The 60948-nt window shown below is 40.8% G+C and overlaps 6 protein-coding genes across 11 annotated transcripts; 2 read left to right on the top strand and 4 right to left on the bottom strand.

Annotated features, from left to right (window-relative positions):
* Positions 1 to 265: 265 nt before the first annotated feature.
* Positions 266 to 3799, bottom strand: LOC144701337 (protein DETOXIFICATION 16-like). The gene is made up of 8 exons (XM_078573132.1): positions 3247 to 3799; positions 2608 to 3158; positions 2434 to 2520; positions 2278 to 2334; positions 1249 to 1487; positions 1049 to 1167; positions 640 to 726; positions 266 to 558 (listed from the first exon to the last, which is right to left on the bottom strand). The coding sequence occupies exons 1-8, from the start codon at positions 3490 to 3492 to the stop codon at positions 511 to 513; spliced, it is 1434 nt and encodes a 477-aa protein (XP_078429258.1). The 5' UTR covers positions 3493 to 3799; the 3' UTR covers positions 266 to 510.
* A 136-nt stretch (positions 3800 to 3935) lies between these two features.
* Positions 3936 to 4861, bottom strand: LOC144701338 (uncharacterized). The gene has a single exon (XM_078573133.1). The coding sequence runs from the start codon at positions 4689 to 4691 to the stop codon at positions 4071 to 4073; it is 621 nt and encodes a 206-aa protein (XP_078429259.1). The 5' UTR covers positions 4692 to 4861; the 3' UTR covers positions 3936 to 4070.
* Positions 4862 to 5533: 672 nt separating this feature from the next.
* APG2 (Sec-independent periplasmic protein translocase) lies at positions 5534 to 9082 on the bottom strand. Its single transcript, XM_078573131.1, has 4 exons — positions 8729 to 9082; positions 7917 to 8221; positions 7185 to 7475; positions 5534 to 5934 (listed from the first exon to the last, which is right to left on the bottom strand). The coding sequence occupies exons 1-4, from the start codon at positions 8976 to 8978 to the stop codon at positions 5725 to 5727; spliced, it is 1056 nt and encodes a 351-aa protein (XP_078429257.1). The 5' UTR covers positions 8979 to 9082; the 3' UTR covers positions 5534 to 5724.
* Positions 9083 to 21367: 12285 nt separating this feature from the next.
* Positions 21368 to 24760, bottom strand: HEI10 (RING/U-box superfamily protein). Of its 6 annotated transcripts, none has more exons than XM_078573124.1 (9): positions 24681 to 24760; positions 23997 to 24286; positions 23783 to 23855; positions 23626 to 23671; positions 23504 to 23534; positions 23161 to 23416; positions 22926 to 23089; positions 21644 to 21908; positions 21368 to 21544 (listed from the first exon to the last, which is right to left on the bottom strand). In XM_078573124.1, the coding sequence occupies exons 2-9, from the start codon at positions 24064 to 24066 to the stop codon at positions 21538 to 21540; spliced, it is 912 nt and encodes a 303-aa protein (XP_078429250.1). In that variant the 5' UTR covers positions 24067 to 24286; positions 24681 to 24760; the 3' UTR covers positions 21368 to 21537. The 6 variants fall into 6 exon arrangements, with proteins under 6 accessions (XP_078429250.1, XP_078429256.1, XP_078429255.1 ...); XM_078573130.1 differs by having other exon boundaries at positions 21644 to 21878; XM_078573129.1 differs by having other exon boundaries at positions 23997 to 24261; positions 24681 to 24749.
* Positions 24761 to 25270: 510 nt separating this feature from the next.
* On the top strand, positions 25271 to 27326 carry LOC144701334 (uncharacterized). The gene is made up of 3 exons (XM_078573123.1): positions 25271 to 25579; positions 26309 to 26668; positions 26872 to 27326. The coding sequence occupies exons 1-3, from the start codon at positions 25394 to 25396 to the stop codon at positions 26992 to 26994; spliced, it is 669 nt and encodes a 222-aa protein (XP_078429249.1). The 5' UTR covers positions 25271 to 25393; the 3' UTR covers positions 26995 to 27326.
* A 3910-nt stretch (positions 27327 to 31236) lies between these two features.
* Positions 31237 to 34828, top strand: PP5.2 (protein phosphatase 5.2). The gene is made up of 13 exons (XM_078573122.1): positions 31237 to 31446; positions 31757 to 31867; positions 31977 to 32146; positions 32232 to 32303; positions 32808 to 32958; positions 33062 to 33170; positions 33250 to 33367; positions 33446 to 33593; positions 33683 to 33931; positions 33998 to 34123; positions 34202 to 34302; positions 34389 to 34463; positions 34530 to 34828. The coding sequence occupies exons 2-13, from the start codon at positions 31795 to 31797 to the stop codon at positions 34587 to 34589; spliced, it is 1452 nt and encodes a 483-aa protein (XP_078429248.1). The 5' UTR covers positions 31237 to 31446; positions 31757 to 31794; the 3' UTR covers positions 34590 to 34828.
* Positions 34829 to 60948: the final 26120 nt, after the last annotated feature.

Genomic DNA, 60948 nt, shown 5'->3' with positions numbered 1-60948 from the left:
AAACAAGATGAATTAAGTCCGGCGCCAAATCTTGTTTTCGTAGGGAGGTAGTACATTGAATTTCCAAGCTTCATGTCAGGAAATTTATGGTGAAAGCAAATAAAAAAAATGTCAAAGTTATAGAATGTGAAGCAGCTGGTCAAAGTCAGATGGGCGAGTGTTGTTAAAAAAGAAGCGGGAGGAAGGGAGCAAGAGATGGAGAGTGTGAGAGAGCAAGATTTACCTCAGGTCAGCATGAGAGCAAGAGAGAGGAGAGACAAAAATCTAGGTAAACCTAATCTAAATATTTAATTATGAGGCCAATTAGCCATCCTGTTTACGATGACGATGACAAATTGACTTTGACTATCAAGATGATGAATCCATGGATGGTTGGCGTAACATCTGTTTTGACAACGGCGGAAACTCATCAACAACAGTAGGATATGTATATCCCAATGAACCCATATTGGCCTAAAGGAGCCCAAGTGGAACCTAAAAGAGGACCCATAATAAATTTTAGTTTTATATTTAACTAGATGAATCAAAGCCTTCAATCCTTTCTAGGGACGCTCCAACCTGAATCATTAAAAAGTGGGGAAACGAAATTACTGAAATTGAAATAAGCGAAAATAGTTAAAGAAACGAAAGAAAACTCACTTCATGGTCCCAATTTGTGGTTAAGATCATGCCCAGGAGGACAGACACTTGGACACAGAGCGCACATATTATGCCCAGCCATAGACCCTGAAACAGCACCATTACCCTCAAGAAAAATAAAAAAAACAGTGTTGATTGAGCTAGCAGGCGAAGAAATGGATTGACAGAGTATAATAAGTAAAGATGAAAGGGTCGACATTGCCACTGGCGTGTAATATAAAAAAAGTACAAAAAAAAGGTTAACCGATCTAGGAGACGGAGAAATGGGCTGACCGCCAAGTAGGATAAAATAAGTAAAGAAAATAGCGGAGTACGAGTAAGCTGGAGAGGAAATGGGTTGACCGAGCGTGGAATTAAACTGTAATCAAAATAACGTTGACCGAATTAAACGGTGAAGAAATAGGATGACCTTGCCGCCAGCTTGGAGTAAGAAAGCAAAGACCACTGACGAGGGAAGACCCACCATGTAGTACGCCCCGAGGTTTAGCAAGGAGCAAGCTTTTTGCCACCCACAGCCTCTCACGGCCCCTAAGATTTTTTTCTCAGTCTTGGGATAACTTAGAAATGGTCAAATTCCCGACCCAGTTAGCCGTAGACTCTTAAAGGCACCTGAGAGAGCGCACTGGATGCCGTCCATGAAGTCCGAAACGGCAAGGATAGGCATCATGGCAGCTACATAATCCGTGACGTCATGTTCCTTGCTGTAGAGGTAGCCCCAGATATTGCGCAGGAGGAGAGTGGCCCCAGCTACGAGCAACCCCTCCGTGGTCACTATGATGAGAACGGCACGTACTGCCATGCGCGCCGCCGTGGCGTTTCCGGCGCCAAGCTCGTTCGCAACTCGTATACTTGAAAAAAACATAGAGAGAGGTAGAGTTTTAGTTTGAGATAGCGAAAGGGACTGATGATACAGTCATGGAGATGGAAAAGGGAAGATATTATTTTAAAAGTAATATATGATAGCAGGAGGATAAGATATGAGATGGAGAAAGAGCAGGTTGAGATAGAAATGGTGAAGGAGATGCAAGTAGATATGGGCATAGAGATAGAGACGAGACGGGGAAAGAAAGGGAGATTGGAATGGTAAAAGAGATGGGGATGGGCATAAGGATAGATGAGATGGTTAAAGAGGTGGAAATATAGGACATGTACATAAGCGTGATTGGATGGAGATGAGGAGAAAGAAGAGATGGTGAAAGAGGTGAATAGAGAGAAAGAGATGAGATAGAAAGAGGAGGCAGAGATATTCATGGAGATGAACATAGAAATGGCACAGCGATAGAGTTGAGAAATAGAAAGAGATAGCTATAGATATGGAGCTGGGCATGGTGATAGAGACGATAAGGAGAAAGAGGAGAGAGAAAGATAAATAGAAACCAACAACAATACAGATACAGATACAAAGATATAGAGACAGAGAGAAAGAGAACCCGACAAGATACAAGTACTCATACAGATGCATATTGATGAGAGAGAGAAAGTCTAAGTGACAAAGCTGAAGAGAGTGGTCTCTAGAGAGTGAAATTGAAATTCAGGGAGTTAAGAGTGAGAGCAACAGACAATTAAAGAGATGGAGATATATTAAGGGGAAACCAAGATGCATGGTCGTACAAATCGAAATAACTGTGTAAAATATACCTTGCAGCACTGCCAAGGCCAGTCGGAACCATATAAACCATCCACATGGTGCTGAGGCTGGAAGATGAACCATAGTCGTCAGTCTAAGCAAACATTCCGTGAACATAACTTATTGAGTAAATCAACAGACAGTCGTAAGGATTGGGGACAGCTGACCTTATGGAAAGTACAGACGTCTCCAGCTGAGGATTCGGAAGAAACCCAGATAAGAGCACCACCATCTCAAACGACCAGTACTCAAGACTGCAGAGTAAATCAACAAAACAATTAAAAAATGAACAAAAAGATTTTTTCTTGAGAAAAACCCAGAAATGAAAATCCTGAGCCCACCAAATCATTGCAGCAGAAGGGGCGGCGAGGCCGACAAACTTGTATATCCCATTCCCATGCAGCGCCTCCAAGGAGAAGCCAGTCCAAGTCATCTCACAGCGGCCGGAGAACCTCACATAGAAGACCAAAAACAGAAAATTGCACCAGTGAGAGATCGAGGTCGCCATGGCGGCACCGCTTGCACCGAGGCCGGTTCGAAAGACCAGAACCCAGCAAAGGGGTACATGGAGCAAGGCCGTGGCACCGCAGATCATCGCCATCGGTGCAACTAAGTTCTGTGTCTGTAGGAATCTGAGCTGGCATTGGGTGAGACCGTAAGCAGCAAGCCCAGGGATCATCCAGCGAGCATACTTTCCAGCTTCCATTGCTATATCTGGCTGCTGACCCAGACCAACCAGGAGTTGACTCGTGGACGCCCATATCAGAGAAAGGGGGACAGTCGCCAGGAGGACTACGACCATGGCACGCTGTAAGTGAATCCCCAGAGAATTATACTTCTTAGCTCCGTAGGCTTGCCCACATAAAGTATCCAGCGCACTCGCCATGCCCAGCTGTACCCTCTTTCAAAGTTAGCTTCTTTTCTGATAATTGAGTGAGATGGGTAAGAGAATTCCCAGGAAAAGATGAGAACTTTCTTACCAGAACGCTGAAACCGGTGACGTTGGCGAAGGAGGTGGCCATGGCGGCGCCGGAGAGGGGGAGCTCGCCGAGATGGCCGACGAACATGAGGGAGACGATTTGAAAGGAGTACTGCAGAAGGTTAACGGCAACGAGGGGGGTAGCCAGAGATACCTGCGTCTTTATCTCTTCGAGAAGAGATAGCGATGATGGCACCGGCAAGAGAGGGGAATCCAATTGGCCCAGTTCATCATCTCGAGCTCCCATTCCTTTTCCTCTTCTCGGTAGCCGACGTCGAAGAACAGATACCCTTTACGTTCCAATTTCTCTGCAGCAAGAGCGTGGACCCAATTTTCAAGGGTCACCCATCTTCTCTCTTTCTCTAGAGAGAAAGAGAGAGAGAGACGGCAGCCTCAAGATAGGGGTCAAGTCCCCGGATAGTGACAGGCCAACATGTTGAAAAATTAATGGTATAAAGGAAGAAAAATTGAAACGATTAGTAGTTAGCGGCAAAGAAGATTCTGATACCTCCAACTCAGCGTCTGATTGGATCAGGATCAAAGAATCCAGCCTCCATCTGGGGAAACAAGCAGATTACAAACAGACCCGTGTTCAGAGAATCCTGTAATCCTCTTTGCACCACCGGATTTTACCACTTTTAAGCAAATTAAATGGTCAGTGGTCAGAAAAAAGATGAAGAAGGGACGGAATTTCGATGAATAAGAGATTTTCATTGGACTGATTTCGGATTTCCGCCAAGGATAATTGCCCATAAACCATTCTGATGGTATGATCAAGAGAGGCGGAGAGGAAGAGAGAAGTCATCCAATACTTCTGATTCTCCATCATTCCATCACCACCTTCGCTCCAGCGGCCTTCAATTTCTCGATGATTTGCTCGGCTTCCTCCATCGACAGCCCTCCTCTGACGACAACGGGGGCCTTCTCCACGAGCTCCTTCGCCTCTTTCAAGCCCAAATCAGTGAATCCCCTCACCTCCTTGATCACCTTGATCTTGGAAGCAGCCTCGAACGACTCCAACTTCACTTCGAACACGGTCTTCTCCACCTTCTTCTCTTCTTTTCCCGATCCGGCTTTGGCAGCCGCTGCCGCCATTGCAATTCCGCCGACCCCGCCCTTCATGACTCCGATCGAGGGCGGTTCCTTCATGTTCATCTTCCTCATGAGAATGGCGGACAGCTCGGCCACTTCGACCAGAGTCAACCCCGAAATTTCATCCACAAGGCGCCATACGCGGGCGCTGGGCGGGCTCCGATGCTCGGCTGGGTCGAAATTCGCCGGATCGTAGTCCGCCGGCAGCCTTCTCTGGTCGAACAACTCTTCTTCTTCATCCGGATCCGGCTTCTCGTCTCTGAGTGCAGCGGAAGAGTATCTAAGCTTGAAACCCATGGATATTTGCCGATTTGCCGGCAAGAAACGGCAACCAAATCTCGAAATGGAGCTCATTTTCAACGATTCCTGTGAACAGATGGTCAATCCTTCAACGATAGATCAGAGAATTGGAAGAATTCAAGCTCGAAACCACTGCATATCAACCGCCGGCTACTAACACCGCCTCCGCCAAGATCGTCGACGACGCTTCTCTGCAACTCTTCCGAGGAAAAAACCTTCTAGGGCAAGCTTGTTCATAGCACCCCCATTTATGGGCCTAAATCTGAAAACCGAAAATTAACCCGACCCGATTACCATTTCCGACCCGATAACCTTTTCTGTGCTTTTTTGGCAGCCTAGGAGGTGAAGAAAATTAGAATTTATTGCTGTAATGGAGAATTCTTCGGCTAAATATTATGATGAAGATGGAATTTTTCAACCATTACCAGCTCCAAAAATATAACCAGAGTTCCATCAAAGTACCCCAACGAATTTGCTGTGATGTAATGTGATATTAAAAGAGGAAGGTGGAAATTTTTATTAGATAATCCAGAAGAGATATTGTCATGAAGTGATAGTGACAGATAGTTTTTAAACTTAAGTATTTTTTGCTAGTATCATGGTAGAAACCCTAAGAGCTATATAGGAATTGTTTCTAATATTGTTGAAAATAGGGTTATAGCTACTGAAAGGGAAATACCTTAGAAGCAAAATACCAAAATGCCCTAAATGGGCTAGGAGTGACAAAGATACCCTTAAGATAAAATATTGCATCATACCATTATGACCATTCAATTATTCACCATTTCACTTCCTGACTACCCTCCCAATGAAAGGGTTATAGCTACTGAAAGGGAAATACCCAAGGAAAAAAGACCAAAATGCCCTCAACGGGCTAGGAGTGACAAAGATACCCCTAAGATATAAGATTGTATCATACCATTATGACCATTAAATTATTCATCAATTCCAGCTGAGGTACACTTCTCTCTCCTGCTAATGGGAGATGATATCATAAAAATTGAGATAAATAGAAAGAAAACTATCTCTATGTCCTCTGAGGATATGATACATGAAAGAGAGGAGAGACAGATAGGATATGATGACATCATCGGCCCGTGAGCTTGACAGCCCAGGCACCGCCGAGGTAGAGGCCCATGAGCGGGCCTGCCAGCAGGATCTGAGTGAGAGGGTCGGTGGAAGGCGTGAGCACCGCTGCAGCCACAACAGCACCCACCACAACATATCTCCAGACTGACAGCATCTGATCTCCAGTCACCAGACCCACCTGCCCCAAGATGAGCTGAATGACAGGCACCTGCACTTGATCCGATCCCCATGCATAAGCACTACCGATGATGATGATGATGACGATGATGATGATGATGATGATGATGACGACAACGACTTATTATTACGGCGGTGACGATGATGACTCTGACATATTATTAAGGCGATGATGATGATGATAATGGCTTAATGTTATGATGATGATGATAATGACGATGACTTATTATGATGATGATGATGACGACGACTTATTATTCTGGCGGTGATGATGGTGATGATGATGATGACTATAACATATTATTAAGGTGATGATGATGATAATGATTTATTATGATGATCATGATGATGATGACGACTTTGTATTGCACTGATGATGATGACTTAATATTATTATTATGAGGACTTATTTTTATTAATTACTAGAATGATGATGATGATGACTTATTATTATTACAATGATGACTTATAGGGTGGTTACCGCTTTGTTGGGTGACCACCTTAAATCACTTTTCAAAAAAAAATGATGATTACTTATTATGATGAACATGATGTAGCAAAATATGTATGCTGAAAACAGAGAATAGAGATGGAAATTGTTGATCACACGGAAAACTCCTGGACGGGGCATCCTTTCTTTTCTCTCCAGTAAAGAGAGGTGATGATTATGACTCACTATGACGATCCTGATGATGGTGGCAAGAGAATAGAGATGGACATTGTTGACCATATGGCAACCTTCTAGATGGAAGTACATTTCTTCTCGCTCCAGGCAAGAGATATGATGATTATGGTGTATTATGATGATCATGATGATGGTGGCAAAAGAAGTATGTTGAAAGTAGCTAATAAAGATGGACAATGTCGATCATAGATCAACCTTCTGGATGGAACATGGTTCCTGTCTCTCTAGGCAAAAGAGATGATAACCCGACGACATGGGGATGATATGAAAAATCATCATGAGCTAATGATAAAAACCAGAGAATATAATATCTGATCATTGGTCAAACTTTGAGAAGAGGAACAGAGCGGGACATAGAGGAACCCAACCTTCTGGATGGAACATGATTCCTCTCTCTCACTATATGTACAGACGGGAGAGATGATCACCCGATGACATGAGGATGACGTGGTGATGATCATCATGACAATGACAATTACAGGACGATCTTTTAAATGGAACCCGGGGATGATTATCATGAGCTAATGATAGTAATATAGAGGCAGCTAGAGAGAGAGATATGGAGATATATATATATATATAGAGAGAGAGAGAACCTGGAAAGAGAGGCCAGTGCTGAACATGAGAACCAGCACAAACTCAAAGTACTGATCAATGGACCAGAGAGACTCTACAGCGCCTTCCGCATAACTCACGAAGAAGTTAAGAGCAGCCGGAGTGAGAACAGCATAAGAGAATGCAACTCCCGCGTAGAAGAGGATAGACGAACCGAAAACTATAGGGCCCAAAAATCTTCTCTCTGACACGGTCAAACCAGGCACAACAAAGGCAATGATCTCATACAGTATGACCGGGCTTCCCAGAAGAAGCCCGCAGTACCCAGAAACCTGCACGGAAAATTTTCAATTCATTGCTGATAACATGTGATCATGAATCATAAATATATATATCGTTCCCTAATTCAGTATAAGATATTATCTATTTACGTTTTATCTATACTACTACAGGAATGAGAGAATATACGTTAAAAAAATTCAAGAATTAGGGAATTTCACTTCTATGTGTGAATTAAAACTTAATGCCCAGGTAATTCCAGGTGTTTAATTTACACAGAAGAAGACTAGTATCCTAATTCAGTAAAAGACATCATTGAATCACGTGTTGGCTATACTAATTCAGGAATAAGTGAATTTTAACAAATTCCTGAATTAGGCCACGTATCTGCGTGGAATTAATTCACCGATTTTGACGACATATTGAGAAATTGATCAGGTGATTTTTCTGATTTTTAAGAACTTTTTGAATCAAATAAAAATCTAGATAATCACCTTCAGGGTGGTGAAGAAGAATTCTCCAGGGGATAATTGTAAGAATCTAACTCCTTGGGCAGCGACCGGGGCCTCGAGTAGAAGAATCAGTTCTTTGGAGAATGCGAAGCAGCCTAAGATGGCGGCGCCGACAGCCAAAACGGAGATGAAGATTCTCTGACGGAGTTCTTCCAGGTGATCGAAGATGCTCATCTCCTTGTCGTCTGGAAGGAGCTCTTTGCTGGGATAAAGAAAGTTGTACAGAGAACTTTGTTCATCGTTGGACGCTGAATTAGTAAGGGCATCCTGGAACACATTTGATGAACCTGGAAGGGAAAAAATTAACAGCACCCATTAGAAATCTTGCCATAAAAACAACCTTGCATTCATATTATGACATACGACGGGAAGATCGGGCGCCATTAGATATGTTTAGCTATATCAAAGCCTGAGCAGAAAAGGGTTGATGGGTGTATCAACAGCAAGGGTCAGAATTTTATGTGCCTCAAAGATTGAAAGGTTATACTAACTATTTCTGTATCAAATAATAAAACAATTTTTAACTAATGCGTTTCTTCAGAGCTAAATTATGTCTAAATTCATAGTTTTCCCTACATCATTCAATTAGCAAGATCAAATAAGAACACGCGATTTCCATGGTTAAAGAGAAGGGCACGCGATTCTCAAAGAAACTAGAACATATTAATTTCAAAATAATAGAAAAAAATTCCAAGCGCTAATTCCAAGGAGATCGCAGCAAAGCTGCCATTCAAAACACAAAGACCACCAGAAGAATCCCCAGCGATTGCAAAAAACGAGATTAACAGACTCACTGGGCTTATCTTCAACAGCAGCTCCGATTCCTCCCTGTTTTAGCTGCGGCGGGGTCGATTGAATCTGCTCGTCGCTCCCGTTCTCGAGAGCGAATCGGCGAAAGTTGTTGCCCCGATTTCTAGATAAAAGAGCGAGATTTCTTGACGTCGAAGGCAGTTCTTTCGAGCCCATGTAAGAACAACATCTCCGCGTGGGAGCGCCGGGGCGGCAGAGCGAGCTGAGCTGCAAGTGCGACGCCAGCGCCGCCATCTCCGCCCTCTTCTTCTTCTTCTTCTTGAGCTCTCCCTCGCCACGGAACTAGAGAGAACGCTAACCAGGCCCTCGGATAGTTTCTCACCTTACTTGGAGTTTCTACAACCAGATTTAATGGTATTCTTTCCCCTCTAGGCCCATTATACTCTAATCGTGCAGGGACGAGGACGGGACGATTTTTCCGTCTCGGGACGAGAAATCGTCCCGTCCGAGGATACGGACGAATTTCGGGACGGAAATTCGTCACGGGGACCACCGGACGGGAGGGTTTTTGTCCCGTGGGACGAAATAACGGTCTGTCCGGAGGTCTCGGACGATGGACGGACGGACGGACGAATCTGGATGGAAAACCCCCGGATTTACATCCGACGGTTGAGATGTTGCCATGTGGACTCGCAATGACGATTTGCATCAAAGTCCCTGTGCTTTTACATGCGTGCAAATGGACTCCATTCAGAAATAATTGTACATATGTCCCATTGCGCTATCTCCTCAGTAATTCCCTAAGAAACTTGAAAAAATCTATATTAATATATTAAAAATATAAAATGGGTTTTTTTTGTCCAGGACAAATTTCGGGACAAAAATTCGTCCCGGGAGAACTGGACGAGATGAAAAACCGTCCCGGTATGACTGGACGGGACAGTTTTTTTACCATTGGACAGAAAACCGTCCCATCCTTCATCCCTGAACTTACTCTGGACGTCGGACGGGATGAAATCCGTCCCATTCTGTCCATCGTCCACGTCCGGGACGATCCGGAACTATAATCATCTTAAACTTGTAAGTAAGACTACCTCTTGTTTCGAAACTTGAGATCTAGATACCTAGATAGATTTCTACTTGTAAATGTGAGACTGATGTCTCAACCTTAGCAATCCCAGATATAGTGCATGATTTTTAGGGATGGAGACGCTGCATCAGTTCGTGTCATTTTTTGGGGTCATCCCAAACTGACCCGTCCCAAAACCGTCCCGTCCAAAACCATCCTGTCCAGAACCGCCCCGTTCAGAAATCGCCCGTCCAAAAGCGTCCAGTTGGGACACGTTGCACCCCTGACAGCCCGATTCTGTACTACATCTTGAGTAGAAAATGCTCCAATGCAGAGAAGTTTTAAATTTTCATAAAAAATCATAAAATGAAAATTTAATACTTTTGTCCCACATCCAGTCCAACACTCGAGGACATGACAATCTTTTTGTCCCAAAACAAAAAATGTCTTGTCCTTCATCTCTCTCGAATGTATGTAAGACCGTGTAATTTCTCAATTAATCAAATATGTCATCTTCGTCTTGATCTGTATCATTGTAATTTTGTTTCTGAACCTTATCATGCTGATGTGAGTTGCTTGATCATATGCTCTTTCCCCGACGCCATATTTTTTGTTGCAGCCTACCCTAACACCATGCAATTTTTCTCTACCCCTCATACTGAAATGCCATGCCCAACGCCAATTTGCATATTACAAACTAATAAAATCAGATTTAGGGGTAAATTTATGTCGTTGTGAATTTGAGTTTAATCGATAATATTTGTAAACCTTTACTCTTGACTAATTAATATAGATAGCGATGAGCAAGGGTCATCTCCACATGGAACAGATATTAGGGAAATATCTATCTTTATAGGGCGAATTTGAGGGGAATAGAAGGGATAAGTATAGTGTGAGAGGTAGATATATGATGGCGGTGATCAGAGTTTGAGATTGCTCCTATTTGAGAAGAGTGAACCGGTATTGGTCTTGATCAGAGTGAGTGTAACAAGAGAGAAGGATGAAGAATTAGACAAATCGAGAACTAATGGCGAGGAGTATCTGATTTAGAGCTTTATAATGCAGGGTTTGATAAAATATAAGATGGTGCAAAGGCAAGACGCGATGAAGATGGTGTGGGAAGCGGAGATGAAGGTGGTGAAATACGAGTAGAGTGAGGAGTGAAATGGGGGAAGATAGTGATTTAGTTTTTCTTAAATAAGTAGAGAGGGGATGCGTTACAAGTTCATGACATCGTAGGTGATACATTAGGTGGATGGTAGAAGATGGTATATAGGGATGGATGATGGGTTTTGATAGATATGAATGACGGATAAGATTGATGGATGATCTACCAAAATGTGTTGAATAATGACCAATAGAAGGAAAGAGACTAACCTTAGATCCCTATGTTCCGTCTGGATCAACGCATCTTCCTGATGTAGATCAGCCTTCCCACTCTTTTGTTGATCATCTCTACACACTTAGAACACCAAGAGCACATTTGATGAACCTTCAATACTTCACTTTCTTTCAATCTGCCTATCTAAGAGGAAGTGATCTCAAAAAAAATTTTACAAATATCAGGATTCGAATTTATATAGGTGGATATAGGACATAAAGATGAAGATACCCATAAAATTTCAGCTCAATCGGAGTTATGGATTGTAAGATATCAAGCTTGTAAGTTAGATAATTCATACCCGTTGATTTAATCAAAATATTTCTCACTCCTCATCCTCGTCCTCGTCAGTATCATCATCTCATTCTGTTAGGGTTTTGTCTCATTGTTACAGTAAATGTCATCGTTGTCGCTGATTGCCCCGCGTCATCCTTGATGGATGACTCTCGTCGCGCCTCGTGTTGCTTCTGAAAAAGACAAAAATACAAAGATAGCTGTTTAATATTAAAATGTCTATTAATAAATATGTTGCATCTAACATGGCGGCGCGTCGGCGCGTACCATGTCAGTACGCTCCCTTTAAAAGCCAATAGCAGGATGACACAAGTGCACATGTGTACACGTGGCATTGGGTGTCTCGTAACACGGGGCTTATCTTTGCCCAGTCAAAAAGAAAAAAAATATTATTTAACGTCTTCAAGACTCAGTCTCCACAATGCATTTGTTTCAAAAAGAGCTCCTTTTTTATTGGGCCATATCATACCTATGCTTAAAAATTAATAAATAAGATCGTTAGCAATAAATGACACTATGGCATTGGTAATCACAATGCCAAAACGATATTGGATCAATGATTGGTTGTCACCAATTATTAGTCCTAATTGTTTGTCTGTCATCGTTTGATGAATCAAACAGCGACACTTGGCATCACGGAAATAGCAGGCCTTAAAAATATTCCAAAATCCATATTAAATTACATATAAGCTCAAAAAAATAGATAATGTGCCTTACGACTTAGAAAGACTATATTTTTACAAATATGATGTCAAAAAATTCAGGAAAATTTATATTACACATGAAAATTTATGTTCTTTCAGAATTTGATGTTAAAAAGTCATTAAAAGAACTAAAAAATTCATAAAATTCAAAATATCAGTCTAAAATTAAATTTAATCATTTTAAGCTTGATAACACTAATATATTATTGATTTAATGCAAATAAACGTGTAAATATGACCTCGTTAACCTACTAAAAATATGTGTTGTCACAAACCTGCACTACATTGTCTGTGACGCCTCAATCCACTTTGCGCAAGACCCCTACACAATTATTAATCCACTTATTTAGACCAATCTCCTTACAAGCCCACGTATGAAACATTTCACATGTCATTTACTTAATTATACATTTCAAATGTTAGTTATAGTGAATATGACTTACGAATCAACATTGAATTTGTAAAATATAATATTAGGTTGAAGGATGTAATGATGAATTACATATTTGGGTTTGTGATCGAAGATTGGTGAAATCTCAGTTGCTAATTTAAACTACACATTCCACTATTTTTCTAGCCTGATTGGCTAAATCACGTGATTTCAACTTATCAAAACCATTCAATTTAATAAAATACTAATTATCAGCTTAACAGACGCTTAACACTGGAGGAGGAGGAATTAGGTAGTTTAAATTTTAATTATTTTGTATTCTCAATGTTTAAAAAAGTTAAATATATTTTTCTTATCTTAAGGTGAAATCACTTTAGTGTGGGAATATGATATTTAAGTGTTTTTCTAGGTTTGGGGAGCCTATCAACTCCCATACATGTTATCATCTCTCAAATCATCACTCACAAGTCACATAAATTATGGTCTATTTAGTGGGTTATATGGGTTTGGCTGAATATTTGAAATAATAATGTTGCAGCAAAATAAAGAAATCCAGTCAATTCTAAAATTTGAATCAGAGGATGATCATATCACCTTGCGTTGAAGATATTTCACTCACATTTGGTTTTGGGAAGAGTACATGTTGGGTTTTAGAGCATTGATTGATATGAAAATAAAAAAAAATCATGCAGCATAATATTACAAAAGATATCATAACGACACTCTAAAAATTATGATCCAATCGCATGTGCACTTATTAGATCAATGACTCTCAGTCCCTTGAACAAAATGGGTTGAGATGCTCAAGATTCTAGCCTCTATACATATCATTGACATGCTGAATCTCCTCCTTCAACATACCAATCTTTTTTATTTATACTTTGTCATATTTTTACCCTTCTAGTTGCATTGAAAGTGAAGATGATATAAAGGGAGAAGGGAAAATAAGGGTGGGGCACCTTAACAATTCTGGAATCATCATTTTTTTTCATGATCTTCCCATGACTATACTTAAACTCCTAAATTTGAAGTGTATCATCCAACGTTTAAATATCAGTGATGTCTTTGATCCTCGAGCAACCTTCATCTTGACAAGTCGTGTTCATGCTCCTTTATCATTGTTACATTGTCTCGATTGGATTGGGAAGGGAAACAAGCCAAAAGGGGAAGGGATAAAAAGGGAAATGGACTTGAAAAATTATGGCCTGGATAAATTTTGACCCTCCTAAGATGACTTTGGACCATGGTCAACTGTGAAACCCTAATTGGTCATCAAAGTTTGTATTGGTGTCTCTAGGAACCTTCACTACCGTCAATTACTGTATACATATAATCTGTGACATATGTAAGAATCATAAATGATTTGGGGTATGTTTAAGCATCAAACCACATTTCCAAACAATATTCATGCATAAAAAGAACTTTGGAGAACCTTTATCTAACATTTACACTACCTTGACCAGGAATTTAATGCACCTTCTTCATTGATTCAATATCTTCTTCTAACAAGCATAGATGATCCCATCTTTATAAATCAATCACCTTCTTGAATTCTATCTGTATGAGCTAAGGGTAACTTGATAAGCCGAAAAATCACGTAAAATTACGTGGTCGTTGCGCTTTTTAGACTTATGCAATAAATTTATAATTCCCTTAATTACTAAATAAGAATATAGAGCAAGCATGGGGTCGATCCGCAAGGAGGCAACAATTCAGAATTTTCAAACAATTTTTATGAATCAAGTCAAGTAATTTTGAATTTTGCAATATTTAATTCAATTAATATTAAATAATATTCTTAAAATAATCAAAATTAAGTAAAACTTAATTTTGATTTCGGTCAGAAAATTCCAGATAAGAATATTATTATTATTTTAAGCTCATAAAAATATAAATTATTAATTTCCCAATTTAATAAAATTTATAATAATTTTCAGAATTAAAATTGGGAATTTAATAATCAAGAAAGTGATTTTTGAATTGGAGTTCAAAATGGATGAATTTTCGGTTCAAATTTTATTTTTGGGTTTTTTATATATTAAATTAAATTCCTAAACAATAAAAACTGAAATCTAGAGAGAGAAACAAATCAAATTAACCTAGAGAGAGAAAGTGAAGAAATTGGGGAAAGCCCCAATTTCGACCCTAAATTAAAAATGTAATGAAGCAGAAATGTCCTAAAATGATTAAGAATTAATTATCAAAAGTCAGATCTCGAATCCAAATCAAAAAGAAGTGCTGATGCATTCAAAACATGAATCTAGGGCATGTACATTTCGCCCATGCCAAGGCGTTTTCGAATCGTTCTAGAAGATGATCAAATAAAATTCAGAAACTTACAAATTTGATAAATAGATCCAGATCTGACGACTTCCAGAATGCCTCCTGTGTCCTTCCTGGCCAATTGCTTGGGGAGAGCCTCCAAAAAGTGATTTTCGCCCTTTTCCAGACCTCCATTTAAAGATCCAACCGTCTGGATTGTAGAGGGGGAAAAGACGAACCTACCCTCAAAATTTCAGCCCAATAGGACATGTAGATCTCAAGATATCAAGGTTTTAGTGAGAAAAAATCTGAGCCGTTGGATTTATTTATCTCTCCTCCAATAAGCTTGGAAATGGCGCGTTTTGATTGGCTAGCATGATTATTTCTCGTTTTCCGCTTTCTCGGATCACGCCCTGACACGTTGTTGTGCGCGTCGTTCGCCCGCAATCATTGGCAAGTGATTTCATCATTTGAACGGCTAGGAATTCTCCACGTCACCCTGAAATAATAAAAACAAAAGAAAAGGACAAAAGGTCTTTTTTAAAAATATATATATATTTTTTTATTCTCTTAGCCGTAATCTTTGACCATTCTTCTCTCTTTTATTTTAAATCATAAGCCGCTATTCTTCTCTCTCTTCTCTCTTTAAATATTTTAAATCATAGCCACTTATGTTGACTATTCTTCTCTCTCTCTTCTCTCTTTTATATATTTTAAATCATAGCCGCTTATGTTGACTATTCTTCTCTCTCTCTTGTCTCTATTTATTATATAATAATAACCACTCATTCTCTCTCTCTCTCTTTATTCTTATTTAAATAAATATATCCATTTATTCGCCCGGGCGAATGACGTGGATACTCCTTAGTAAATATTTAAATATATTATAAATGCCAAATAAATAATATATGTGTTATTTAAATATGTAAAAATCATTTCTTGGCTATATAATGGTCAAAAAATTATATAAAAATATGGAAAATTCCAGAAAAATCATGGAAACACTTACCAACCTTTAGCCAAGTATTTAAAACCCTGTAAAAAATATTTCTTCACTGAAATGAAGTTAAATTCCATAAAAAATGATAAAAAATCAGAATTAATAATAAAATGAAAGGTTAAATGATCTATCTTTATTTTAATATGATAACATGGAAATATAGTCATTAAAACACATAAATATAATATAAAATTCATTAATTAATCATGTTAATTTGCAAGTTATCATAACTTCAATTCCTTAATTAGGGATTCATAAGCATAGTCAAAACATAACCAACATGGTGGAGGTTCCCTAGCGCGTCATGAGCATCGGGCAAGAAAGAGGTGGGGCAGTCGAGCAACTCAAGCGAACTGACTTACTTTTTGGGACTAAATGGAGAAGGTCGTGAAGGTAGCCTCATTAACCACCCATACAGTTGGATGAATGGGGTGATCATATCACCGCCTGGGTTTTCACGAGAGTTGGCGAGTCCTGAAGTGCATGTTAAGGGCACTAGCGCATACCCTAGGGTGATCATCACCACCAACACCTCATTTATTGGCACAGTGGAACGTGTAACCTGCCTATTGTCCTAGTCAACCACTCAAAGTCATGTCATCCATAGCGCCTAACAGAATGTGGCAGCAAGGGGCGACCCACCCATACAGACACCCATAAAGACCGTCTGGCAAAAACACTATAGGCACGAAGCGTGGTAGGCCTTAGGAGAATTTATAGGACTCCGATATGAATATGTTTCACTAAAAATTATGTTTAGTACGATTTAATGATTAATACAATTAAATTCGGTGAATTTTTTTCCTAAATAGCATACAACATTCATCCTTAGTTACTATATACAAATGGCCCCATGATCAAGGATATCGAAATTCACTTAGTGATTCAATATATTCAAGGACATCATTTTTAACATCACAAGATAATATCCTAGACGTATTTCTCATATGCACAAGAAAAGTGTTCCATTTCTAAATGAGGTGGAAATTGATAAGAGATTCTCTTCTTTAATGTCAATCGATTATGGTCTCTTTATGTATCTGCGTGGTCTCTCTGTGATTGTAATTCATGATTATGTTTAGTCCTAGAGACAATACTTCCACAATGTTATGTCAAAAAGAAAGTTTAATGAGCATCAGTAAGTTTATATTAGCTAGGTGCAAAGCTTCATATTAGTTTCGATAATCAGAATGAAAAATATAATAACCTCAATAAATTTTAACAATAATGTCATAACTTGTGATAAGAAAATGACTTTTGTCTCTCATATGAACATTGAAATGAATATCACATTGGACTAGTAAATCATGTACATGCCTACTTTGAAGCTCAACGTTATGATAGTGATGTCATTCATCCTAAAGATCATAATGAAACAAATTTATTTTTATAGAAAGATATTGATATTTAGAGGGTGTCTTTTGAAGATTTCAAGAAAAACTTCTTCTTCACTGGAGCACATAGGAATCATTTACTCTATAGGGGCGAGTTTTTGTATCTCCAACTTTGGATGATTATGCGTAGCCATAACTATAATAATTGTGCTTAATCAAGGTGATGAAATGTTAATTTTTATATTTAATTAAAATGATACGGGGAAGTATCAAATCATGACCATTTGCACTTACTTGTTTATCAAATAAATAATCTAAAATCTTCCCCTTTTAATGAATCCCAAAATTGACATCTCAAGTTTATACCCCTATCTGAAGTGTATGAACAAATCATTAACCATAATAATGTGTGCAATAAAAACTAGATCATTGTGTCAGTAACATCTCCCAATAACTTGGAGCTTTATTTAGACTCATGCTCCCACATAATCCATTCCCCCCTTAATCTATACCCCCCTCAACCTATTATCCCCTTTTAAATTGTTTAATCTATGTCTAGACATGCTGAAATTTAGGCTACGTAAGAGATGAATTACACACTAATAATATTTCAGACCAGTGAGATGAGATGACTAATGTTATCGCAAACAGAATATTGTATTGCACATCGATAGACATAAAACGAATGAAATTACGAATGCTAACATTAGTATATGCACACATCCCTTGATTTAAAGTGAAAAATATAAAAGTTAAGGCAGCGAACAAGAAAAACATTTTGGTTTACTCTACATCTTTTAAATTTAAATGTAATTAATATTCAGAATTATTGAATCCATCATTTCTTCGTGTAATAATATCATAAATGAAAAATTAGATCAAGGAATAATGAAATCTGTATTTTATAATTAAATATCATAGATATATCAAATTAAAAATTGACAAACGATTAAAAATTGACAAACGGTTTTTTTGCCTACCATTCAATCAAACATTAATCACTATATTTGAACCTTTTCATATTAATATTTAAACTCTAATTATCTCACTACTCGTGTCTTTTTTATCTATATTTCATGTTTATAACATTCTCTTTGTTTTTCATAGTCAAGGAGATATACTAGCTGATAAAGAAACATCTTCATTCTATCCCATTATTTATATATTTCATAAACATAACTTTTTGTAGATGAAGCTTTCATACACACACGTGAATTCATGAGAAATTATTGATAACAATAAAATGAGTTCATACAGTTAACCACATGAAAATTTAGAATAAAAGGGGAAACCACAAACCATGTGACAGATACAACAGCCAATACCACTAATCATGTGTCAGAAGTCAAAATTTTATATACTTAAATAGGTGGTTCTAATTAATAAATTTTATTTTTCTTATCATAAAAGGCTTAACTAATATATAATACGTAAATCATAATAATATGATGCATAGTAGAAAAAGCAATTCATATCACGTGACCACTTTTCTAGTGAGAACATGGTTGTGAGCCTTTATAGACTTTAAAATCAAGTAATTTCTGCATAAGGTCACCGATTGTTTTCAATCTGATCAAATTTGATTCCACAGTATTCTACATTTAATATTAGACTTTCTATATGTACTATTTTCTATGGGGATTAAAAATGAGTTTTCATAAAGTTAAAAAGTATACCAGAAAGTTCTGTACTTTCCAAAGCAAACATTTCAAATACTTCTTGACATACGAAATGGTCATACTTATTACTACACCATTACAGCATGAATGTATGACCAAAGTGATGAAATGTTAAGTGTTACGTTACCTTAAAACATGAAATGGAAACGTGTTAAATCACAAAACTATTCCAATTAATATTTGTCGTGTGCTTAATATAGAACTATGACCTATGTGCATGCAATTGGTTGGATCTTCATTGTTGCAAGGTTTTGTATTAATACATTAAACCTTTTAAGCACGTGCTTGAGTTTTGGAAGATCACAATTTGAATGAAGGAGAAAAGTAAAAGAAATTATTTTTTATATTAATTTATTTATGCTTACAAATTATAGTCGAGTTACATTTAATTCGTGTTATAATCACAAAATAGCTATGATGTTACACGAATAAAATACTAATTTTGAAAACCCTGAATTAAAATATCAAACATTAAATAAGATACCAGGTAATATTTTTATTAATGTCATTGAGATTTTTGGTATCTTTTGATGACGATGGCTATAACTTGGCCAGAAATTGCCTCCAAAATTTTAACGTTGAGATATCATATGTACATATTTCCATGGATCATTATTTATTAAAAGATATTATAAGTATTCATATCATAAATCAGTAAAATTATACACAGGCTTAATTATCTAGTACTCTGCCAAAATATATTTTCTCATTAGTTAACGATGTCAAAAATAAAAACTACAAATCAGAATAAAAAAATAACGTAAATATTACGATGAATCGATTGTGGCTGTTCTCAAAATAATATGCATGTAAGCAATGGGAAATGACATTACACTGACATTATTGACTTGTGGGAAAGGATGTTTTGAAAATAAAAACAAACATTTCTAATTAGTCAATAGTAGGAAAACTAACAAATGGACCTTGGTCAATATATGCGCTACTAACACCATTTCCATCATGATATTTCCAATACTGTTTGGATCCACACACAACCTTGCTCTACTTGAGTCTTGAATCCATAAAACTATCCTCTTCAACCCTTGAGTCCAGAGGGGCTTGTGCTTGAGTTTACAAGCACTAGAGCACTCTTCCAAGGATACTACTTAAACGAGAAACATATGGTTCTTAGAAAAAGATAATACTTCTAATTGTGTCCTTTGATGTTACGATGGGGTTGTCCAAAATGCAAGTACTAGCAAAAAACAACTTAAAACATTAGAAAAACAACATCATCAAGGAAAAACAGAAGACAATAAACCTGCCAGATCTTATCAGAGATATCATGAAGATTCTGGGTCATGTAGACTATGTCTAAAGATATTGTGTGGCTCTAGAAGATTTTGACGAGACAAGATAAAATATTTCCAGCTGTGAAAAGGATTAGCATAGATATTTTGCATAATTTGGTGGTGGGGAACTCTGTCATCAGATTATGTGCATTCCTAGGCGACAATGCGAACATTGTCAACTCACCCCACATTAATGTGCTTCACAACATAGGCTCATATGCTCATCAAGTCCCACTTCAATGATTGGTGTCAACTTTAGACATTGTAATTGACATCCATTTTTCATTTTGCTACTTCGCTGGTTCATCTTTGAAATATTTGTCAAGTTTTTACCAATGCAATTTGAAGTCATGGACAGAGTGATATGGTAACTCAGGGTCTAGGAATTCTTCCATTTATCCATTTTAACACTACTGAAATATAAACTTCCCATTCCTAAACCTGTTCAGCTGCGTCTTCTGTCCTGTCAGAAAATAGATTTCTCGAGAGTCCTGTGGGCTCCCTTTTATATGATTCTAATTCAATAATATTTTCTTTCGTCAGATGGATTTAACCTGATGTACATTAGCAAAATTTATATACATTTTCTAGATTTGAAACTCAAAATATTACTAGTTCAACGAAGAGTATATCCCAGACTGACAGGGGGTTTCTAAAGAGCATTCTAGATTCACGTTCACTCGCAGAATTATAAAAAGCACAAACAGACAAAACAATGGATGCTTATAGAACACTAATTAAACATATTAATGTCGAAGAAAAGCAAGGAGCTTTTACGCAAATAACATGAAATTGAGGTAGATACCCAATTAATAAACCTATATAAACAATAGAATTGCTCAAATTTCAGGAAAGAATTTGCCCGCCTCTTCTAGGGTTTTTGAGTTACTTACCTCAACTGGCCATCGATACTCTTTCTAGTCTTTGCCATTCCACTTCTCCGGTGAGGTCTTCTTCTATCATTTCTGTATCTCTCGCTCACTCTTTCTTTTGTTTTTCCGTTTGTGTCCGGCGATGATGAGAGAACGACAGAAGAGATGATGTGTTCATATGATTCATCTTGTCACGCTTTAAGCTACGTTCTTTCTGAGCTTTCGATTTCTATCAGATCTACCGCACGCTAAATGTCGTCTTCATTAACACTATTTCTCGCTATATGCGGTTTTACTTTCTGGAAATGACTAGTATTGAATCTACGGACATGAGAAAAATGTGGAAATCTTACATGGTCATGGGTTGGTAAAACAATGGAGAAAACAATGATTTTCTTTGCAGTGTAGAAAAATGAGAATTCTAGATTGCTTTTTTCAATGGGATGCGTCTAAAATTTGTTCAATGTAAAGGTTTTTAGAATCTTTGGTTATTTTCGAGGATTCAACATGAGAGAAAATGGCATACTCACAATGACAACGCCAGACAGTAGGTAACTTCTCCGCCATTTCTCAGATTATAACCTGAAAGAGAAAGTCATTAGTAGAGCAAAAAGAGACCAATAATAATCCATAAGTTAGAAGAGAAATAAATTAAGAATAATCATGGGCAAAGACAGGTACGTGAACATTTGAGGGCGGCTGCGAGAGAGCTGAGGCCGCTTCATCGGAGAAATAATGAGATTGCGCAGAGTGGCGGATGGATTGCTGATGCCGGATCCGAAAACGGGCCTGAACGGCCTATTGGGCCCGTCGGGCGGGCCCTGCGCAGTTTTCGTCGGAGATCCGCCGGAGAGATCGAAGGCACCCGAACTAGACGGCTTCTGCCTACTCGGCTGCCACGTGTCTTCTCTCCGCCCTGGTGTGTCAGGAGAGAAAACCGAACGATCTGCGACAAGTAAATCATCTGACTCTCTACGGGACGAAAACGAAAGAAACGGGATGAAACGGGCTCTCCAGTTCCGTTCCGTTCCCGGCCCAGGTGCTTGACGGAACGGAGGACCGAACAGTTGGAGGTATAGTGCATGGACGTAAAAATTGTCCTGTCATGGAGTTCAGACGTTGTTTCATCCATGGATGAAATAAGATGGTCTTGGATGGAAATATTAGGGATGTGATGAACTCTGGACAGACAATTCGGACGAGTTTCTAAAAATTGGGATGTAGCAGAATTTGTTAGATTTCATATTCGAATGTCAGGACTGATGACTGATGACAATAAGGGACGAGTTTCATCTTGTCTCGTCCTTTGTCCTCATCCTGGATGATCATGCACTGTTGTTGGAGGTAGACATGGTCATTCTGTTCTTTTTGTGCGAGTTTGTGCGAATTGTTCGTTCTGTTCGGTTTTTCAAACAGAACAAAAATAAATTCGAACAGAACATCGCACAGACCCATGTGCGGCTCTTTTGTTCTTTGTGCGAGTGTACGAATTTGTACGAATGTGCAAATTTTGTTTGTTTTGAAAAAAAAAGAACAGAACAAAGATCAAGGCCCTGTGCGGTTCTTTTGTGCGAATTTTTTGTTTGCTTAAAACAAACAGAACAGAACAACCATGTCTAGTTGGAGGTCATTGTCAGTTTAGACTGAATGGAAGGCAGAAACAATTTGTTTCGTTTCCCATTCCAATATTAGGACGGATGACTGATGACAATAAGGGACGGAGCAGATGACGGTCGTCATCCGGCCCTGAGCCTTACTCGGGGAACTCAAAATATTTAGTTTCAAATTTTAATCTCTGATTATTTATTCATGCATTGATGAATGGATGGATGATGGATGAAGGTGAAGCAGCTAAGTGTCAAGAATGAAAGTTTATGCGTACATTATTGACATGAATTTTATAATTATGAATCAGACAAATTTTCTGTCATTATTACGATAATCGGAGATGTAATGGTGTTACCTTGTCGCATGGGATGACGATTATCCATTACGTTGGCGGGGCTGGAGAAGAAGTCCGGTTCAGGTCTGTGGAAGAAATGGCCAGCAGGTTGAATTGCTGTCCTCTTCAGTGCTTCGTGCTCACTTTTTAATTGATCATACATCTCATCAAGTTTCCTTTTCTGCCTGGTATTACAAGATGAAGATTGATTAATAATGGAAAATTCGAAAAAAGAAATAGTTTTTTAAAAAATCACCTAGACTTGTCTGCAATTTTTTCTTGGAGTTCTTGCTTTTCCTTAGACAGCCTCTCCATCTCTTGCTCCATCATCTGGCACCGCTTACTCATTTTCTGATATGCCGAGTGGACTTGTTCTAGTTTCTCGCTGAACTTTTCCTGCATGAGCTCACACTTCTGACGAAACTGTCCGATGATTTTGTTCGTTTTATACTGCATCTCGAGCTCCCTCTGCCCGGTGAAGAACATGACACTCTTGTAGGCACTTTTCATCACTAATTTTGAATGTTCAGGAGTGAAGACGAAGACAGATTTGGCCATAATGAAACGACAAGCAGATCATCAATTTCAACAAAGGATACGTATCTGGGGAGAAACTCCCGCCATTGCCATCTGCAGAAAATATCATATGAAATTCAGGCTTTAATCGAATAATCGACTCAAAATGGTAAATGGATTGCCATGAGATAATGTATTTACTCACATTTATCCATTCCTCGCCAGGATTTATGTCCACTGGTTTCATAAGGCTGTAGAAAAGGTCCACTAGTTAAATCCCCATGATTCATCTCAAAATAATAATTGAAGCTTGCAGTGGAATTTGTTTTAAAAGAAAGTGCCGCATCTAGAGTAATCCTTACCTTTTGGAGAGAACTTGATCGCATATAGGGCAAGCGCCATCGTTGTTTAGAATCTTTCCTGCGTCTTCTGTGCCTTTTTTTGGAAAAAATAAGTCAAGGAAAGGACTTCGATTAAGGATTGAAGCCTCTCGTTCTAGCTTTCATTGAACTGGCATAAAAATGAAGAATTGACTGATGAAGCAGTAATTAAGCTTTCAAGTCTCCATCAGGATACACAGTAGATGACCACATGTGGTGGAAACGGCTCTTCCCTCTAGTTCTCGCCAGCAAGCATTGCACCTCATCTCACCCCGTAAATTTTGACTCTGCTCGAAGTGTCGACGAGATGACGAACTGTATAGTGTCGCGATCCACACATCGGCGCAACTTTTCAGTTTACCAGGAAATTTGATTTGGGAAAGATCTCATCGTCAAGCATTTTCCATGTTCGCCGGTGCAATACGACAGCCGACACGTAGAAGCATCAAACGATGCAGAATCTGTTACAAATACGAATTATGGTACCTACAGAGACACAAATCGTATTCAATGGTCTACCAAAACAAATACGCAAAAAACATGATTAAACATCAAGTCAAATGCACGAAAACTTCAAATGCGCGATAATTTCGGCGGAATAAAAAGTACACGATCCGGATGAGAAACATAGAATCTGAATCATGAGACACGTGAGTATCAATCGCCACAGCAAAAGCATCAATTGCAAAAGTAGAAAGAACACTCGAGCATAAGCGGAAGTATTTCCACGGATCTGGATTAAAACCAGCGTTTCTATCCAGAGATTAAGGTAAAACTGCGATAATATTCAGGAATCAAGATGATCCAAGCTCATGATCAATTCAAAAACAAAGCTACACGACAAACGCGAGAAATCTCTCCGATCTTGACCTGGCCTGACCTTGACAGACCTTGACCTGTTCTTCACGATCTCCTGCAGCCTCTCCAGAAGCTTCCAGCAACCTCAATCCAAACAAAGCTAAATCGAATTGCCTTTTTGGCGGTTTCCCCAACGACACGTCAGCAACTAGCCGCTGACGAGGACAATGCCTATTGGTCCATACTTTCTATGGCGTTGACCCCGGAAAATGGGCCGAGATATTTTCTAGAGTATATTCCTCATCCCTTTCGCCCACTGGACTCGTGAACGTCAGCTGACTACGTGGACGGAAGGAGATATTTATGCCGCTCCGACTGAAATATCTCCCACCGAACTTCATAGCTCACGTGGAAAGATGTCCAGCCACACGAGCGAAACTCGTATCTTAGATATACAGATAAACATTCAATTAAAAGTAATAAATTTCAAATGTTCGGTAGTTGAGCTTCACTTAGAGCATGCTTTATCAGAAACTAATTTCGAAAAACAATAAATCGTTTTACCCCGAGAAAACAGTATTTTCAAGGGCGGAGATAGGAGCGGGGAAATCGAACGGTGGAGGGGGGTCGAGATCTACAGGCGGTGTGAAGAGTATAAATACAGCGGAGAGTTGTTACCGTCTCTTGCGAGGCGGTTTGAAGTCTGGAGGAGGGGGGACGATCTGCAGAGTGGAGAAGAGAAGAGATCTCGCTTCTCGAAGCTAGGTTTTGAAGAATTTTTTGCGTAGAACAGGGATGAAGATACAGTGCAACGTGTGCGAGGCGGCCGAGGCTATGGTGCTGTGCTGCGCTGACGAAGCGGCTCTTTGCTTGGCGTGCGACGAGAAAGTCCACGCGGCGAACAAGCTCGCGAGTAAGCACCATAGGGTAGCCCTGACTGCGAGCTCTGCATCTCAGGTTCCGTTGTGTGATATCTGCCAGGTATCCGAAGATCAATTATCTGATGATAATTGCTGATTTTTAGTTGTCATTGGCTTCAGGGCTTACTTTCGCGCTTCAATTATCTGTTGTTTATTTTTTGCGCTTTTTTTTGGCTGATGATTGAATCGGGGTTTGATCTTGGTAGTGATTTTATGGAAGGTGGGCGTTCCAATCACCAACCGTAAATAGGAAAAATACATCGCCTTAGTATTAGATTCTCCTCTGCGTTCTTGGTCCTGGTTTGGTGTGGCATCCGCGCTAAATACTTGGGATCCTCTTCGTCAAATTTCCCCGCTGTAATTTTCGGTTTTGAAGAGAAGAGATCCTTTTTCAGTTTCATCAGTTTCAGTTTCAGTTTCAGTTTCATCAGTTTCAGTTTCAATGACCGGTTGAAGGAATCTTATACCCTTTTCCCTCTGATTCAACGATATGTAGCCTCTGAATTTTGTCGCGGAGCCTTATGAGTGGTATCCAATTGAGTTTATGTAATGGGAGATACCTTGAAACGGATAATTTTCCATGTAGGAAACTTGCTGAGGTTGATTCAATCTTGTTGAAAATACAAAGCGAGGCGTTCACCATTTTCCTACAATTTTCCGCCCATGTTCAGACCAATTTTGATCTCCTTTCCTTTAATGTTCTCTTAGGATCATAATAGGAATCGACAAACCGTGTTATCCACATTCTTGGAATAGAACTCTTACAGTTATTTACAATTGTTTTGAACAGGAATCCGCCGGTTACTTCTTCTGCCTGGAGGATCGGGCGCTGCTATGCCAGGAGTGCGATACGTCTATCCACAGTATGAACGCCCATGTCTCAGCCCACAGACGATTTCTTCTCACGGGGGTAAGAGTGGAAACCGAGTCAACTCGGTCAACGCGTACTGACCGCGAGCCTACGCCAATGATATCGGAGGAAAGTAAAGAGGAGCCCCCCGGTCAAGTGAGCTGGACTGGAGTCCACGGAGACGGTGAAGCCCCGTTGACCGGCAACCTTATGAACATGGGCGTTGACTGGCAGTTTGACGAGTTCTGCGGACAAGGCGTTGACCACAATCATGGGTTCTCGGTCAATCAGTCTTCCAAGGTAGGAAGGAGACCGTCGTCGTCCCCTTTCTCCATCTTATCTTGGAGAAATATTTGATGCCCGGGACTAAACTCCTTGTTTGGCCATTGAGATTAAAATGAACGAATAACGCAATAAATATGTATATTACGGAAGCAGGTTTCTGGTGAATGGGTTTGTCAAAAAGTCAACGTTTTTTGTCCTCATATGTTATTGTTGACCAGGGCGGCAGTGGAAAGCTGGGCGTTGACCGGGTCAGCCGGGCGTCGGACTTCCAGTGGAGGGTGCCTGAGATCCCGTCACCGCCTGCCGGCCTTGGATTTCAGCAGGGGTCGACCTGGCGGTGACCGTATGGTTTTTGTCTTCAACTGTCTTTTGCCAGGTTGGTCAACGCTGGGAGACCGTGGCCCGCCACTGACTCGGCAGAGGATGCCACTTGGAATTGGACGGGGCGCCACCCTGGCATCTTGGGTGGCATCTCCTGGGCTTGCTGGCTCCTTGCCTACAGCTCGATCTGCATTGGACGGCCCAGATCTTCTCTAATCTGACGTCTTTCCTCTTTCTTCCTCTCTCTCTCTCTCTCTTCTGGAGGGTCGACTTTGTGCCTGTTCTTTTGTACCCAACGTCATTTTGGTGGAGTAAGTTGAAGTTTATTAATATTAAACACACATTTGGTCAAGATTGTGGCGGAGGAGATCAAAATTAACAAACATCTAAGTTGTGAATGGGGACACTGATGACTGACTGCTATAGACTGCAAGGCATATGTTCATCCATCCACATTTCATCTCAATTGTCACCTAGTGAATTTTCCTAATGGTACAGGATGTTGTTATTGTCACCCATCTGTAATCAGTCCCCTCCCAAATTTAGTCATTCATTTTGTCACCATCACCAGTCTGTCATCAGTATAGTTCCGTCATCTGGGATGTGGTCGATGGACGGGACAGGACGAAGATCGTCCAGGCCGACGTCCGGAATCAATGCAGGGACACGGACGGGACGGTTTTTTTCGTCTGAGTTGACAAAAACCGTCCCATATGTTCGTCACGGGACGAATTACCGTCCCGGTTTTCGTCCAACCTTGCGGACGGGACGGTTTTTTCTACTTGGGATGAAGAAACTGTCCCGTCCGTGTCCCTGCACTAGTATACTTCCGGATCGTCTGGGACGTGGAAGATGGACGGGACGGGACGAAGATAGTCCCGTCTGATGTCCAAAATCAGTGCAGAGATGTGGACCGAACGGTTTTTTCGTCTGAGACCCCCGGACGGGACGGTTTTTTCATCCGAGTGGACTGAAACCGCCCCGCTTGGAGGTCTCGTAGACATTCATAAACCGCTCTACCGTAGTTTTTCGCAGATAATCCCAATTTTGGTTTGATGGTACATCCTAATAGAGGACGACCATACTTGTTCAATTTATCTCTTTCAACTTGGATCCCGTGAGGTGGGCCTTGGAAAGTTTTGGAATAAGCAGGAGGAATTCTCAAATCTTCCAGACGTAGAGCTCGTAAAGCTTTAAACCCAAATACGTTACCTACAATGGAAGTAAACATGTTAGTAACAGAACCTTCTTCAAAAAGGTCTAATGGGTAAGCTACATAAGCAATATATTGATTTTCTTCTCCAGCAACAGGTTCGATATGGTAGCATCGTCCTTTGTAACGGTCAAGACTGGTAAGACCATCAGTCCACATAGTTGTCCATGTACCAGTAGAAGATTCCGCAGCTATTGCAGCCCCTGCTTCTTCAGGTGGAACTCCAGGTTGAGGAGTTACTCGGAATGCTGCCAAGATATCAGTATCTTTTGTCTCATACTCAGGAGTATAATAAGTCAATTTGTAATCTTTAACCCCAGCTTTGAATCCAGCACTTGCTTTAGTCTCTGTTTGTGGGGACATAAGTCCCTCCCTACAACTCATGAATTAAGAATTATCACAACGACAAGTAGATGGTTATTAGGACAGGTTGTTCAAAAGGATCTCCAGTTCTTCCATCAAATATTTTACTTTTTCCTGGATATTCGGGTTCAAATACCCATGGATTTTTTGTTTGCTTACTTGCCTCATATAATTCTGAAAACACTAGTTTTCTTGAAGCCTCTTGCTCGCATCTCTCATCAAAAGGGGCTATTCTATTATGTCTATTTAAAAGATCTCCCGCTAAGCCGAGCGAACATTCAAATATCTGTCCAACATTCATTCGTGAGGGTACTCCTAAAGGGTTGAAGACCATATCAACCGGAGTTCCATCTTGTAAATAGGGCATGTCTTGTCTAGGCAAATTTTTTGAAATAATACCCTTATTCCCATGTCTTCCTGCTACTTTATCACCCACTTTGATTTCACATTTCTGTGAAATATAAACACGAATCATTCCTGGGTTATAACTGGAACCCCCTTTTTTCTGTATCCATCTCACATCAATTACTCGACCCCTTCCACCTATAGGTAGTTTTAGAGAAGTCTCCTTTGCAGTGGAAACCTGAATACCAAGTATGGCTCGTAATAATCTATCCTCTGGTGCATACGACGATTCATTCGCTATCTGAGGCGTTAATTTACCTACTAAAATATTACCTGTTTCCACCCAAGATCCAAGCAGCACGATGCCATTTCTGTCTTAATTGCGGAGTAAATGAGCTTCTAAATGAGATATTTCGTTAGTAATCTTTCAGGGCCCTGACTTGTCATATGAGTGTGAATTTCATATTTTCGGATGTGAAAAGAAGTATAAATATCGCTATAGACCAAACGCTCACTTATAAGTACCGCATCTTCAAAATTGTAGCCTTCCCATGGCATATAAGCTACTAATACATTTTTTCCCAAAGCGAGTTCTCCCCTAACGGTAGCCGCCCCGTCGGCTAAAATTTGTCCCTTTTTAACATATTTACCCCGTTGAACGTGAGGTTTTTGGTGCATACAAGTATTTTTGTTCGAACGTTCATACATAACTAATGGAATAGTTAGAGTGTTTCCATTACCTGAGAAAACAATTTGGTGAGTATCTGTAGAAATAACTTTACCCTCATGTTTGGCTATAACTGAAACTCCCGAATCTAAAGCCGCTTGGCGTTCAAGTCCGGTTCCTACAATGTACTTCTCGGACCGAGAAAGCGGAACTGCTTGACCCTGCATATTAGAACTCATTAACGCCCTATTGGCATCATTATGCTCAATAAAAGGAATGAGAGAGGCTCCAATCGAAAAATATTGAAAGGGAAAAATGCTTCGAAGATGAACCTGTTCCCATGCAATAGTCAGGAATTCTTGACGGTATCGAGCAGGAAGAACATGTGCCTATTACAGGAATGGCGTCAGGTACACCTGTCGCAATTTTAACTGCCCAATAACCAATCTGGTCCCAAGGTAACGAATAACCAGTTACACCAAAAGATGCAGTCAATACACCCAGAACTACACCGGTTACCCAAGTTAATTCCCGAGGTTTTTTAAATCCACCAGTGAGATACACACGAAATACGTGTAAAATCATCATTAGAACCATCATACTTGCTGACCATCAATGAACTGATCGGATTAACCAACCAAAGTTCACCTCAGTCATTATGTATTGAACAGAGGAAAAGGCCTCTGTAACAGTTGGGCGATAATAAAAAGTCATAGCAAAACCCGTAGCTACTTGTACTAAAAAACAAGTAAGTGTGATTCCCCCTAGACAATAAAATATGTTCACGTGAGGAGGAACATATTTACTAGTTATATCATCTGCAATCGCCTGAATCTCAAGACGCTCTTCGAACCAGTCATAAACTTTATTGAGATAGGTAAATCAAGTTAATTCCAGATTCAATGGAATGACAGTTTCTCAGTTCGAATCTGTAAAATGCTAATTTCGATGAAATCACACATCACAGTATACTAGGCCCTCTAATTCCTTAAGTGGTTTATCTAAAAGATTCGCGATATAACTAGGAAGGCGTTTTAAATACCACACATGAGTTACTGGACAGGCGAGTTTTATGTATCCCATTTGATATCTTCGTACACGAGAATCAACAAACTCGACTCCACATTGTTCACAAAATTTTGGGTCTTCCTTTTCAGCTCCGATCACTTGATAATTTCCACAACCACAAATTCCACTTTTTATAGGTCCAAATATTCTTTCACAAATGTCCGTGCCGATTTTCGTCCAACCTCGCAGACGGGATGATTTTTTCGTCCTGGGACAAAAAAACCATCCCGTCCGCGTCCCTGCACTATTGTCATCAGTAGCCTTCTGAATTTCGTCATCCTTACCAATCCGGTCCCCTCCCGACTTTAGTCATCGTCATCAGACCGGTCCGAGATGTCTGATGACTAATAATGGAAATGACTTTTCTAGTCATCTGTCCACCTGTTTAAAGGATGACGGATAGAGGATGACGAGTCGAGACGAACAAGTTATTTTACATCATCCGTTATCCGTCATCCGATCAACGAGCCAGTCAATTAAGGAATTAGGAGCGCGAGATGAAATCAACGAGAGATCGCCACGTGTTGTTTCAGGAGAGATTTAAAGTGTACGGCTCAGATTTTCTGGCTGCGTATAAATGTTTCGGGGCTGCTTAGTCTGGTTTTTCTTCCTCCTTTGTTCAAGGTTTGAACGTGGGATTAGGGTTTTTTTCCTGGGGGCAATATCATTCCTTCCCAGATCGTGAGCAAGCATATAGAACTTGGTTAATCGTTTGTTGTTGAAGCGATTGCTACTGGTTGAGGTGATTGCTATCTCCGCTCCTTCCCGACGTTGATTGCGAGAACCGTGGCGTGATTCTGCTGTTCAGTCTCTCCGGTTCATCTCGCTGAACAACTCTGTATTTTCTGTCATTTTAATCGAGTAGCTTCTTGGCCCATGATTATTTTCCAGGATTTCTTAATCACATCGCGAGTGAAATTTTAATCTCTATTTTTTGCACAATTACGTGAAAATGCGTCAAAGATGAATCTCATCCTGTAGTGCCATTCTTCATGATCCCACTTTTCGTGCTGCTTGAAAAATTAGGTTAAATGTGTTGATGTTTTTTTCTTGTCTTATCATGGAGTATTTCACACCTCTTTCTCAGAATCACGAGTTCGTTTGTCTTGTTTTTCTTGCCGATCAGTTTCCGGGAGTATTATAAACAACCTTTTGAGGCTCATTATGGGGGACGCTTCCCAGCCAGACGTTGAGCGGGCCGAACAAATCAAGACTCAGGCTAATGAAGCCTTCAAATGTAACGCGGATTTACTGTTTTTCTCTTTTTCGTAGACACTTTTAAAAGAAGATCGCTCGTTTCCTTTGTTTTCTGTGTCTATTGATCTCAAACATTTTTATTTTCTCAGGTCACAAATTTTTCCAGGCTGTTGACCTGTATAGTCAAGCAATTGAGCTGAATGGTCTGAACGCTGTCTACTGGGCTAACCGTGCATTCGCACACTCAAAGTTAGAGGAGTACGGAAGTGCCATCCAAGATGCAACCAAGGCGATTGATATTGACCCCAAGTACTCAAAGGCATGTATTTTCCCTTCTGCTCGTGTCCCGAATCCCATCTTGGTTTTAAAAATTGATCTGTTTGTTGTTACTTGATTTCTTTCAGGGATATTACAGAAGGGGTGCAGCCCATATGGCAATGGGAAAATTTAAGGACGCCTTGAAAGACTTCCAGCAGGTATTTGCAGACGTATGGTGTATTTTCTTTGAGCTCGATTGGACCATATGAGCATGCTATGTAAGAGAGTCGTGGAACTCCGAGAATTATTATAAAAATATTTCATTTACCAGTTGTGTAAGTATTCTTTTTAACCGTAATTATCATAATTAGAGTTCGAGATTGGTTGATAACTGATCTCCGGTGATCTTCTCTTTCCCATAAAAGGTATTGTTGAAGATTGTAGTATTTTCTGTAGAATGTGATATAGCATCCCTTATTTCATTTCTTTTCTGTTTTCTCGTACTTATTGCAAACACTCCTCCGCTGCCAGTTACAGAATCTGATTGAAGAAGTAAACCTCGTTGTACAGAATAATCTATCATACTTCCTGCTGGATTGGATATAGGCTTTTATGGTGACATTTTATTGTAAAATTTTCTTGATTTCAGGATAAGTTGATTTCTTTAAATAAATTTTCAGAATAAGTTGATTTTATGTGAACTCTAATTTTTATAATTGTAGTTGAAAAGGCTTTGCCCAAACGATCCTGATGCGGCCAAGAAGTTGAAGGAGTGCGAGAAAGCCGTGCAAAAGCTCCGGTTTGAGGAAGCAATTTCCACTGGAGACGCTGAAAGAAAATCGGTTGCCACGTCTATTGATTTTCATTCCATAGGTTATTTTTTCTTCTACACTGTTATTAACTCTATCTTTTGGATTTTTCAAAAATTCTAGATGCAGTCTACTAATTTTCTTTGTTTACCTTAATCTACATTTAGAAGTCGAGCCACAGTATAGTGGTGCTAGAATAGAAGGAGATGTGATAACGCAGGGGTTTGTTAAGAAAATGATGGACGATTTCAAAAACCAGAAAACCCTTCACAGAAGGTTCGAATCTAAGCATTAATATCTTTTTATGTCCCATATTTTGTATATTCTGGTTAATGGCTCCATATTTCCTATTCAGATATGCCTACCAAATAGTCCTGCAAACGCGAAAAATACTTCTTGACAAACCTACCCTTGTGGATATAAACGTGGAAGATGGGGCCAACTTCACAGTATGCGGCGATGTGCATGGTCAAGTATGACACGCGAACTCAGTCTTTCAGCTGGACTCTTGGACTTCTTGTTTTTCAGCTCGTAATATTATGAAATTGCAGTTTTATGACCTGCTGAACATATTTGAGCTGAATGGGCTACCCTCAGACAGCAACCCGTACTTGTTCAATGGGGACTTCGTTGACCGAGGCTCCTTCTCTTTGGAAGTCATCCTCACTCTATTTGCCTTCATGTGCATGTCCCCACGAGGTATATGACATCTCTCTCTCCTCTCTCTCTGTCTTCATCAACTATGTAAAGTCTGCGAGCGGAGTTTGAATTTTACCTTGGGTTCTTAGCCATGTACCTTGCGAGAGGGAACCATGAGAGCAAGAGCATGAACAAGATCTACGGGTTCGAAGGTGAAGTCCGGTCGAAGCTGAGCGATACCTTTGTGGAGCTCTTCGCCGAGGTGTTCTGCTGCCTGCCCCTGGCCCATGTCATAAACCACAAGGTCTTCATTGTCCACGGTGGCCTCTTCAGCGTTGACGGAGTCAAACTCTCCGACATCCGCAACATAGACCGGTTCCGCGAACCTCCCGAAGAAGGTATCAATTCCATTGACTTTCCTGTCGTATGGATCATCTTTTGACCCCGGTTGACTTTGGTATTAGGGTTGATGTGCGAGGTGCTGTGGAGTGATCCCCAGCCACTGCCAGGGAGGGGACCCAGCAAGCGAGGGGTGGGTCTTTCGTTCGGTGGTGACGTGACTAAGCGCTTCTTGGAGGACAATAATCTAGGTGGGTCTTTCTTCTTAATCATGAGAGATTAGCTGTCTGAATTTGGTGATTAAGCAATGCTTTATGTGTGGATTATAGAGCTTGTGGTGCGATCACACGAGGTGAAGGACGAAGGGTACGAGATTGAGCACGGCGGGAAGCTGATCACCGTCTTCTCCGCCCCGAACTACTGCGACCAGGTACGTGGATCATGATTTTCGGTGATGATAATGGCATGGTTGAAGAGGATAGATCGTTGAAATTTTATTTTGGTTTGATGATGCAGATGGGCAACAAGGGCGCCTTCATCCGGTTCCAAGCCCCTCTGCTAAAACCAGACATCGTCTCCTTCTCCGCTGTGGTGAGTTTCCTCTATCTCACCTTTCTCACATCTCTATCTCTCTCTCATCTCTGTGGGTTGTGGCAGCCGCACCCGGATGTGAAGCCGATGGCCTATGCCAACAATTTCATGCGGTTCTTCTCCTGATCGTCATCATCATCATCATCAATATCGGCGTTATCATGGATCTCTTTTTGATCATAATCGTGGAAAGGAAGCCGGGTGCGGTGGAAGATTGTCTTCTTCGTCAATCTTCAGCTGTATACAAAGAGACGAGATCGGATCATACTTACGTAATTGGCCCTTGATTCATGGTGGCGCTACTTGTACTGTAAATTTTACCTGATGACCATTTCAGTAATTTAAGAGGGAGTATTTGGCATGGATGACGATCTTCCCCTTGTCATTACTGAGATTGATGCCATTAACCAGTGGCCAGGACAATCTTCTATGTATACTGCACGGATGCGGACGGGACGGTATTTTTTGTGCACTGATTCGGATGAATGATGAGATGTCGAATCGTCCGTCTCTCTCTGGATGGGACGTTTTTATCGTCCATGGACTAAGAAACTGGAGTTCTGGACGGTGGAGGGGAGGGGATGGGACAGGACGAGAGCGTGGGCCAAACAGACAGGACGGCATGGATGTGATGGGAGATTATTTGGTCTTCAATTCTTGGGTCTTTAAGAAGATTTATGGATGTGAATCTTGCTCTATTGAATGATGTGCTACTTTATTGAATGATTTTACTCAATTGAATATGTTTTGCAAAAGATATTCATAAGTTCCATATAAAATAAAACATGCACAAGGGTGAAGATCAAGGATGGTTGTAGGAAAACTTGCAATTTCAGTAGTTACTTAAACCCATAATGAAATCCTCCAAAGAAAAATAAAGTTCAATCCACTGGCATAAATTTATGCCACTGTAATAAAAATTAGATTTTGAAGCTGTGACGACCTACCCTTTGATACAAACCCAAAAGCTATGATGAACCATCATTTTTCTTTCTTCTTTGTTCAGCAAGGTTGAAGAAGCTCGACGCGGAATAAGTCCAGGGTCTTTCAGTTGCATCTGCAAAATTTCGTTTGGACAGGTTAGAAACAAATAAAATAAATACTCTTGCTCAAAACAAGAAGCAAATAATAAACGACAGAGCAAACAGCTGAAGAACAGAAGAAAAAGGACCCGCTATTCAGAAGAAAATAGTGAGCGACGGGGAAAGAGAAGAAATGAACAAGTGAAGAACAGAGAAGAGAAAAAAACAAGAACCGGGGATAATCAATGAAGAAGGAGAATAGAAGAGAAGAAAAAGATGGAAATAATAGCAAAATAACACAAAAGAAAAACAAAGGAAACAAAAAGGAAAGAACAAACGAGAAAACCAAAAGACGAGGAACAGAAGAAAAAAGGACGTGGAAATGCAGAAAAAATAGTAAGCAAAGGGAAAGAGAAGAAATGATCAAGTGAAGAACAGAGAAATAAAAAAAAGAACCGGGGAGCTGGAGAAACTGAACAGATAATATATGAAGGAGAATAAAAGAGGAGAAAAAGATGGAAATAATAGCAAAAGAAAGTAAAAGAGGAACAAGAGAAACAAGAAGGAAAAAACAAACGAGAAAGCTAAAAGACGAGGAACAGAAGAAAAAAGGACGTGGAAATGCTGAAAAAATAGTAAGCAAAGGGAAAGAGAAGAAATGAACAAGTGAAGAACAGAGAAATAAAAAAGAAGAACCGGGGAGCTGGAGAAACTGAACAGATAATATGTGAAGAAGGAGAATAAAAGAGGAGAAAAAGATGGACATAATAGCAAAAGAAAATAAAAAAGGAACAAGAGAAACAAGAAGGAAAAAACAAACGAGAAAGCTAAAAGACGAGGAACAGAAGAAAAAAGGACGTGGGAATACAGAAAAAATAGTTAGCCAAGGGGAAAGAGAAGAAATGAACAAGTGAAGAATAGAGAAGATAAAAACGAAGAACTGGGGAACTGGGGAAATGGAACAGATATATGTGAAGAAGGAGAATAAAAGAAAAGAAAAAGATGGAATGTATAACAAACTAAAACAAAAGAAGAACAAGAGAAACAAGAAGGAACGAACAAACGAGAAAGCTAAAAGACGAGGAACAGAAGAAAAAAGGACGTGGATTTGCAGAAAAAATAGAAGAACGGGGGAACTGGAAAAATGGAACAGATAATATGAAGAAGGATAATAAAATAAAAGAAAAACATGGAATGTATAACAAAATAAAACAAAAGAAGAACAAGAGAAACAAGAAGGAAAGAACAAACGAGAAAGCTAAATGACGAGGAACAGAAGAAAAAGGGACGTGGAAATGCAGAAAAAAATAGTAAGCGAAGGGAAAACAGAAGAACTGAACAAGTGAGGAACAGAGAAAATAAAACAAAAGAACTAGGGAATACAAAAGACTTAAATATCAACTATATCATAAATATCATACCTATATAAATAATATTCTACTACAATAAATAAATATTTACTCCCTAATTACCTTTAATAACCTCTTAATCCTCTCTTAATCTCTCTCTATACCTATCTAACTACTTACTTAATTATATTATAATTATATAATTGATAAGTCCACATTTAGGAGCTTCATGTTGTTTTTTCAATCCAGACTTAGTCAACAATATTTATGAATATTTCCAATTAAATACTCTAAAGTTAATACAGGGCAAGTAAGGGTTCGATCCACAAAGAGGCTGAAATTTCATTTCACAATTTTTCTTGAAATTGGAGTGAAAAAAATTAGTTTAAAAGTGAGAAATATAATTTCTAGGATTTTTTGGGATTTCTAGTTAATTTATATAATTTTCTATGATTTAAATTGAAGCATAAAATACATAGAAAAACACTAAAAAATATTTTATAATAATTTCCTTATTTTAATTTACACCAGAAATTGAAAATAAATATTTTTAAAATTTATGGAATTATATGAACATAAAAAACCACTAGAAATAATAATTATGATAATTAGAGATTTTTTAGAACTTTTTAAACCATTAAATTACTTCAAATTGGTTATATTAGTTTTAGCGATTTTTCTGATTTTTTGGAAGATTTTTAAACACTAAAAAAATAATTAAATTAAAATTAGGGGATTTGACCCGGTTCGACTTGGTTCGGGCTGCTTCGAGACAGCTAAAATTTTGGCTTAGTCGTGTAGGGAAGCACCCTTCTGCCGACTGGGCGCACTGCTGTGTGCGCATGCGATCGGTAGGTGGAAGGTGCTCTCACCTTCCATGGCAGCGCACACCACCGCACGATAGTGGCGGCAAATGGTAAATGAGGCTTTCAAAGTATAAAAAAATTGATTTTTTTGGTGGATTTCAAGAGGGACTAAGGGAAAAATGATGGAAGGTCTAGAGAGAGATAAGAACAGGTCTAGAGAGAATGGTGGAAATGAAGAGATAGAGAGAGAAAGTGAATAAATGGTGAAGAAAGAGTTAGAAATAGAATTTGAAGGTGAAAATGGTTGTATTTTTTATGAATTGGGGGAAAAAATTAGAGATATGGGTGAAATTCTAGAGAGAGAAAGAGTCTATTATATAGATAGAAAGTAGTGAAAATAACTTTTCAGAGTGAGAAAGTGATAGATTCAATAGGGTAATGGATGAATGATGTAACACAATGCGCCAGGGTTGACAGCTCATATTACACCACAAGCTGAGGGTGGGCGAATTGAGAGGCAACAAATTAATGATTCAGAGTATTTAGATGCAGGATGCCACTAACTAGGACGGTAGGATCAGGTGGAGGACACGAGGGGTCAGGGGTTGGACAGACTCCCAATGAACTAGTAGATCTGCTTGAAGCTGACAAAGTGGGCAGCAATCATTGTGCATAAGTGTCCACAACTGTTGTTAGAAGCGAGCCTAATCCGATACTTGATAAATGAATTCCCTATTCTCGTGGCGATGGATAGTCCTATGACATTAATATTTGACAGAGGAGCGATGAAGACAGCAGTAAAGAAGGTAATGATACTGAGATAAGGGGGAGGTAGTGTGACCTGTAGGCTAGGGCCTGCGATGCAACACGCCTACGGCCAGGATCGGTTGATGCGTGTTGCAACACAGCGGCACGCCAAATTAATTTAATGAGCTGGTAATGATGAGAATGATGCACTTAATGAAGGTAAATACGAGAAACACTAGACCGTCGCTAACATGGGAATTGGCTCTTCTGGTTCGTCGGGTTGGGCTAGTACGGGTCAGGCGCCCCGAACTCTGGTAATTGACTCGAGGCCTCCGGATGGGGTGCCCCGGTCAGGGTTGAAGCCTTCACTTAGAAGTTAGTTATGGGTGACTAATTCTCTACCGGAGTGTTCTCGTCCCAAAGGTTCCCTATCAACTACCCAACCTGGCTAATGACAAAGGGCAAGGAAAGAGCAAAAAGGGTCATGGAGGTGGTTCACGTGCGGTCGGTATGAGGAAGAAAATAACAACACCAAGTAAGGGAAGATTAGTGGGCTGACCTGGGGATGGGGTCCCGGTGGTCGCAGTGCAAGGTGAGTCCACATCCATGGAGAATCAACGTGGGCTGAGGGGAAAATGGTGCTCGTCGATGGAGTCTAGAAGCAGTCGATCGCCCGCCCCAGAACGTGGTCGATCGGGGCGTCATCGCCGTCCCTTAACAAATGCCAGGAGGGGGGGGGGCTCGGCACCAGCTTCTCGGCAAGTTAACCGGGGGCTGCCACTGCCTCAGTTGATTGTGGTGTTCACCATTATTCCACGACGAGAGGTGAGGCTTAGATGTTGGCCACAATTTCCCGATGAGTAGGCTAGCGTCCGACGGTGATTATGTCGGCGCATGTTACTTCTGTCACCCAGAATGAGGGCGAAGGCAGAGCGGTCAGCGTCTTTTTCTCGGCGTACGACCCAACAATCGATAGGCGCTAATTCTAGCCCTGAGAATGTTGAACCCTTGTGCTTGGGTGATGGCGACGGATCTGGGCCGGACGGGGAATGATACTCCTAGGAACAATGACAGCGTTTGAGGATCTTTGACACACCGTGGGGAAGAGGGGAGAGCCTGTTGTCTGGTGGCATTGGTGGACGTCCAATGGTGCTCGGGGATGGCAATATTGCGAGTTGACCTCTTCTAGGGGATAGTTTTCGACAACCGCCCGACAATTGTTCGAAGTGGCTGGCGAAACCGGCGGCCCTAGACGCCGGGGCTTCCTATCTGCCTTGAAATTAAGAGATCAGGAGGGAAGAGGTGGAATCCCGCCTGTCTTGGAGGAGCAGAAATGTCGAAGTCTTCTGGGTCTGGATGCCGATGTTCCTGGGTAGAGAGGAATCGAAAGAGAGAAAACCATAGATCGGAGGAGGTAGGAGGCGGGGAACTTCTTCAAGAACGAAGTCCTTCTTCAAAAGTCCCTGAACAAAACGTAGGGCACCTCTTCCCTCTTATAGGGTGGGGAAGGGAATTTCCTAATCCGGCCGGTTAGGGTGGCGTTTAAACTAACGACACCACCCTAGGGCCGGCATCAGTCCAGAAAATAACAAAGAAAACAAGCGCAGAATCCCCGAAGACATGTGGGTAGTTCCGCAAAACGAAGAAAAATGAAAACAAACATGAGTTCATGATAACAAAGAAAACAAACTTCATGCCGTGTATTTGAATTGCGAATCCCTTGCGTCGGCTCGGGTTGCGCGGTGAGGTTGCTTGCGGCCTGGTGCTGGTTCTCTTGGGTGGTCCTCCATCAGCCTGGGTGTACGACATAGCTGATAATCTCAAATTTAGGGTTTTGATTTATCATTGGTAAATGAGATTATTCAGTAAAAATATATTTAACTGTACGTAAGAATATTTAGTTAGTGATGAGTACAGATCATATCCTTAGGGAACGATGATTAAGGAATTAATTTCTTAATCAATGTGATATAGTGATATAGTGATGATCAACGTGAGAAGAGATGAAAATGGGAGTAGAGTATGTGAGCTAGTGATCTCGAGTAAAAGGAAGTAAGTTAACATGATGAAGACGAGAGTAGAGTATGTGAGCTGGTGTTAATTTACTTAGTAAAGAAAAAGAGTAAATGAACGTGAATTATGCGAAGCGATATGGGGTTGAGTTAGATAACGTGAAGGACATGAAGGTGGTCGAGTGTGTGAACGAGGGTAGTGGTTGAATGTAGAGCGGTGTGATGGATAGAGAGACTAGATTAGAGGATATAAAGATGTAAAATGCGAGTGAGAAGATGAGGATAAACCCTAATTAAGCTAAATATGATGTTGCGAAAAGAAACAACATAAAACGAGGACGCTTACCTTAGATCCTTATGTTCCGCCAAGTGATAAGTCCAAATTTCGGGGTTTTATGTCGTTGTTTTGATTCAGACTTAGCCAACAATATTTATGAAAATTTTCCACTTAAATTCTCTATAATTAATATAGGGCAAGTAAGGGGTCGATCCACAGAGAGTCAGAAAGTTAATTTCAGAATTCTTTCTCAAGCTTGGGATGAAGAAAATGATTTTAAACATGAAAAATACTATTTTTTTGGGATGTTTCTAGATTTGTTGGTAATTTTCAAAATTCCCTATGATTTAAATTAAGCCAAAGTACAAGGAGAAACACAAAATCATATCTCTAAACTAATTTTTCTGTTTTCTCTTAGCAAATTAATCAGAAATAAATATTTTTAGAATTTTCTGGAATTAATTTACATACGAAAAACAACTATAAGTATTAAAAACGAGAAATAGAGATTTTTTTTGAAATGTTTTAGGTGTTAAAATGACTTTAAATAACTTATATTAATTTTCTAGATTTTTTCCAAATTTTTTTGGATTTTTTTCAATGCAGAAAATAATAATTCCGATTTTTCAGATTTTTTTCTATTTTTAAATAATTTTAAATACGAAAAAAATATGAAATTTACCTACTCTGGCGATCGCCGGAGCGACGACGGCGGATTGGGCCGACGGGCCTGGGTTGGCCCGTAGAGGGCAGGCCTCTTAGTGGGTCAGCCCACAAAGGTTAGCCCAATTTGACTAAGTCAAGACTTAGCCAAATTGGGCTTAAGCCTTATTGGGCTTAACCCAATGGCCAGGACTTAGCCGATTTGGCCAAGTCCTGCAAAGGGCTACCCTGTGCCCTGCGGTCTTGTGCGCTGGCTGTGCGCGGACCGGCGGGCAGAGGGCTTTCTCTGCCGCACAGGCACCGCACGGCGCCGCACGGCACCGCACGGTGGCGGCTAGAAGACAAAAATTAGTGTTTTGAAAAGATAAGAAATGATATTTCAATGCGATTTTTTTTGGGATTCTAAGTAGAGAATGCTTGAGGATCTAGAGAGATATAGGGATATATTTTATAGTGAGAGACAAATGTTTCTAGAGAGATAAAATGTCGAAATGAGAGGATAGAGAGAAAATGAAGAGATAGAGAGAGAAAATGAAGAGATAGTGTAGAGAGAGTTTGAGAGGGAATTTGAAGGTGTAGATGAAGGAGATTTTTTATGAAATTTTGAGGTGATGAACTGTGGATATGGATGGACATCTAGAGAGAGAAAGAACAGATTCTAGAGGGAGAAAGGGCTGAAATGAGGAGATAGAGAGAGAAAATGAAGAGAGAGTGTAGAAGGAGTTTGAGATAGAATTTGGATGTGCAAATGAAGGAGATTTTTTATGAATTTTTTAGGGGAGTAAATTTGGATATAGATGAAGTCTAGTGAGAGAAAAAATCTATTTTACAGAGAGAAAGTGGAGAAAATTAGTGTTTAGAGTGAGAAAGTGATGGATTTTAAGGGTAAATGGATGGGAAATGATGGAGAAGGTAGAAATCTAAGATCCTAAAGCCTCAATGCAAGTTTACTGAGCCCTCAATGCTTCCTCTCAAGTATGGATCCTTATATTTTGCCAGGATCAGGCGTTTTTCAATGCAAACAAGAGACGAGATTAAGAGAAAACTTCAATAAACTTACATTAAGCAGGTTGAACAACCTGGATTCTGAAGAATGCCTTGTCCTGCTGGCCAGTCACTTGCTAGAGCACGTTCAGAATGAGGGAAAATGAGGGAGAAAAAGTCTATTTATACATTGTGAGAATTACTAAAATACCCCTTTGGGCATTATCTATTCTCTTTTCTTGCCATTTTGCCTCTTTTTCTCCATGGGTTGAGAGCTTTGCCTTGTAATTTCCAGTTTGTTTCTTTTGTAATGTGTTTGCAGGCCCAATAGGTAGTTCAGGTCGTGGTTCAAGCCCCTATGATCTCTCCTTTAAAAGCCTACAATACCGTTTCATCATTTGTAGCCCATTTTGATAGTCACTAAGCTCCCAAAATCCTTTAATTTTTCTCAGAATGATATCTTCTAATTCCTGTAAATTTCTGCACATTTGGAACTATAAAATACTCATCAGAAATTAAACTGATTGACTTCATAGAAGTCAATGAAGTTAGTGAAAAATAATCATAATGTGCAAAAGTTGGAATTATTAGCTAATGCATAAATATTTGGTTAATTCAAACAATAACATGATAAATTATAAATTAATAATACTAAAACATCTAAAATGTATACAAATATAGGTTCATTTATCATGTTATCACCAATATCACAACGATTTACGAGTGCCAGTAAGCTCCCCCTCTTCTCCAATGCTTCTCCCCACACACCCAGGAAACCAAGAACACACTTGATGGATCTCAAAACTCACTATCTTTCAATCAGCCCACACAAGTAGGAAGCAAGTTCAAGATGAATTTCACAGTGATCCAGGCCTCTATTTATAGATCAGAGGGTGTGGATGGAAAGAGGAGGGCGAGACAAAGCAGTACTAAAAATTTCAGCTCAATCAAAGTTGAATATCAAAAGTTATGGCCGTTTGAAGTTGGATCAATCCTAGCCCTTGATTTTTTATTTCTCCTTGCCATCTTCTCTGATGCTTCCTCATTTTTTGTTTTTGGTTAAACTGTGATATCGCTTGAGATTCTGCATCTCCTTGCCTTCGGCATGTGCCTTTTGAAGTCACCACATGTACCTGGAAAAGGGCAAAAAGACAAAAAAATAACAAAGAAAAAAAGAGTGGTCTTTCAGCTGACGCGGCAGTGCATCAGCGTGCCCCAGGTCCTCTTTCTTGTCTGTTTTTTACCATTTCAATAATGCAAGATACGAGCACGTCCCATGTACATGAGCGGGCCCTGTGTACACATGGCGCCCCATCGTGCACCCATGACACCCTCTGTTAGAATCAAAAGAGAAAAGTTGAAAAGTGTTTTTTGGTCGTTTTGTTCATCGATCAGCGCACACACTTATGGCAAAAAAATAGCATCTTTTTTTTATTTGTCCACATCACCTACATCAGAAAAAAAACTAAAAAATTTTTTTAGCCTTAAATGCCATCATGTCATCACTTTTCATGATGCCATAATACTGGCCAAACGATTGGCAGACGCCAATCATTAACTTAGTTAATGATTGACTGTTGCCAATCATTATAATCTGCTCTAATTCATCACCGTTCGATGAATCGAACAACAACGCGTGGCAACGCGAGATAAAGGGCTAATAAATATTTTCAAAATTCATATTAATTAAAATAAAAGCCAAAAAATCATATAAATATATATTTCGACTAAGAAAAATCATATCTTCCCAATTTTAATATAAAAAACTCCATAAAAATCATATTCTGTCTAAAACATTATATTCTTTTAGAATATGCTGTTAGAACAATCTCCAAAAATGCATAAAAATAAGGAGAATTTAGAAAACCATTCTAACAAATTGATTTAATCATTTAAGGTTGATAGCATGCACATATGAGTGACTTAATGCAAATAAACATGTAAATATGATCATATTAAAGTTCTAAATATGCATGTTATCAATAACATGCGGAAGCCTCAAATGAGAGAGTAGTTGACAGAGTGGATACCGGCCGGGGCAACTTGGCGATCATTGCTGGAATGGTGCGATCAACAGACGATCAACCCCCCAGCAGGCATGGAGGGGGTCCAAGAGGCATCCGTCTGGGATGATTGGGCGATGGGCCGGGCACCGGCAATTAGTGGCGGATTGCTGAGCGGTGGGGTTACCAAGCCAACATCTGAGATGGACGACTGTGAGTGAGTAAGCGGTCGCAGACGATTCAGCTGCAAGCATGGCAGGGGCCGCGGTGGCACAATGGGGCCGCGAGAGGTGTGACTGAGGGTCATGGGTGCCACAGTTGGAGCGCCGGATGATTTGACCGCAAGCATGGCAAGGGCTGCGATGGTAAGTCGGGGGCCATGAGAGGCGCATTAGGGGGGCCACGGCCTGCGCGATCGGAGCCGCGAACAACATGAATGAAGGCTGCGGCGGCAGATTGAAACCGCGGGTGGCACGACCATGATTGTGGGCAGCTGGGTTCGTGGACGACTGGGGCCATGGGTGGCTGGGGCTGTGGGCGGCTAGGGTCGTGGGCGGCTGGGGCTGCGGGCAGGTCGACAGTAGACAGGGGACTAGGGCAACTTATCTTAGAAGAAGAAAAAACTTCAATTGTAATAGAAAAATCATCATGCAGTCCATTACAACATTGGCCTATGTATATGCCTTGTAGGAAAGAGAAAACATAAGATAACAGTAAAATTCAAATCTAATTTTAAATGATGGCCGCAGAGGGCGCAGTAGTGGCCGCAGACAACACAACTATGGTTTTTTCGTAGTTTAACTTGTTTTGGAAAAAAAACATAGGGTTTTTGCAATTTTCCAGGTGAAATTAGAGTAGAGGGCATATATCCAAATATTTCTAGGGCGGTGTCCAAATAAAATTTCTCAAAAGTGGAGGGGGTTTTCTACAAATTTCATGGAGAGGATCAAATGCCTTAGATTTATCCAGATTCAAACATTTATATCTAAAAATCTAACAGTCAGATTGAGCTCAACGTTTGAGGGCTAGTTCTTCATTGTATCCTCTTTCCAATCGTTTGGATGGATTGATGAGAAGAGCAGCAAAAATAAATAAAATGAAGAAATACTTTGGGGGCAAAAGTGGAATTGTCTCACTATTTATTCATTCTTGGATGTTCGACCACAACCTGCAGTAAGAGGGGAGCTCTCCTTGGATCAACTTTTATCTTGCTATTTTATTTGATTTGCGTTATTCTAAATCGTTTTTTGTAGGGTGGAATGTTCTAGCCCTTGTCATGATCGAAGAAGGAACTTAGGTAATGATCAGATCTATTTTGAGACATAAAATACTCTAAAACATAGATAGATTATCTGTCCCTTACGTCTTTCTAAATCTCTACATTCTTTACCAGCCATTATTATTTGAAAAACCTATATTAAGTACTCTTCTTATCCTATTACACTTCTGATTCTAGATCCTCTTTTGAGGACCAGGTTGAATGAAGTGAGGATCTTTATTCTCTTCATATTCTCTCATCTCTCCTACCTTCCCTTCTCAATCACTTCCCTTAGATATCTAAAGATCTATAAATATTAAACAGGAAATCAATAGAGATCATCCCTATTTAATATTTAATTATCTTGAATTAAATCCTTGAACTCTGATTCACTGTGGGCGACCCCACTACTCATCATTTACACCTTAATATAGAGGGTTCATTATAAATATTATTGTATGAGTTGATTACAAAAAAATGATAGTGATTAACCTAGCTAATTGCAGTAATATTCAGCTAATCACTCTTGTTCTTCCCTTTCTCGCTCTCGTTTGTTCTCTCTCTCTCTCTCTCTTGTGCCCTCTCTTTCTCATTCTCTCCTTTTCTCTCTCTCTCTCTCTCTCTCACTTGTTCTCTGCCTCTCTCGTGGCCTCTCTCTTTTATCTACCTTTCTCTCTCTCGCATTTGCTTGTTATCTATTGCTCCAGTGCTCTCATTTCTCCTTGTTTCTCTCTCTCTCTTTCATTCGCTAGTTCTCTATTGCTCTCATTTCTCCATTTCTCTCTCACTCTCTCTCATTTGCTTGTTCTGTATCTCTCTATTGCTCTCCTCTCTCCCTTTTCCTCTCTTTAGCTTGTTCTCTCTATCTCTCTCTTGCCCTCTCTCTTTCGTTCTCTCCCTTTTTGTCTCTCTCTCTCTCTCTCTCTGTCTCTGTCTCTCGCTTGTTCTCTGACAAAGCGAAAATGGGGTGTTATTTTTATCGTTGTATTGTTTTCACTTCAATCAAATAATATTTTTATGTAAAATCTTACTCAGATATGTATAGTGTTGAGTAAGGCCATCTCCACAGGGATTGGCACTTAGAAGTTGAATTAACTAATGAGTAGGAGGATCAACAAACACCACTAGGTGTTTGTTGTAAACTCTAAGTGAGAATAGGGAAGAATTTAATGATGATATGTAAAGGAAGTTCTCCCTAAAGATTTTATTTTCACTTCAAATTTTATACATAGGTAGTGAAAGTCAATTAGTGATTTAAGGAAAATTTTATAGAATTTTCAGATATCTTTTGGTAGGAGTAATTTGAGGTTGACTGCATGGGTTCAAGGTGTTTGTTGAAATGCCTAGGAGAAGATATCCAATTTTTATGGATTTTTTTTAAGGAACGAGAATGATTCTTAGTTATTCTTATCGAGTAACTATGTTGGATAGGAAAAATATATTCCTATATATATTTTATAGAATTTCAAGTGATTTAAAGGTATTGAAATTGGGTGTTTAAAGCTTCTTTAGAAAATAGACACATTAACTGTTCGACAAAATGCCTAGTAGGGTTTTCAGTTCTTGAAATTGAATTAGTTCAATTTTGAGAACTGGGTTGAGGATGATTCCTCAATCCTTTATGTATACTAAATCGTTTATCAATTGAAATTATTGAGATTAAGCTTACTTACAAGAATTCCTCGCTGTTTGAGGGTCCCTGACGGCTTCAGATCCTCATCCAGTAGTGTCTCCTTTCAGGTAAGTATTCCTTGACCTTTCTTCAAATAGCTCCCTCTTTTAGATCTTCCTTCAGGTCACAGACCTGTCACGACTGAGGATCGAGAGAACCGAACAGAGAGGAGGTGGAAATGGCGCTCCGCAAAAACAAATGTTGGCAGCAAAATATACATTTCTGGCGACTAAATGCAGTTTTTATAGGTCAGAAATGGTCTTAAGACATTCCTGACTGGTATGGGACAACTCCGGCGATGAATCGGCAGAAATCTGTCTTCTCGTCGACGGATTGACGTTGCCAGCGATGGTAACGGCGGTCGGTGAGGAGATTTTGGTCGAGTCTTCGATCGTTAGATCTCACAATCTGGGGTTCAACGGCTACGATTAAATCGTAGCAGTGGACCCCTTTTAATTCGATGGACCCCTGCTCCATCAGCTCCTGCCGAGTCAGCATCGGCTGCCCACGTGTTCTCCTCCGATTCGTCCACATTGGCGCTCAAGGATGAGTTGTCGCCTGGAATAAAAGAAAAGAGAAAAGAAATTCAAATGACGATATTCCTTCGGAAGATCGAACGGTCAAGATTATAACATGCTTTTGAATAAAAATCCGAACCAACACGAGCTTTGGGCTGGGTAGGCTCAAAGCCCGGTCGGGTTTTGTTTGAGAATTTCTTAAGATCTCGGCCTAATGGGCCGCGATCATATCTCAAACGAGACTGATGGCCCAGCCCGATCGGGTTTGAAAACATGGATTTTTGCAATCCCATAATACTCATTTCAAAAACAGAAACAGTACATAAATGTCGAAGTTTATATTATTCTCAGATGAAATAAACTACTTACATCTGTGCACTGTCTGAACTAGTCTCTGTACTGCTTTGAGGCTTAGCTTGGGCTGCGCCTGCGCTACGAGTGTCGCCGGCGGCTGCGGCTTTGGCTGCTACTGCGGGTGGCTCCCTGCGGTGCGCTGGCCTTGGCTGGCTCTTGGGGGCCCAATTTTTATTATCATATGTATATTTTATTTATATTTTAATCTTATAAATTTTTTATTTGTTTATTTTATTTCTATTTAATCAAAAAATTTCATTCTATGTTTATTAATGCAAAAACCCATTAAAAATATGACATTTTACATCATGACTGAATAATTGCATGAAAATGGAATTTAACATAAAAATGCATGTTTATTTCTTTAAATGACTTCATAAAACCTTAAGGAATGTCAATTTGCAAGCATGATTAATGACTCGTCATTCTCTCTATCTCTCTTGTGCCATCTCTCTCTCACTCCCTCCCTTTTTTCTCTCCCGCTTGTTCTATTTGTCTCTCTCATGCCCTCTCTCGCTTGTTTATCTCCCTTTCTCTCTTGTGCCCTCATTTCTCACTTTCTCTCTCTCTCTCTCATTCACTTGTTCTCTATCATTCCAGTGAAGGTGGTGTTTCTTCTTCATTGGGTTCAGCGGGCAATTCAGCAGAGTGGTTTGACCACTCATATGTCTGAGTTACTTGGTCAATTTAGATGTATTTTAAGTGTCATTTTCTTTGTGTACTTATGCGTATAAAAACTAATGAATTTTTGATGTTTTTGTACCTCAAATTTTCAAAGTGAATCAATCCTTAAGTTTATCTTCCCTTCTTCTCGCCTTTCTTTGAGTGTTGTGATCAAGTGTGAAGAGGTGTTCTTGGATAGCTCCTATAACATACTCTCACCCAATCAGGGTTCTTAATCCCATCAATTGGTATCAGAGTGTTCTGATCCTGCTGTTCATGCTCAGTGCACTATGCCAAAAAGGAGAGGCTCTTCAAAAGTTCAAGAGGAGGCTCCATCAATGGCTATTCAAGATGAAGGGTTGAAAATTATTAGAACTATTGTCATTGGGCAATGAGGATGGAGGTGCATCTCGATTCACATGGTCTTTTGGGCGTGGTTGAATGGACTGAAGAAAATAGACGAAATGATATACATGCCCTTTCTGTGATTCTAAATTCAGTACCAGAATCTCAAGGGAGATATCTTGACAACAAGAAAAATGTAAAGGAGAATTGGGATATTCTCCGAGTGGTCCATGTGGGTGAGAATCATGTTGTGGAATTGATAATTCAATCTTTGAGTAGAGAGTTTGAGATTCTTTCCATGAAGAAGGGTGAGAAAATAAATGAATATGCTTCAAAGTTTGTGGGCATTATCACCGAGCTGCGAGATTTGGGTGGAGTTCTTGAAGATAGAGAGGCATTGGCTAAGCTTCTCAGTTCAGTTCCCAAAGAGTATGATGATTTAATCATTACATTTGAGCAATTTTGTGATTTCAAGAACATGAAGATAGCTGAAGCTATTGGGCATCTCAAGGTGCATGAGATGTTGCTTCTTTAGAGGAATGCAAGAGAAGAAGAGCAAGCTCTCATCTCTAGGGCCTTTATTCAAGCCAAGAGGGGCCAAGGTGAGTTTTCTTCACGTGGGAGAGGACAAAGAAAGGGAAGCAAAGGGAGAGGCCGCGGGAAGACTGCTGGAGGAGACAATAAAGATGGAGATAGGAAGCCTCTTGACAAAAAAAACTAAATGCTATAATTGTTTAAAGATTTGGGCATTTTGCACATGAATGCAACCTTCCTAAGGAAAAAGATCCAGAGAAAAGGAGAAAGCAAATGCGATGTAACATGACAGGCCGGAATTGAGCGGTTCATGTTGCATCATACTGATATCAGAGCCTCGACGCTGATATAGTTGGTCCCAAGCTCGACGAGGTCGAGCTTTCCCCACCCTGGGAGGATGATGGGAGACCATCCAACATTGAAGACCTAGTTTCTTTGTTTTGTTTGCATACGTGTGGGCCAGGTTTGGTCCTACATTTTTGTGTGTAGGCGAACCCATGTATGGGCATGTATGTGGTGTTTTTTTTCTTATTAGGCCCTCTATGAAGCTTTTTTGGGCCTTCTTCCATTTTTTTTATAAGGGGGAAGGCTCAAATTTCCCCTATAAGAGGGGGGGGGATGCCCATCGTAGAAAGAAAAAAAACTGAAAGAAGAAAAAAAATTTGCAAAAATGTAGTCCTTTGGATTTCCCGTTATTTTAGTTATTTTTTATTAGTTTTAGAGTTTGAGAGATTTATGAAACTGCCCCCCAAGAAGGGAAAGTTAGGGTTTCCATCGCGTCCTCGCCGGAGCGCCGCCGCCACTATTGCCATCGCCGGTGCCACCTTCTCCTTCGCCCGTGAGTCTTCTAGTCGCCAACGCTGTCGTCTCTGCCTGCAGGCTTTCCATGCCGCCGCCAGTTGTGACTAAGTCGCCAGCCACAGCCATTACTACCGTCCTGGCTGCCGGCCGCACCCAATCGAGGTCGTAGCCCCAAGCCATGGCTGGTCGTAGCCACAGCCGTAGCTGCGACAACTGCATTTGTAGCTGGCCGCAACTGCGACAGTCGTAGCTGGCCGTGGCTGCGACAATCGTAGCTGTAGTCGGCCGCAATAGCTGCAGTTGTAGCCGGCCACGCCCGCAGCTAGAGCCGGTCGTGACCCAACTGCAAGCAGTGGCCAGTCACAGTCACAACCGTGATAGCCGCAGTCGTTGCTTTCCGCGGCTGCAACTGGAAGCCAGGACTGTGACAGCCGCAACCGCAAGTCGCGACCGCGACAGTCGTGGCCGTAGCCACAAGTCTCGACTACGACAGTCACGACCAGAATTGCATGTCGCGGCTGCGCTAGCGCCAGCTGAGCCGCAGCCGTAGTCGCCAATGATGGCCAATCGCTGCCACCTACGGCTTATAACCGCCAGAGACAGCCAATCATCGCTAGCCACAACCATAGTCATCTGTGAAGCCGCATCTGCAGCTGTAGCCGCAACCGCAGCGGCATCCGTTGTCGCCACCGCTGTTGTAGCATCCGCAATTGTAGCCACAGCCGCAACCGCATCGTAGTCGTAGCCATAGCCATAGCCAATTGTTGGCAGGGTGGAGCTGTAGTCGCAACGGTAGCTGCAGCCGCAACGGTAGCCGCCTGCCCTTGCCGCATCTATCACCACGTCATGTCGCCAAGCCCACCGTCACGCCCGCTGCCACACCTACCAGCGCCACCACGCCAACCTGCGCTTGCAGCCGTCCTCATCACTACGCTTGTCTACGATCCCGTCGCTGTGCCTACCTGCACCGCTGTGCCAACCTGCATCCCCGCCATTCTCGTTATCACGCTCACCTTCGAGCCCATCACCGTGCCTACCTGCGCTGCCTTGCCTACTTGTGCCGCTGCGCCTACCTACGCCGCCGCACCTACCTGCACTGTTGTCGTCCTTGCCACAGTGCTCGCCTCTGAGCCTGTCACCGCGCCTACTTGCGTCGCCGCCGTCCTCATCACTACGCTCCCCTCTAGGCCTGTCGTCGTGCCTACCTGTGCCGCCACTCCCACCTACGCCGCCGCGCCCATCTGCGCCGTTATGCCTACAAGTATTGCCATGCCTACCTGCCCTGCCGTGCTTATCCGCACCGCTGCACCTACCTGCGCTGCCGTGCTTATCTACACTACTGCGCCTACCTGCGCTGCCACATCTACCTGCGCCAAACACGCGCCTAGTGTTCTCTAAAGTAACTTCTAGGTGAGCGATTGCTGGGCGACTTGTCACCGCTAGTTCACCGCTGCGAAGTACGTGTCGTTGCAGGAAGAACATCCGCCACCGTCGTCGCCAATGCCTACCTCCGTCTGCTAGTAGCTAGCTTCACAGCCATCATCGTCATCATAGCGATGCCTGACATCGCCGTCGGTGAAGTCCGATGCTACCTTGTTACAGCTGCCTTATTCCGCTACGCCTTTGTGCCATCCAAGGCCTCACGCTATGGTCTCCTAGAGTAGCTTCAAGGGAGATGTTCGTCGAATGACATGCTGCCGCTAGTTCACCGCCGCAAAGTACATGTCGCCATAGGTAGAACAGCAAAGTACATGCCGCTCTACGCCGCTGATGCCTATCTGATGTTGGACGTCTTTAATGACTTTGTCCGATGGGTAATTCACTAAGGTGAATGTAACTACGTGATTCGATAAAGCCCTAAATGAGTGTACGTGCAGGTCCAACTTGTGGGGATTCACCGAGTCCTGAGCTCTAGGGCGGGTGAGCGATGACGATGACAGTGACCTTCTGGCCCTCGTCAGAGCAACAACAATGACTGCGGCGTCGAATGAAATAATGCTATAGGGGCTCGCACGTAACGGATGAGCTTGACCGGTACCTTGGAAATCACTCGTGACGTAGTTTTCTCGATAATTTATCTCACCTGATCTAACCCGAGCGCAGTAGAGTGCAGCCAAAAATATACTAGAAGACGCAATCAAATCGACGAGCAAGGGGAATGGCGTACCTCGTCGGTGGCGGCTGAGAAATGTTGGTGAAGAGGTCAGTGTAGATCGACTGGCAATGGTGGCACGATGCAGTGCAATGTCGGGAGTTGAAGTCAAGAGGAGAGAGAAGACCAACAACAAGACGGCTCAAGCAACAACTGAACTCGGTAGGCGCGATGTTATGATGGACGACGCGAGGAGTGACGATCAGCGATTATGAGTGGCAGCGGGCGGCACGTCGGCGGGTGCGATTTCAGGGCTTCGACAGACAGTTACGAGACAGCGCGATGGTGTGGGAGAACGGCAAGTGCAGAGCTGTGTTCGCCCATCCCGATACCAGTACCAGATGACAATACCGGGATGGATGCTGTCTCGGATACTGGAAAGGGAATTTCCGGTATTCATTTTTTTCGATATCCAAATATTAGATATCGGTATCAGATATCGGGTGCTATAGTACCGATATCCGATATAGATATCCATCTTGATGTCGTCATCTGCCTCCACCTTTGGGGGGAGGATGATGACCTCGAATATCAGATTTCGATATCCAGATCGAAAACCTCTCTTTTGTGGATTTTGTCATTTCGTGTATTTTTTACTCAAAATTTTGAATCGAAAAATACATGAAAGAGAGCAAGAGAGGGTTTGACGCCTTGGCGGATGGTGGACGGCAGACGAGGGATGGCGGCATCAGCGATTGGGGGTAAGTTCTTCTTTGCCCTTCAATTTTTTTCTTCTTTTGCCGCTATTTCTCATATTTTGCTTGACTGCTTCATCCACTAATTCTCATTTCTCAATTCTTATCTGAGTCATTCTTCATCTGACAATTCTAAATTATCATATGAGACGTTCTTCATCCACCAATTCTCAGTTCTCATTTGCCAATTCTCAATTCTTCTTCCGCTATTTCTCATAGCTCCTTCCCGTTCATAAAATTATTGGAATTTCCATTTTGGTTGAATGTATTCAAAGAAATTTATTTCAAATTGAAGTTACTGAATTTCAGTAGCTTCAATTTATTTTTATCTTTGTCAATTCTAGTATCTTTATCTCTAGATCTCCCTCTCTTCTCTCATGCTCTCTTACTCTCTGATTATTTCTCTCATTTCTCTCTCATTCACCCTCTCTCTCACTCTGTCACTCTTCCTTTCTCTCATTCCATTCCAATGAAATTCTTTCTCTAATTTTCCCTCTCTTCTCTCATTCTATCTCATTCTCTGATTCTTTTTATCTTTTTATCTCCAAATCTCCATATCTTCTCTCATTCTCTCTTACTCTCTGATTCTTTCTCTCATTTCGCTCTCATTCACCCTTTTTTCTCTCTTATTCACTCTATGATTATTTCTCTCATTCCCTCTCAATCTCATTCTTTCACAATCTTCCTCTCTTCTCTCATTCTCTCTCACTCTGTGATTTCAGTCTCATTATTTCTTAATATCCATCTCTCTCAGTCTCTATTACTGCGTGATTCTTTCTTATTATTTCTCTCATTTTTCTCTCATTCTCATTCTCTCTCACTCCGTCACGCTCCCTTTCTCTCATTCCATCTCAGAGTCATTTTTTTTATTTTCCCTCTTTCTGTCACTCGTTCACTCTCCCTCTCTCTCATTCTTTCTCAGTCTTATTCTTTCGCATTCACTCATCTCTCATTCTCTCTCAGTAAAGTCCTTGCTTCTTTCTTGGTTTCTGTTATTATTGAATATGTGTGATACGTAGCAAAGAAAAATTCACTTAAGAATGTCAGGATATTTTCTCTATTCTTCTCGAATCCCTTCTGCTCATTTATTCTTAGTTCCTCTATTCGCTTCTCATCATTGCATAACCTTTCCTCTTGGATGTTAATCGAGAAAGTTGATCCGCTTTTGAAGCTTTTTATAGATTGCTCAATTTATTTATAGTGCTCAGTTTCTTTATTGTGTTATCTTCATTGTATCTCTTACTTTCTTTAGAGTTCTAAGCGTAGTTCATCATCTTGCGTTGATGTATTAAACAATCATTGTTTACCAAATTATGCATTCAGAACCATGAGCCCACCCGGAGGTAGTGCCCCAACCCAAGACAGATCTGGGTCAGGAGCTAACTGTCCTGAACATACAAACACGCAAACATCTCGTATCGTACAGAGTCACCCTCATTCAAATCATTCAGTCATCATTGACTACTTCGAACACATTAGTGATAGATGCTATGCAGGCTTACTGTGCCGAGAGATGAACCCGCACAATAAGAGAAAAGCGACAAAGCGGCAAGCCGACAAGAGCACCAACGTATTTTGGAGACATGTCAAAGCTTGTCATCCTGCTAATCATGCGGAGCTCAAGGGCGTGGTGTTGGAAGACCCTAATCAGCCTCGCATATCAGAGAAAATGCAAAGCAAACAACATGGAGAGCCAAGCTGATGAGGGCTGATTAGAGGGCATACGCCATACGAGATGAACAATGTCATTGCACGGTTTATATGTATGACTGATTTGGTGTGGAGCATTGTTCAGAATGTTGCATTCAAGGAGCTGTGGCGCTATGTGACATACCTCGACTTGAATCCTCCTAGGGCGAAGGTCATGAAGCAGTGGACCATCCAAATGCATGGACGCATGAAACAAGTTGTGAAGAAGCTATGGGAGAACGTGGACCGAGTGTCCCTCACCATAGACGCGTGAACTGTGGAGAATGGTACTGGACTTCTACGCATCACCATTCACTAGGCAGACGATAAATGGGTGTACCGAGAGCGGGTACTTGCCATCCTAGAGATCATTAGCAAGCACGATGGGGGCAACATGGCATCCATTGTTCTCCAGGTCCTAGAAGAATTCTGTCTGCTGCCAAAGGTCAGCATTCAGCGTCAAACTTATCTTAGTAATAAAACATGTGATTTTACACGTGACTGGTACTTATGCAGGTTTATGCCGTGACTACTGACAATGCCTCGACGAATAAAAGGATGTCATTGATGGCAAAAAAGATAAATAGCGTCAACCTGACGTTTAGTGCCAGAAGGCACATCCCATGCATTGCACACATTATGAACATTGTCGTGCAAGCGGGAATAAGAAGCTTTGGCATTCCTTCAGCCCACGTTGTAGAGCCCGAAGAAGGCGACCTTACCAGGCCAGCAGACCAGTACGATAGTGACGAGGACAATGAACTTGGAGATATATTATGAGCATCTGATGACAATGACGAAGCACGCCGGCTGTTATGTTTGGGTGATGCAGTTGTGAAGGTGAGGACACTAGTGCGTAGTACTTGGAGCTCTACGCAATGGAGAGAGGAGTATGCAAAGGCATGTGAAGATGACCCCGAAGGCGAGGACTCTAACATGGTCATCGTGGACTGTCTGACCCGATGGAACAGCACTTACGGTATGTTATCCACTGTCGTGAAGAAATATGATGTCATTGATGAAGTGTCAAAGACTTTTGGCGAGAAGGGGAAGACAACAAAGATGTCAAAGGACGAGTGGGAGTTGATGAAAGAATTTTGTCGCATCCTTGGACGGTTCGCTGTATCGACCGATCATGTTTGCAAGATAGTGATGCCGGCCATATGTGATGTACTATTTCTCATAGACGGCCTCAAAGAACACATGGAGGAAGTGGTCCAGCAAATCGAAGATGACACTTTCTTCAGATGCGTAAGACAGTTGTATGAAGGAGATCGTTCCAACATGGCGCAAGCGTGCAATGCAATGCAATGCAAGCTTGCACAATATGCAAAAATTTTGTGGGCGAATGAGGCAATCACTGGTGCGGCATTGATGGATCCATTCCACAAAGGGTCAATGCTCTGTTAGGGTGTCAGAGAAGCAACCATCGCATATGAATGGTCCTTGTTACCATGTGACTCGCCGAGGCTTGGATGGAGTGAGCTCGCTGAATATGGGCACACAAAAAGTAAAGAGTTGGACTCTTGGCTACAGAACATTATGAGAAAAGTCCAACCGGCTTCTGTCAATGTGGTCGGGGTTGGACGAGTTCAACCAATACCTAACAAAGATCGTACCTAATGAGGGAGTGTTCATCCCACTATCTTGGTGGGTTAGCACAAGGGCGAAATGCTTCCCCTTACTTGCTTCCATTACAAGGAAGCTGTTGTCCGTATGTGCAAAAGGCGCTCCTGCTGAGCGCATGTTCTCAGTGGGCAATGCTATTATCACGTATAAGAGATCACGTTTATCGCCGATAAGCATCAAAACACTCATCACTGTGAAGTGTTGGCTGCATGTGGACAACAAGCGATGGTACACTGATGTGGAGCTGGATTTGGATGGCGAGGATTGACAAGATGGGGTAGTCCCATGTGCTCAAGGGACACATCACCTACAATGACTACATTTTATGCATATTTTACGTAATAATCATTTTTTATTTGTTACCTTTCGCTATGTATGTGATGACCAAGTAACCACAAACCTCTGACAGGGCCGTGGGAAATTCTCAGGGGAAGGGCGTACTTTGACGGTTACATATTACAACAGTTTCTTATATATTTCATGGGAAGGGCGTATTTTCAACTTTTCAATTAATTCAATAATTTAATATATTGTAAATAAACCATGTTAAAGTACCAAATAGTGGGATATCATTTAGTGGGTTATAATTTAGTAAAAAAATTTTGCATCATTTTCCTAAAAAATTCTTGAAATTTTCCAACATAAAAAATTTACACTTCACCAAATAAGTAACTTACATATTTCAAATTTGCACTTAATTCAATAATATAAATATTAGGTAAACAAACTATGTTAAAGCACCAAAGAGTAGGGGATAATTTTGTCAAAAAATTAAAAACATTTTCATAGAAATTGTTGAATTTTCCAACATTATAAATTTACAATTACCCAATTAGTAATTTACATAACTCACATTTGCACTTAATTCAATAATATAAATATTAGGTATATAAACCATGTTAAAGCACCAAATAGTGGGGTATAATTTAGTGAATATTTTTGCATCATTTTCCTAAAAAATTCTTGAATTTTCCAACATAAAAAATTTACACTTAACCAAATAAGTAGCTAACATATTTCAAATTTTCACTTAATTCAATAATGTAAATATTAGGAAAACAAACTATGTTAAAGAACCAAAAAGTGGGGTCAATTTTGTAAAAAAATTTGAAACATTTTCCCAAAATTTTCTTGAATTTTCCAACATTATAAATTTACACTTCCCCAATTAGTAATTTACATCACTCACTTTTGCACTTAATTCAATAATATAAATATATAAACCAGTAAACCGTGCTAAAGAACCAGAAAAGCTTCTAGTTTCTTTTCAACTTTTGAGTTAAATATTTTACATATTCCTTAGTCGGTTAGTCCCCATAATAACTATAGGTTATATGTTGTTCGATTAAGGATCAAAATAATTGTTTATGTGGGCTTCATGTATGAACTTTTGGTTTCGTAAAGTTCCCTTATACAAATTTCGACAATATTAAGTCATAGGGGCGTATCTCTAATATTTGCCAGAAGTAGCATTCATTGATGCGCGCAAGTCATTTGAAGGATTTACATTAAAGACGGCTGGAGGAACTTTAAACCTTAAAATATTTTAAAAATCTACCATATGAGATTGCAACATATTCTGAAAAAAATATCCGTGTACAGGTTTCAATATTCGGATATCGGTTACCGATATTCGAATATTGATAATCGATATCTGACATCTGATATCCGTCGCGTCCCTATATCTACGGTATCCATCACCGATATCCGTCTACCCTTCAGAGACAGATATCGACCGATATCTGATATCCGGCACGGTCTCGGTTTTCTTCCCGATATCGGATATCCGTTGTCCGATATCAGATATTGGACGGATATTGGTTGGGCGAACCATAGTGCGGAGACTCGAAGTAGCGCACACCAAACTACGTAGTGCTTGTGGCTGGTGTAGCCGTGCACACACTCGGCTAGCGGCATTGTGGTGAGAAAGTGGCAAGGTAGCTTCCCAGATTCCGGGGATAGTACCGGGGACATGACAGACGTCTCAACTGGCATAGCGGCTATGTGGCGCTGGCTGGTATCCAAAGACCCGCCGTGCAGGCATAGGGGATGACAGGGCACCCAATGGAGCATAAGCGGAACAACTCTGTTGGTAAGAACTGACAACATCCCAACAACGATAGCAAATGACAGCATCAGTGGACCAACTCAGTTGGTAAGAACTGCTGACAAAGTTTGCAGGCTTTACCTTTTTGGCGATGCAAATTAACTGCTGCGCTACTAGAGGATCATGACGCGATCAACTCCATCATTGCATGCTGTGGATGACACTGATCATTGGTGCAACGTTGAAGACTCGTGGGGTTGCCGCAACGTGGGTTCGAAAATTGCGATATGGCGCTGACTATTCCCTTGTTGACCGATCCGCATAAGGATCTTAGTACAAAGATCATCGTAGAAGGTTCTCGTGTTGACCGAGCGCTCCACATGGACACGCTCGACAGTCGGCGATCCTCGTTAGACAACAACCAAGTGCGACACAGGTAGACGACCGCATGAGACAGCAGTTTGTTGGTCCTTCGACTTGGCGGTCATCCGTGGAGTGTAGACCGTTCTGGGCATCACCAAAGATTCGTGGTACATGCATGCACGAATAGGTAGCGGCAGGAGCATTACACACCGCTGAGATGGGTCACAAGGTCCTATGGCGTTGGGCAGTCGGTGAGTGGAATGAAACTGCACAAATCCCGACCAGGGTAGAAGAATGTAGGACGGCTGCTCCTTAGGCGACAACCTTCTTCTCTTCCCCTTTCTTCTTTCTCCTCTCCTCATTCTTCCTCTTCTTCTTCTTCTCCTCTTCCTCTCTTCTTCTTGGTGAGACCTGGATGTGGAGTAACTACCAACAAGAATTCCAGATCTGATTTGGTGCAGTGCCCATCATGGCCTTAGATAGGGCCATGATGGGCCCTTTACAAAGAGTCCAACAAGTGGCCCAACAAGAGGGACCCCTTTTTACAACAAAAATAAAATAAACTATGAAAATTTAAACGATGCGACGATACAGATGATACGGATGCGCCACAACGATTACAACACAACACGACGAACTGACATGATGAAAACGAAAACACAAGCATGGTAAAACAAAATTAAAACTAACACAAACTGGTGAGAAATTCAAACGATCGATGGCGCGGTCATGCTTTTTACCTGGGTTGTTAAACCCAGATATCTTTGCCATTGCCTTGGCGTGTCGGTCGTGCTAAGCGTGAGCTGGTGGGTCATCGATGGTGATGATGATGGCTCCGATGACCTCTCCGATGGGGTAAGCAGGCGCTCCATCACTCTCTTTGTTGTCTATAGCAAGCCGTAGTCAAAGCTCACCCCGTCATTGTTACCGACACGGCCGCCCTGCGTCGCCGCTTTACTGATTAGCAGTCCCTTCCCTTGTGGTGTAACACGAGCCACTTGATCCTGGCGTGTCGTGTTACATCAAAATGTGGCTAAGGAAGAATAAGAATACTCTTTGATGATGATGCAATCTGACAAGTGTAGTGAATCATTGCTCCTAGGAGTAAATGGAGCTACCAAAGAAGATTTATGGTATCTTGATATCGGGGCAATCAGCCATATGACTGACAAGAGATCACACTTCCAAAGAATGGATGAAGATTTTAATGATCTTGTAAGGTTTGGAGATGTCTCTTCAATCAAAAATCAAGGGAAAGGTAAGAAATCATGTGAATTGCAATAATGGCAAGCTCATGAGGTTTGTCAATGTTCTCTTCATACAGAATTCGAAGACTAACATTTTAAGCCTCAGAAAGCTTGATGATCAAGAGTGTGAGACCGACTTGAAGAATGGATATTTTACAATCCATGACGAGGACGGAAGACTGCATATCAGACTCACAAGACTAGTGGAAATATGTGCATGATGAAGCTGGATGTAAGCAAGCAGTGTCTTCTTTTAGGAGAAGATGGCAAGGCATGGTTGTGGCCTAAGAGGCTTACAGAAATTGTGTATCAGGGAAGCAAACTAGAGACAATTTTCCTTCAACAACTGAATTCCAGGCATCTAGACCACTAGAGCTGGTGTATGCTTATCTTTGTGGCCCAATCACACCATCAACATTACGTGGGGAAGGTATTTCCTAATTATTTTTTATGATTTTTCTAGATTGATGTGTATGGCTATCCTAAAGAGCAAGGCATTTGAAGCATTAAAAAAATACAAGACTCTTGCTGAAATTGCTGCAGGACAAGATCAAGTGTCTCAGAACAGATAGAGGATAATTCACATCTGATGAGTTCTCAATGTGGTGTGTAAGCATGTGGAATTATATGGCAATTAAAAGCTCCTTATACTCCA

Source organism: Wolffia australiana, chromosome 3, assembly GCF_029677425.1.
Source record: "Wolffia australiana isolate 7733 chromosome 3, ASM2967742v1".
Classification (NCBI taxonomy): domain Eukaryota; kingdom Viridiplantae; phylum Streptophyta; class Magnoliopsida; order Alismatales; family Araceae; genus Wolffia; species Wolffia australiana.
The sequence above is the reverse complement of the archived record's forward strand: the minus strand, read 5'-3'. Positions and strand labels throughout refer to the sequence as shown.

Bases quoted from the DNA above. Each gene is read 5' to 3' on its own strand.
- APG2 (XM_078573131.1), bottom strand. From the start codon at position 8,978: ATGGCGGCGCTGGCGTCGCACTTGCAGCTCAGCTCGCTCTGCCGCCCC. The intron at 8,222-8,728 runs GTGAGTCTGTTA...TTTCCCTTCCAG, and splicing joins TGCTGTTGAAGATAAGCCCA to GTTCATCAAATGTGTTCCAG. The intron at 7,476-7,916 runs GTGATTATCTAG...TTTTCCGTGCAG, and splicing joins TCTTCTTCACCACCCTGAAG to GTTTCTGGGTACTGCGGGCT.
- HEI10 (XM_078573124.1), bottom strand. From the start codon at position 24,066: ATGAGGTGCAATGCTTGCTGGCGAGAACTAGAGGGAAGAGCCGTTTCC. The intron at 23,856-23,996 runs GTATCCTGATGG...TTCCAAAAAAAG, and splicing joins CACATGTGGTCATCTACTGT to GCACAGAAGACGCAGGAAAG. The intron at 23,535-23,625 runs GTGAGTAAATAC...TATTTTCTGCAG, and splicing joins CTGGCGAGGAATGGATAAAT to ATGGCAATGGCGGGAGTTTC.
- PP5.2 (XM_078573122.1), top strand. From the start codon at position 31,795: ATGGGGGACGCTTCCCAGCCAGACGTTGAGCGGGCCGAACAAATCAAG. The intron at 32,304-32,807 runs GTATTTGCAGAC...TTATAATTGTAG, and splicing joins CCTTGAAAGACTTCCAGCAG to TTGAAAAGGCTTTGCCCAAA. The intron at 33,368-33,445 runs GTATGACACGCG...ATGAAATTGCAG, and splicing joins GCGGCGATGTGCATGGTCAA to TTTTATGACCTGCTGAACAT.
- LOC144701337 (XM_078573132.1), bottom strand. From the start codon at position 3,492: ATGGGAGCTCGAGATGATGAACTGGGCCAATTGGATTCCCCTCTCTTG. The intron at 1,488-2,277 runs GTATATTTTACA...GTTTTTTTCAAG, and splicing joins GGCCTTGGCAGTGCTGCAAG to TATACGAGTTGCGAACGAGC. The intron at 559-639 runs GTGAGTTTTCTT...TTAATGATTCAG, and splicing joins CCACAAATTGGGACCATGAA to GTTGGAGCGTCCCTAGAAAG.
- LOC144701334 (XM_078573123.1), top strand. From the start codon at position 25,394: ATGAAGATACAGTGCAACGTGTGCGAGGCGGCCGAGGCTATGGTGCTG. The intron at 25,580-26,308 runs GTATCCGAAGAT...TGTTTTGAACAG, and splicing joins CGTTGTGTGATATCTGCCAG to GAATCCGCCGGTTACTTCTT. The intron at 26,669-26,871 runs GTAGGAAGGAGA...ATTGTTGACCAG, and splicing joins CGGTCAATCAGTCTTCCAAG to GGCGGCAGTGGAAAGCTGGG.
- LOC144701338 (XM_078573133.1), bottom strand. From the start codon at position 4,691: ATGAGCTCCATTTCGAGATTTGGTTGCCGTTTCTTGCCGGCAAATCGG.